We start from the raw sequence: 72,089 nt of genomic DNA on the forward strand, positions 1-72,089 counted from the left end.
GTATTTCACCATGCAGTTCGGGCAAAAAAGTCTTCTTCGAGAAGGTTCAGGTATTATTCAGCTGTGACAGTGACGTAGAGAAAAAAACGGCCCTATCACCCCCTCTCGCGAGGTTCCGCACCAGACGATGACGCTGGAGGAATTTATTTTTGACCAAAAAAGGCGTGCATTGGCGGTTCACACGCCCGTCCAAATAAAAGGCGGCCTTATCGCTGAACACGAGAAATTAGAGGTACCCGGGGTCTGCCACGACTCGCCTGAGCTCGAAGCGGCTAAATCTCAAAAGACGCCCCTTGTCGTCGTCCGTACGTCTCTGGTGGACCTGAAATTAGGCCTCAAGCCTTTTGCCTTCAAGGCACGACTGACGGTTGCCCCCGACGTCCCGCCGGCCTTCATGATAAGCGCGGGTTGGCTTCAAAAGCTCCTACTACGGCCACGGCAAGAACCGAACGCCGGCCCCTTTTTCTTTCCGCCCTTTTCCTTGTAAGCATTCGTTCGCTCCAAATGCGCCCATCCACCGAAGCACAGAACGGTAGCTTGGGGGTCGCTTGTTGAATATTCTTGAAGTGGGTGCGTACTCGATGGTACGACTTCGTCGTTAACAGGCAACACACCACAGCTGCCTTTCCTAACGCACAAAAAGCTCTCATCTCAACGCTTTGCGATCAGTGACAGTCAGACAGGCAGACACAAACACGCACACAAAACGTCACAAATAAAACGGGAACAAACAATAAGACAGCAATAATATGGAGGCTCATTTCGCGAAGCCGGATAACTTGTTAAAGATAGCAGACGACACAAAATGTAAAAGCAGGTAAGAAAAGATATCCAACGTTTATTGGCATCGATGAACCATGGCAATATTTTATTATGATTGCTATCATCTGTTATGCAAGTATTTGTGATCATTGTTAGGGAAGAAAGATTTTCTGATCGTCTGCTACCTCCTTTGCCTCCTTTTTAACAGTATATCCCCGTCGTCCGTTTAGTTCCGCATACCCCAGGGGGCGCCGCCGTCCCAAGATCAGCTTGCGCTGTCTCGCACGTCCAAATCGGCTGCCATTGTCCTATAGGCGAAAATTCTTCTAATATATTTTCAGAACAAACAGCTAAGTAACATCGTAGCTCCTTGTGTCAAACAGAATAGACCACAAAACGCGACCATCCTGTGAAGATTGAGCGCGAACCGAGTACAGAAAAAATTTCGAAGTGTTCCAATTGTCGCTGTAACACACTGCTGCCTGCCTGCCTGCCACCATTTGGGGGCACGTGCCAAAAAAACATTGGGGACATTATCACCATCATCATCATCATCACTAACTCAAACGGTTTAATTAATGTGCTGGCAACTTCAAGACCATTGGCCAAGACGTTTGTGCAGGTGAGTGCTACAACCCTTCGGCTTAACGTTGGTGGTTCTAACAGCCTCAGAAAAGACAAAGCGACATTACACTTTTAGATGCGAAGCATCTCATGGCCGGGGCTATGTCCCTCCCTTGTCGTTGTCGTTGTTGTTGCGCCACGCACACCCCCACTGCGCATGCTCGGCTTACTGAACGCCCGGTGGTGTCTACCGTTCTACGGCTCCTGGAGCGACAGTGTTGCTGGTGTCTTCCTGGGCCGGCACGAGACGAGCACGCTCCACGCGCATTTGACGTTTCATCGTCGTCGGCAGCGGCGTGCGTCGGCGAGTCTCGGCGGGCCGTGATTACAAGCAGCCCACAACCATCCGGGGAACGTGCATCGACCTCATCTTCAGCAACTTTAGGGTTCATCCACTACAACAGCCCTTGACTTTACATTTCACAGACAATAAGGCGGTCAAAATCAATGCAGAACGCCAACCACAGCTCGACGTCACCTACGTTGAACATGACGATGGTAATGCTTAACTAAAGACAAAGTCATACCACGTACAACGTCTCACTCTCTCTCTTTGTTGCCTCTCCACTCTAACGCCCCCCCACCCCCCTTCAATTAAATTGCACCATCTTCCCGTAGGGTAACCCTGAGTAGTATGCGAAACAGCCATGGGGTCAAAGCAATTTCCCATTTCGTAGTTCCGGTAAGTGAAACGTCTGGTAGTTACCATGGAAACCAAAGGGTAAATATAACGGTAGCTGCGTACCTCAACCTCACGGAAACGACGAACTGAAAACTAATTGGCACTTGAATCTACCCCATGCCTGCTTCACATACTACTCAGGGTTCCCCTATGGGTAGATAGTGTAATTTTTGTCTACGTTAAGTGATACTACGTTATATCGTTCTGCCTTCTATCGCCGCTAGAACAAAAACCGTAACGTTACAAAAAATGCAGGAATTTCCTACGATAATATTAGTCACTACACGTGTCCGTGGGTGTGTGCGTGCGTGCGTGTGTGTGGGCGCATGAGCGCGTGCGTGCGTGCACGTCTGTGTGTCTGTCTGCGCGAGTGCATGCATGCATGCGTGCGTGCGTGCGTGCGTGTGTGTGTGTGTGTATGTGTGTGTGCGTGTGCGTGTGCGTGTGCGTGTGCGTGTGTGTGTGTGTGTGTGTGTATTTGCGCGCGTGTGTGTGTGTGTGTGTGTGTGTGTGTGTGTGTGTGTGTGTGTGTGTGTGTGTGTGTGTGTGTGTGTGTGTTATGCGCCATTCCATATGTATCACACAAGCGATCTGCAGCCCAGTTACGAGACCTTTCTCTGTCGTAATTACCTCTGCTAAGCGTCGGTGCCACTGGAAGTAATTCTCTCTTCTCGTCTCATGCCAAGCAACCCTGACTCACCAAATCAGCAACAGAAGTGCGGTATCGTAAAACAGCCGGACCTCCTACCGTTTAAACATCCCGGCTGCTTGGGCTAACGATGAAAGAAAACGAACACAACTTATGCGTTGAGTTGTAAATAGGAAGAAGCAGGCCTCCATAGAGCTTCATGGTGCCATCCACAGCATTCACAAAAAAACTACTTAGGCACATATCTCTGCTCAACTTCCTCCAGGGGATACCCATTAACGAGTTCTTTGCTGCAACGTCGTATTTGCATCGCTTTCTTCGCTTTCGTTTGGCTTTTGGCGTGAATTCTTTGAGACATTTTCGTTTCAATTACATTGTGTAGGCTTGTTTTGCTTCGCTTTCGTTTTTTTCGTAATACGGAGCGAACGACGTCAGCGAGCACAGTGACACACGCCGCAGCTTCCCTAAAATAGGGGTTCTACACTGATTCAGTGTTTCCGTGCGAAAAAATTTGTATTGTGTGCCTGGAGTCATCAGGCACCTGTGCAAACCAAGAATTCGTCCGTGAGGGCACCTTTTCTGTTTCCGTGGCCGGTTTTCAAGCGGTGGCGCCGCGCTGGGCCTAACGTCGGGTCTATTACGAGTGCGCGCCGAGCGACGATGGCAAGCTCGGTCATGCCATCGGCTCAATCCCAAGGTGATCAGCCTGAACAACCAAGCGATGAAGACACCATGCAGTTCGGTCCCAGTGATGAAGGAGACCCAACCGAAAGCAACGACGAAGGCTGCATCTTGCTCGTCGGACGGGCTCAGAGACGTAAAGCTAAGGCGAGTGGCACTAACACCCTAAGCCTCACTCCTGCTCATGCGGCACTTAAGCCAAGCGTTAATAACAAGAAGCCTAAGCCACCCCCACTATCGAAAGACGACTATAAACTTGTTATCAGACCCAAGGAAGGCCTAGGCTTCGCCAAGCTTGGCCCCGCACAACTATCCGAAGTGATTTTGCGAGAAGCAGGACTCACCTGGCGAGAAGCCGACATGCGGATTCGAGTAGAAGAAACCCAGGACATTCTAACCGTGAGCACGCCTCATCAGCAATCTGCCAGAGCCCTTAACAGAATCCGAGAACTGACCATTGGGGACCGAACATACCCGATCAATCTCTACGGGCTCGCCCCATACGACTCTGCCGAAGGGTTGATCGACGGCATACCCAACCACTACAAGACAGAGCAAGTCTTAGACGACCTATACTTCCCGGGGTTCGAGTTTCTCTCATGCCGGCGCCTCGGCACCACCGGGACGGTTGTGATCACTTTCCTGGGGCACAAAGTGCCGTTCTACGTCTACTACAAGGGAGTAGAAGTCAGGTGCTACCTCTATAAAAAGACAGTGCCATTCTGAAGCGGTTGCCAAACCATGGGTCATCGATCCGACGTGTGCCCGAATCTGAACATTCGCAGCTGCCCGTCTTGCGGCGGGCAGAATCCCCAACCAGGACACCCGTGTAGCCCGTGTTTTGCCCTGTGCAAAGGGAATCACTTGACAGCCAGCAAGGGCTGTCCCAAGCGGTTCTGTGAGCCCTACATTTTGCGACGCAAGGTGCTAGAGCGGGACCGCGAAACCCAGCAGCAGTGCTCTACTACGCAGTCAAGACCTTCCCGAAGCACGTCTCGGAGACATTCTAGCAACTCTGAACGTGTGAACGACAGCGCGCGGTACCGTTCCCGATCAAAAACACGGAGGGGTGGTCGAGAAACGAAGAGGCCTGCGTTGTGGTCTACCTCCCGGAATCCTCGTAAGGCAGAGACTGTTCGCGCTACCGGGTCACCATCACCATCCTCTGCCAAGCTCCACCAGAGGAACCAATGCGGCAGCGACAACGTCAGTGGAAACAGCGGTGAAATAGGGTAAGCTGGGCAGAAACAGTCTCCCAACCCAAGAGAAATGAGAAAACAAATACACCCCAAAAGGGCGAACACGGTAGCGTCAGCGTTTCTGAAATCACACTTTTAAGGTAGGAGCTTTTTAGAATCAAACAGGTGTTAGAGCAAGTCACTAGAGAGAATGCTAAACTCGAGCAAGAGATCCGTAGTCCCAAAAGAGAAAACGCCACTAGCGCACCAGGAAGCACACGACAAACATGAGGAGCGCCAGCCTATACTCGCAGGCAAATGACAACGGTGCTGTCGGCCAGTCAAACCCTAAAAAAGAATTCACAGAAATGGAATTTGCCATTGAATCCACAAACCCAAACCCGCCTCCACCGAACAAAATCAGAAACAAGAGCAAGGAACCGCACAGCGGACACAGCTTGGAAGCGTAAGAGAAGAAAATCTCAACTATGCCCTTGAAACTTTTGGTACGAGCGTTGACGAGGAATTAAGCAATGAACTAAGCAGTAAATTCGAAGCTACGGCATAGAACTTAACATAGACACTAAACACTCAAATTGACTGTCTATCGAGTCGGGTTATAGCGCTAGAAGGAGTAGTAGCCAACATATCGCTACCTGCACAGTCGAGCGAAAGTATTGGCCCCATAAAGACGCACAAATCCTACGCTCTCCCGTAATCAGTCGAAAGCCGATAAACCGTCAAAGCGTCAGTAGGAACCACAACTCTCGACATGGATTGGAATAAAGAAAATAGGGATACACCGTATGGCAATGGAACTGCAGGGGATATCGTCGCAAAAGAGGCAATATTCAGCAGCACATTGCAAACGTTTTCGTCGCTGAAACGCCTGATGTAATAGCACTGCAGGAAGTTGGATGCTTAGCCAAATTACTCAATTACAAAGCTTTGTATTCAAATACGGGTTATGAGAGCAAGGACAAACCCGCAGTCTGCACTCTGACCAGGAGAAATCTTCCTGTAATACAACACGACATCGGAATCACACTGATTGAGCACGTGTTCATAGAAATTTTTCCCTCGAGAAGAAAACAAAAGGAAAATGGCCTTTTTGTACTAAACGTCTATAGTAAGCTCCGAAAAAAAAATTCAAATTTTTCGACTCTTCTCCGGAAGGCAATAGACACCGCATAAAGGCAACCCCTACTCATAGTGGGTGATTTTAACGCCCCGTGTACGACTTGGGAATACGCCAGAGACACACCCAAGAGTACACAACCCCGGGAAATCACTGAGCAAGAAAGAATGTCTCTCATAATTGATCCCGCTCACCCCACGCGGTACGGCAACAGTGTCAGCACGGACACCGCTCCGGATCTCGCTTTTACCAAGTACACATCTCAGGTCGCCTGGAATAACACCCAGGAAAATCTGGGTAGCGACCACCTCATTATATCCATCCAAATAAGTGCTGGCCCAGCTAAATGCAAAGGCCACAAAATCAAGGTTGTCGAATGGGGCGACTTCAGAACCCTGAGACTTGCCGAGTGTGACCACGACGGTGGTATGCCGGACATAACCGACATCGACACATGGTCAGCACAGCTGAAGGCGCACGTCGAGAAATCTACGAGAACCATACCAGAGGCGGCGGGTTTTGCGACAGCTGATTCCCACCTATTACACATGTTGGAAGCCAAACAATGATTAGAAAAACGGCTTAAAAAGCAAAAAATTACACTATCTTCCCACGTGGGAACCCTGAGGGGATACAAAGCCGTGCAATCTGGATCAGCTACTCGCCGATGACGTTTCAAAGCCGCTTCTGGTTCTCGAAGCGAGGAATCCGCTGCTCGACGCTGCCGTTTACGTTAGGCGTCGCGAGCTCTCCTCTGTGCAGCCTTGTCTTCAGAGGTGCTCGCGATTCTGACAGTGTGCTGGCTAACGCTAGTTGAAGGTGTGCCAGCCAGTTCGCTTACGGAATCGTTAGCGCCCATGTCCAGTCATCGGACGGCGCAGTACCGAAGAAGCAACTGAGCGGAGCACGGACCGGGTTTATTTGCAGAGCAGAGGGAGTGGAAAGGGGGAGCAGCGCCCATGCTCGTGATTGGACAGCTGGTGGGGAAAGGGGAGAGGAGGAGCAGCGCGCGTAGCGCACAGGTGGTGTGGAGAGGAGGAGCAGCACGCGCTAGCGCATAGGTGGTGTAGAGAGGAGGAGGGGAGAGAGTGGTGTTATCACAGGTGGTGTGGAGAGGAGGAAAGCTGCGGTCGCCGGACCCTGGACGACGAAGGGTCGACTAAGAGATGCATTGCATCTAAAACACAACCGCACCCTGAGAAGACGAATAGCTAGATTGAACTGCGAAATTCAAGATCACGCGAATCTACTCTCGGGCCAGCAATGCCACGAAACGTGTGAATGCATGGACATGCATTCCAAAACACTCCCCAAAACAATGAATATTCTGCGATGCCTTATGAATCCTGAGTGGGGTAAAATCGTGCAGAAATTAAATTTAAACAGAATTATTCACGTGCACAACGGGACAAATGCCGAGCTCATACAAATAATCAAAGACATGTACATCGGCTCCAATCCCCCCGTAAAGCTCCCGGACTAGTCCGGACCAGAGAACACCTTACTTGACCGACCAATCACCGTCGAGGAACTCCGTGCGGTTGATCAAAAGCTGCGGACATAGTCGACACCGGGACCCGATGGCATATCCAACAAGACGCTTAGAAACCTCGACGAGCCTTCCCTCACTGCGCTAGCTAAATTCATGAAAGAGTGCTGGTTGAGAGGCAGCCTTCCCAAAATCTGGAAGACTGCAAAAATAGTCATGATACCTAAACCTGGGAAAAAGCTTCGCATTGACAACTGAAGACCAGTATCTTTAACATCTTGTATTGGCAAGCTCCTCGAACACGTCGTTCTTAACTGTATCACCAACTACATGGACGACAATGACCTTTATCCGCACACTATGATAGGGTTCAGAGCGAAGCTTTCGACCCAGGATATTATGCTACAAATCAAGCATCAAATAATCGACGGCGACAAACTTTCTCTTTTGGACACAAGGGCAATCTTAGTTCTTCACCTCACCAAGGCTTTCGATAACGTGAGACACGAAGCGATACTAGTGGGCCTAGCCAAGATATCCCCGGGGAAGCGCGCATACAATTACATCCGAGACTTCCTTACGAACAGGATTGCTTCCCTTTCTGTCGGCAGCCTTGAGTCGGGTGACTTTGCCCTGGGTGGTAGGGGTTCACCTCAAGGGTCTGTGCTCTCCCCATTTCTTTTCAGCGTCTGACTCTTATGCTTGCCAGAGAGATTAAGCAACGTCAAAGACCTTCACCACAGTCTGTACGCCGACGACATCACTCTGTGGATCGGCTGCGGCTGCAATGGCCATATTCAGGACACCCTACAAGAGGGAGTAGACACGGTGGAAAATTATGTTAGAGAACGAGGATTAGACTGTTCTCCTCAGAAATCCGAGTTGCTCATCTAGCGGCCTGCCAGTAGGGGACGGAAGAGAGACCCATCGAATCCCGACATCTGCGTCTACGCCAACAACCAGAAGATCCCAGTTGTAAACAGCATTAGAATCCTCGGCCTACGACTGCAATGTAATGGTCACAACAAAGAGACAATCCTTCATCTAGAGAAGAGCACTGAGCTCACCATGCGACCCATCTCCAGAGTGGCAAACAAGAATAGAGGTATGAAGGAATACACGCTCATATGGCTCGTAAAAACTTTCGTAATTAGTAAAATCACCTTCAGCATTCCTTTTCTACAACTCAAAAATGACGCGAAAGTAAACATTATTGGCATAATTTGAAAGTTTATAAACAAGCAATGTGATTACCAGTTACCACGCCCAACGAACGCTTCGAAGCACTAGGCATCAATAACTCGATGGAAGAACTAATTGAAGCGCAACAAACAGCCGAGTTAGAAAGTCTATCTAAAAGAAAAAACGGCAACACACATACCTGCAGTCACTAGGAATCCGAAGCGGAAGTTCCCTCTCAAATGTAGTTGACCTCCCACACGAATGGCGAAAATACATTCGCATCCCGCCACTACCAAGGAATATGCATCCAGAGCTAGATGTGGTAAGAAGACAAGCTAGAGCACGAGCCCTTGACAAACTTTTCCAAACGTTTCCGAACACATTGTGAGCCACGGGAGATTGTCTACGTTGACGCAGCCGACTACTACAACGGCCGCTCTTCTCTCAACGCCATAGCGATTGCAGTCGTCAGCAATGACGGCATCACGGTGACGTCAGCCTCCACTCCGGCCAAATATCCCACTCAGGGCGAGGAAATGGCCATAGGCCTTGCTATAAATTCTATCCGAGCAACCACAATCATAAGCTACTCGAAGTCCGCCATTCTTAACTTCTCGAAAGTCAGGATCTCCCCTGCAGCAGCCTCGCTGTTAGAGAAGAGCACTAACCAAAGAAAAATTCTTTTGATATGGACTCCGGCCCACTGCGGTCTACAGGGGAATGAACTGGTCTGCGCAACCGCTCGAGCTCTGGTCAACCGAGCTGTGTTGCCTACAACGCCACCACAACCACCATCATCCCCACACAAGACCTCGCAGGAAAGCCAAGAACAAGCATACGTTATTAGATTTCACAAAGACAGGCTAGTCACATACAGCGATGTAATAAATCACTACAGGTTATCCAGATGCAAATATCCACCGGCCCACCGCACCCTTTTCAGAGGCATTCACGTGACGACGGTTGCAGACAAACACATTTCCAAGCCCTGTTTCCCTCAACCGCTTCTACCCAGACATTTACTCGAACCTCTGCAATTTGTTCAACAGCACAGCCGACCTACAGCACATGACATGGTCCTGCCATGAGCTTCAAAAAAATACGACCGCCTGTAATTTCAAGTCTGATATGAATACGCTTAAAAGATGCAAAATTATAACAGTAGAACAATGGGCAACTGACAGCAGTCCGGATGGCCGAAGCCGCCGCGAGGATCGAAGGAATCCTGGCTGATGGTTGAGGGAGGGAGACCGTCCAACTCGCCTACCCTTCAGAACCCATCTCGGGCATCAAATAAAGTCATCTCTCTCTCTCTCTCTCTCTCTCTCTCTCTCTCTCTCTCTCTCTCTCTCTCTCTCTCTCTCTCTCTTTCTCTCTCTCTACGCTGGTGGTGCACGTCTGTTTTACTCACGTGCCATCACGTCGAGGTGTAACGTGGTGGCAGGCATTGTTATGCAACTATTACATTTCAAAATCACAGTTGAAGGAATTTTTCTAATCGGGCACACTGTTCCTTATAGCTCCCGATTATTGGCCAATCCCCGTAGTTGGTCTGTGCGACTTAGGAAGAACAAGGGCAATAGAGAGAGAGAGAACAGTCTTTAATGAAACTAATTTTGGTCTACGCTAGCGATGGGCAGAGATTTCGTATGCATGAAAGAATGGGAAAAAACACAGCCCAGTTGGCAAAGCACTGGGCTGCTACTGTTCATACCCGGCTTCGGATCCCATTGGACCACGTCTTTTTATTTACGTTTTACTGCAGCCGCCATTTTGTTGACTTGGTACGTACAACTACATCGCTTTTTTGCGGGATGAAGCCCTTAAGACGTTCATTTTAATAAAGCTTCTTAGCTGGTATACAACCTACGCGCTGTAAACTAGGCACATTACCGTTTCGACGTTCTTACTAGGATATACGAAAGACTCATTAAGGGTAACAGAGTGGATCCTTAGAGGAGGCAAGCGTGGCAGGGGGCGGCAGATAGTTAATGGGCAGATGATATAAAGAAGTTTACGGGGATAAATTGGTCGCAGTTAGCACTTGAGCGGGAAAATTGGAGATTAATAGGACAGGCCTTTCCCTTGCAGTGGGCGTAGACAGGTTGGTGATGATGATGATGATGATAATAAAGGGAAATTTGCCTCTGCGTGTACTAGTGGGCACTACATTAGCAGCTAACACCTTTCCTCTCCTTGGTTTGGCCAGGTACATGGCTTCCGATCGCTTTTGAAGTCAAAATCAACAAAAAGGGGACAGTTTGTCCTGTTATTTCCTCAGGCCTCTAAATAATTCCGGACAAATCTTTGTAGCTCCCCTTTTCAATTAAGAAAAGAGATTTGAATATTGTCTTACATTTTTTGCGGCCACCTGCAACTGCTGAGCGTGTTGGCGAGTCTTGCTAAGGAAGTTCTAACTCGTACATGACGGCCCGTTCACTGAATCCTGGCACCCTTACACCCTAGCGCAAGATTTCTCTCTAGTGAATATTACAATAAAACTCCATGCATTAACGGGTTGCAAGTGTCCAATCTTCCGGTGAACACCTCATCAAATGTGCGACAGTTACAACCAATTTTCTCTACCCGGGCTCCAACTGCAGCAGTCAGTATAATTATTGAAGCCTAGCTTATCAAGAATCTCATGTCGAATGTCATTGAAGCTCCGTGAAGATAAGCAATGGCTAACAAAAACAAACCAACGCCACGTTTTAACGTCAAAACCACGTTTGAGGGGACATGCGGGGTGCACGCCCTTTCGGGGAAAAACAGCAATGATTTAAACCCAAAATGCCTTGCTTGTAGCCTAACACGTTGTACACCTTTCGTGGACTTAGTAGTTCGTTACTAGCAACGAGAGACACAGAACGTAAATGTGCGTTTGGAACATAAGCTGACGTTAAGCTGTACGAACACAAAAATATTGAATAATATTTCTATTCGCATGACATCCCATTCAGTAATTGGTATTCCTTTGTTTAAGCGTTACGGCCAATATTTGCTGATGAGCCGTGAGCTCGCAGCTGTAAAAATACCAGTCGAACCAGAAGCTGATGCTTTCAGTCCCATTTGGTAAAAACATCGACCGCCCTTCCCGTTTGTAACAAAGGAAACAATATACGCCTGTATAAACGTGAAAAGGTAGACAGTGCTTGTTTTAAAACGAGCCGACATAGGGTGCTCACAGCGCTGAACACCTTGTCACCATCGCCTGCTGCCCGCTGCAACACAGACAAAGCCAGTCACTGCGAAGTAGTCCTTGACTGGAACTCGGTGGTACCTGTAGCCCCCGCCGCAGGCTCACGCACGGGAACATCCACGGGGGCCCTGCACCACCAGTAGAAAGCCGTGAAAATCGCAACGCCGGCCACAAGCCCTGCCGCCCCGCTGGCCGCAAAGGCCAGCCACGCGGAGTGGTCGGACTCGGAGGAGTCACCGGGCTTCGGGGATGTGCTTGGTTCAGGTGTAGGGTCCGGGAATGGATCAGGCGGGGGTGGTTTGGGTCGCGGTTGTGGTACGGGTTGAGGTCGGGGTCGGCGTGTTGGCTGAGGTGGCGTAGGTTGTGGTCGGGTTTGGCGTGGTGGCTGAGGTGGCGTAGGCTGTGGTCGGGGTGGTCGAGGTAGTGTTCGGGGGGTGGCTGAGGTGGCGACGGTTGAGGTTGGCGTCCGGGCGGCTGCAAAGAACCCCTTCCGCCGCACAGCCCAGTATTCTGGTCGCACACCGTAGGGGCAGGGCAGGCGCTGCACGTAGGGCCCTCCTGGAAGACAGGTCGCCTTAAATAGTTCCGTATGCGCTCCGTATGCGCCTGTAGTGATACACGCAATGCTTAGTAACGTGATGTGTCAAAATACGAGGCTCGAGCAAGCGCAAATAACGCCGAAGAACATTTCTGGTGCCTGCCATTACGGAAGCGTTGCTAAACGCGGGAGCATTTCGCGTTTCATGTTTGTTTGGCTCAAATCCTGGCATGACGGATCGTCATCAACACCACGATAACCGTCCTGTCCCTACTAACTAGGACACGACTGTGTCCTTGTGTTAAGCCCGGCAATATGAGCGCGATCCTGATAGTCACAAAAACAGTCGTGGAGCGAGCATGCCGCTGATTGCGTATAGAGTTGGGAGCAACAGCATTGATACTCCCTTCGCTTTCAGTATTGCATGGCTATGCAGCACAGTAAGTTTATCCGTTTGTTTGTCCTTTAGGTACAGTAGTTAGTCATCATCTCACTCAATTCATGATCCATCCCTTCATAAATAACTGCGATGTTACTTTAAAAGGAATGATGGGCCTATTTTAGCTGGAACGTGCGTTTTCGCAGTGTTTGCGGGGATACCGAATGCCCGCATCAAATTGCCACACGAGTTTAATAGCAGTAGCAGTGATTTTCATCAAAGTTGCAAACTGAGAATATTACCCTTCCATGGCCCATACTGGCGGTTAAAACACGTCTTGGTTTGGGGCCGCCTAAGCTAGGACAAGTAGCATGAGTACGTTTGATTGGCTACGACGACTGATAAACACACAAAGTCTATATTGTCTGCAGGGGCTAAATATGCCGTAAAGGTGATATTTACCAAGTCCACCACACTAGAACAAATCAAAACTTCATTTTCTCGGTGGAAACACCCTGGCCTTAATTTTCAATAAAATGTATAGTAAATAAAATAGCCCGTGCACCGCTATGTACAATGTATCGAAATTTCTCCTCGATAACAAGTGCACGATAAATCAGCAAATAGTCTTTTTTTTCAAATAAAGATACACGGTACACAAATTTCGATGCGTTCAGTTATGTCCTACGGAAATTTGGTCTACTACCTCTTTCAGGGCATCACAATGTATTGTCGCCCATAACTAAATGCATTTGTTGTGTGCTTTATGGTCCCCTGGTATCCCACTGCTTTCAAATGGGAAAATCCGCAAATAACAGAGTGCCAACAACGAAAAGTTGCACCCAGGTTAACTACAATCAAGGATGAAGACCTTACGTGTTTGGGTGAATGTCAATATTAAACACATTGAAACCCGAAATTGCCTCAATATTACTATAATAATTTATGGCTTCAACATGCTCCCGTAGATAAAAGAGCAACACTTTTCTCCGTGTCTGCGAATATGCTATCGGAACAGAAGCGCATGAACTTACGGCTCGATAGACAGCAGCCAAAACCAAGTGCCACACTGGATCATAACTTATCATGATAACAAATTACCAAAACAAACTATCGCTAGGGGTCCGATCACGGGGAACAAACGCTTCAAGCAACTCCTCTAATTGTAAGAGTCCCAAAATGCTATGTTTTTGATGCTTGGTGCCCGATTTGGCGAACAAGGCCTAACTGTATTTCATTTTCCCGTAAGGCGCTATTTCTTGCCTATATTGTTTTCTGGTTGATCCAAATGACAGCAAAGGTGTCTTAATATTCGTAAGTAGAAATCCCTTTCTTCTCCAGTTCGCAACGCTGAAATGAGCAAAATTTTTCACCTACGAATTTTTAAAAATCAGAAAACAAAGGGCACAAAACGTACAAAGCGCCCCATCGAATCCCAGGTTACTTGCCACCGGTTATTTACCTGCGCACTGTATCATGAGTCTTCGCCCATATGGCTTAGAGGTATTTGCGTTCCGGCCATTCAACATGCCCCGAAGAGTATGAAAAAATTATTGGCCGAAGCGACGGATTTTGTTTTGAAAAAGTCGTCCTTCCGACGAAGAATGAAAGCAAAAAACGTCCGAGGACACGTAAGCACAGAAGACAAATTTGTAAGTACGTTGTTTTGTAGTCAAGACTTCATGCCGCCCGCCCAATCTGCCCTATCGATTTCGAATGGCTTCGAGATGAAGTTTACACTTTGCGACCCTGCTCTTTCCTCCCGCGTGCAAGGGAATAGCTGAAGACGATAGCAAATTTCTCTGCTTGTCTGTTCGCTCTATTGGGTGCGCTCTTGCCCTTTCTTCGTCTGCGTTATGATGGCGTGAACTTCCACCTCTCGCTACTGCCAGCTGACGCCATGTAACGCTTCTCTGAAAGCCGTGTCGAGGTCTTTTTCGATCAATGAGCAGTTATATGCTATCGCACAGAAAGTCTCCACTGTCGTCGCTGGGTTACACCAGCTCCAGCAGCGGAGCTTAGTATGTTCCTCAACGCTGGCACGTCCCGGCTTGCAAGTACGTGAAAACTTTACTACGGAAGTATCATAGCCACCATCAAGACAGTAGCATTGTTGCCGGCTTTGTTCACCGGTTTCCTAAAACGTGGAGCGCGGTAACACGTGAAATAACCAAACGGCTATCAAAGACGCTTTTGAGAACATTACCGTTATTAAATCTACTGACAAAGCGCATGGCTTATGATCTGCGTACATTTGTTACCACCAAGGTGCATTTTCGACCAGTTCTCACATTTCACTTGCTTCGGAATATAAGCTGAGACTGATTGCAAACAAACGTGAGATATGGCGTGGCCAAGTGAACAATGTGACAAGACGTGCTTGGTCCCTTAATCTCTACCCGGAATTAGAAGCAATGAATTTGCTTCTTTAGTGGAAAACTGCGATGACTCTTGCGCTTTAGGCGCAAGCGCCCGGAACGCGAGATGTTCCCTGTCCCTCAGTTCCTGTACATGACAAAAAATAGGGGGTATGAAAAAAAACGAAAATGAGTAGCCGCTTCTACATTATCCCGTAATGATGAGGAAGAGGAATAAACTTTTATAAGCACAAGTCCGAGGGGCGGGCAGAGCTCGTGTCACATGGACTTGCTGTCGCTCTGCTGTTGAGCTGGTCAGCTCGGCCTCCCACTGCTCAGAATTGGGGGATAGGATGGGGTTAGGGTGGTGGGGACAAGAGAAAACAAAGTGGGTTTTAGCTACCATCGCCACCAGCTCTTCTTTTACGCCTACACACGGCGTCCTCGGAATGTCCCACCAGATCCTTCTCACGTACAGCGACGTAACTAAACATTACCGCCTCCCCTACAGTAATCAACCTACCACGAACCCTACACTTGCCCCTCCGGCAGCGCACATGTGGCGGTTTTTACAAACCTACACTTTTTCCCACCGCACTCTCTTTGTGCACACCCACCCACACCTATTCGCCTCCCCTCACTGCCCATCATGTGGCGCGCTAGACACTCTTCCACTCCCTACGCGAGTGCTCACGCGATACCTTGCCCGTTTTCTCTCATCTTCACACTTGAAGCAGCCTCTCGGGAGCAGTGACCTTGCAATCCAAGAAACGATCACGGACAGAGCCCTGGATTTCGCAAGGGCCCTTTGGGACTCCACCTTGAACCCAATGTTAAATAAAATAGCACTACTGCCACTAGTACTTCCTGATATTTTCTTCGCCTTTTTTGGGCTGCAGTGAACATTTTCTGGGGCTTTTATTACACTAATGATTTGTTAAGCTTCTTTTTGCCAGCTGATACGTCCAGTTAGTACCTTTCAATCCACTTGTGGCGTTCGACTGTAACCTCATTCGCATGTTATACGCTGAACTTGGTCTCGTTAAGCAGACGAAAAGGTAGGTCTTGTTATGCACAGCTACCCAGCTTGTAGGAAGAGTCGTTCTTGTCTGATATCGTCCAGTTTTTATGGGGACAGCTTGAGATATATTTCACAGTAGTTCAAAAATTTCCCAGAAACATTCTCAGGGATGAATAAACAAGGCCAAACATGTGGCGAAGGTGAGGTCTTCATAGTTGCAGATAAAGAGTAAAAAATAACTGATGTTAAGCGATCGAAATTGTCTCCATCAACACAGCTGCGTCTCACGCGTAACTTCGTCGTCGCGAATGCGCCGAAGGCCCATACTGCCCCTTTCGTCCCCTCACCTCCAGCAGATGGTGTGCGACCCGTAGGTACAGTGAGCAGTTCACTGTACCGCGGGAGTCACTCCAATTTCTGACCACCTCCCGGGACCCAGGGGACCGGTCGCGGAAGCTCTCGGGGTCTCATCCTATCCCAATACCTGATCCCGAATGGCCAAGTAATGTCTCTCTCTTCGCTTCACCCTCCCTCTCGTCGGCCTCATGGTGTCCCTCGCCCTTCTATGCGTGTGGACGGGTTGTAAACGGAGCCGTTGGCGGAACGTTTGCTTTCGCGTTCGTGTCGTTGGGCCTTGAGCGGTAGATGCACCAATGGATTAAGGAAAATAGGTGTAATATTTTCTGATTACTCCAGGGTTTAGACACCAATAGAGCTTCGACGTTATTTGCAGCATAACAACCACCTTAGACATGGGTACTGCAACATCCAGGTTTCGTGGAACATTCTATACAGGTAAGCATTGTCAACATGAAGGCGAAAAACACTCTGCGTTCACTCGTGTACTACCTCTCTAAAACCCGTCCCCATGGGTGCGGAATAGGTTTGTGCCTCCCACTCCGCGCTTTGCAGTCAGTGCGGCTGCACCAGCGTTATTAGGTGAGTGGTGGGACAGAATGGGCATACGCTGTTTGGGAATAAACGAGTTCCGCTGCACGTATTTGCAGCCAAGGGTATGTATGTATCGAAGTCCGAAAAACTCGCCCGGCCGACATGACTGGGGATGCTCGATCGGTATACGCACCTGCGCCAACTCAGCCAGCTCGTCGTCCCAGAGCAGCTCCTGCATGTCGGTGGCGCTCCGGAATCCAGGGAGCCGCCCCTGGGCCACCTGGCTGCGGTAGTCGTTGTGCAGCTTCAGAATGACGGCCGGGGACGCCTTGTCCACGCCCCGCTTCTTGTGGATGCAAGCCGGGTTGGGCTTCCTACAGAGCGTGTGACTCCGGTTCAGCTGGCAGTTTGGCCTCTGCGCGGCCGCGGCCCAGGTCGGTGCCAAGAACAGGAGACAGACGGTGAGGGCACCCATGTCTTCTGCGATGCTGTGTCCGCGTCGGGAACCGGTCTTGCTTCTCCTCGGCGGTTGGCGCGCGAGCAGCAGAGACAGGCGGGCTGCCGGTGAAGAAGTGACGGCCATGGTGGTGATGATGATGATGATGGCCCGCACTCAAACGCCACATTAGCACTGAAGGGGACTGGCCAAGAAAAATGTGGTTGAGCAATGCCTGTTCTACACGGCAAATTTCGATTGACAGTCGACACTCACAATTTCGCGCTGTGTATTTACAATGAAGCAGTCGATAGACAGTTGGTTTGAAGCCTTCAGAAGGCCTCTGAAACAGCCGTGTAGCACAATCATAACTTAGAAAACGCAATTGAGCAAATCTGAAACGGAAGCACACAAGGCAAAGTACAGTTTCAAGGGTATAGTGTAGATTTTGACCTCGGTGGTGAAGACAGGGGACGACGGCGGTGCCGATAGGTGTCAGGGTATCACACATAGCCTGCGAAGGAACCATGTAAGGAGGGAATGACTCCAGTGGTGGAACAAAACGCATCAAAGTTCAAACGAGTGCACACAAGTTCTATCGGGATTAGGGAATTGCGCGAACCAAACACATGCCATCTTTTAACAGCGAGGCTATTTAGAAAATCAGAATTTTTCGTGACCGCAGCTAAAAATACCAAGTAATTGCTGAGCGCGCGTCCTTGAGCATGCGCAGGTGGGCGCGGGCCTTGCGGAGCCCGCCCGGCTATTAACAAAACCAATAAACGCTTAGGGCTCGTGTGTGCGTGCCTCGCGACGAACGCCCAGTTTCCCCTGGAGGCACGTGCGAGCGCCATTTTGTCATGTTCGCACGTTCGCGCTCGGCTCTTTTCTCACCCATTGTGGTGGTTAATTGAGTCGCACGCTTATGAGAGTGTATCGACGTGATACATGAAGTAGCGAGGATCATCGGGAACCCAAATGTAGAGGTAGGGGCCCATTTTTGGCGATTTTGAGAGACTTTTTCGCACCCACGAGAAGAGCACGCCGCTAAGCCTAACCACGACTACGGCCTCGGCCGGGGCGGCGCTAGGCCTAGCCCGAGATCGAGAAGTTCGCCGGAGGGATATCGAGTGCTTTTCGGTGTTCACGTGTGCGGACATTGACCTAAAATGACTACCGCCATGCGAGTGGAAGTGGACGGCATCGAAATTCTGCCAGCCCAGTGCACGCGATCGCAAGGCTGGAAGACTGCCGGTGAAAGAATCCGGCGGGCGGGCGAAGGCAAGCTCAGCCTTACGCCCGCACTTCGCAACAGTCGAGAAGGCGCTAAGGACACGGATGACGTTGCCGGCCTCAGCAACAGCGGCAGCCGTGGCTCGGGAGCGGGCGCCCGCGACGATGGGACACGTCACCTCAAGGAGAAACGTATAAATAAGGGCAAGCTGTTGAAAGGCGCGCGCATGCCAGACCTGCCTCGCGAAGATATGAAGATCATCGTGCGCCCGCGCGGAGGCCTCCGCGTCAGCGACGTTACCCGAGTGGAGCTCAGCCGAGCTCTAACGGCGGCGGCCCAGATCCCCGCAATCGACTCGACAAAAGACGTCGTTTGTCTGAACGCGCAGCAGAACATCGTGGTGGTGAGCACTTCCAAGAGGGAGAACGCCGACCGGTATGCTGCCGTGGAGCGGATCGACGTACGTGGCACGACCCACGAGGTCAGTACCTACGAAGCAGCCCCTCACGGCACTGTGAAGGGGGTGATAAGAGATATCCCGCTAGAGGACACACCTCAAGAAATCCAAGAGAACGTTGTCCACGAATTCAACCCGACGGCACTGCAGGCCAACCGCATAGGCAAGACCCGGTCGGTGGTAATTGCCTTCGCAGGAAAGAAGGTCCCTCGTTACATCAGGTACGGCAACCTACTGATGGAGTGTACGTTGCACAGAAAACAGATAGACGTGTGCTACGCATGCGGGCGACTGGGCCACCGCATGGACGTGTGCCCAGACCCTTCGAACACGATCTGCCGGGTTGTGGAAACCCCGGGCCGACGGCCGACCACACGTGCGACCCCAAGTGTAGCCTGTGTGGAGGCAATCACCTCACGGCAGACAAAGCCTGCAAGGCAAGATTTAAGACCCCCTACGTCGTCCGTCGACGCCGGTGGGAGAAGAAGCATTCCTATCAAGGAGACTACGAAAGAGGAAGAAGCCGAGACAAGAGAGTTCCTGCAGGCGGACCCCACCGTAGCAGCTCGTCGCGGCGCCCAGGAAGATCGCAGACGCCGGCCCGGAGCAGCGACGGCCGCCGTCACAGCCGCTCCCGGTCGCAATCGCGGCTGCGGGGCTGCACAGGTGACTGTCAAGGCCGCTCCCAGTCTAAGCCCGCAAGGAGCGGCGGCGGCGGTGGTGCTGGCGGCAACCGGCGCTGGGAGACGGCGGGCAGAGCGACGTCGAAGGAGACGAGTGGTTCGAGACGGCGAGCCGGCCGGAATGGACCTGAGTCCCAGACCAGTTCGAGTCCAGGTGGCCGCTCGAGATCGAGGGACGGACCCGGAGACCAGCGAGGGAACACCGGCAACAAGGTGGGCTGGGCTAGCGGGTCTCCCGGGGCTCGAGTCCCCGACTCCGAATTTCCCCCTCTTCCCCCTCCCAGATCGACCCCCAGCACGCAAAAGGACGGTGGCGAGGTAACAGAACTAAAGAAAATTATCGAGTGCCAGAACACACACATTCAGGAGCAGAATGGCCAAATCAGGGCAGTTATGTCCAAGTTAGAGAAGTTGGCGGGCAGCTCAGGCTCGACCGAAGCGAGACCACAAGAGGGCCCCACGTTCATGGCTAACGTCGCTGAAGGTCCGCGCAAGGTGCCGCGGAGGGGATCTCCCCCGGCCATTAACCCGAAGACAGCGATACCGGTAGCGAGCAGCGCGAAACAGAAAAGCGCCCAAGAGGCGATGTACGACGCCGAAGAGGCCCCGGTTAGCAAGGCGGCCGTTGCAACACCGAAAGCGGAGGAGCAAACGCAATTACCTCAAGGGGATGCACTGACGGCCATTCTGGCAGCGTTAGGAAGGATAGAAGATCGTCTCAACACGCTGGAAGTGAAGCACGAACGTCTCGCAACGAGGGTTGCTGCCATTAAGGTTCGCACCCGCTTTGCGTCCCTGAAGAAGGAACGCGCCGAGAGAATCAAAGACGCGATCGCGAAGAGGCGCGGTCGACTGGACATTACCAACAAAGATGGTACAGAACCCAAGTAAGCAGCGTCGCAAGCGAGTGGACGGCAGCGAGTCCACCGGCATCTATCAATGGAACTGTAGGGGCATTCGTCACAAGGAGATGGAGCTCAATTTGTACATCAGCGGACAGGATGATCCGCCTGCCATCATTGCACTGCAAGAAACGAACGGGAAGCCGCGACTACTGGGATACGTCACTTACACTGACCCCTCGGGAACGGGGACAGCCGTTCTCGTCCGCAACAACGTGGCGGCAACCCAGCACGTCACGGCGCAGAGCGGGCGCGAGCACACGCTGGTAGAAGTCCCCGCACGGGAAATTGGCAGCACAAGAAATATATTCGTGATGAGTGCGTACTGCAGGCCGTCACAGAGGCAGTACGACTTCGACCGCACCGTGCAGGAGGCGAAGAGTTTGGCGGGGACCAGGCCGCTCCTGATCCTTGGTGATTTCAACGCCCCACACACGCTATGGGGTTACAAATTTTTGTCCAAGAGAGGAAAAGCCCTGGTACGAACCATGGAAGACCAAGACCTCGTCCTACCTAACGAACCGGGAGTCACCACGAGAAGAGGCAACAGCGTTGCCAGGGACACCACGTCGGACCTGTCGTGGCTGGCCGGGTCGCTCGACGCGTCGTGGAGATGCGAAGAGGTCGACCTGGGGTCGGACCACAGCATCATCAGTATCACCGTTCGTGGTCCCTGTTTCCGAGCAGAGCTGGGCAAGGCGCGGATCACCGACTGGGACAAGATCAGAAAGTTCACCCAGGAAGACGAAGACGCCACGGGCGAAGACGCCGGGCGAGATTACAAGATACAGTCTTACGAGGAATGAGCACGTAACCAGAAGCAGGCCCTTCAGAAGTTCACGCAGGAAATAGCGACGACGACGCAGACGCCGTTCGTCGACGCCAGGCTGTCCAATATGTGGGCGGCCCGTCACTCTCTAACTCGAAGGTGGAAGCGTCAACGACGCAACAGAAAGATCGCCAGACGCATCGCCTTGCTTAACAAGCAAGTCGCCGAATACGCGGCTAAGTTATGCAAGGAAAATTGGCTCAAGATGTGCGACGGTCTGCAAGGTCAGCTGTCCGTGGGAAAGACGTGGAAGCTCTTGCGCCACCTCATCGACCTGACGAGCAGCAAAACGGCGACCAACCGCACCCTCACCAAGGTCCTCAACTCGTACAATGGCGACGGCCGCAGGCTTGTCAAGGCCCTCGTGGACAAATACCTGCATGCCGAGAAGGGCGTCCACCCGATCCCGGAGGAGTACAAAGGACCTGAGAACGAAGATCTCGTCAGACCGTTTACCATGGCGGAACTGTGGGCTGCTATAGACGAGAGCAACAAGAGAAGCGCACCCGGCAAGGAAGCCGTAACTTACAAGCTGCTCGCCAACATGAGCGGTACGGCGGCGCGCGAGCTGCTTGGGCACGTCAACGAAGCCTGGGAGAGCTCTCGGTTGCCGCGCGAGTGGAAGGAAGCAGATGTACGATTCATCCCGAAGCCCGGAAAGGCCCCCTCGATCGACAACATGCGCCCCAGAACCCTCACGTCCTGCGTCGGAAAAGTCATGGAGCGCATGGTGCTACGTCGGTTGCAGGGGCATCTCGAAGACACGGGGCAAATGCCCTCGACGATGTTCGGTTTCCGGAAACATCTGAGTACCCAAGACGTCATGGTGCAGCTTCACGAGCTGGTGGTGAAAAAAGCCACGAGGCACGGTCCACGGGCGATCCTCGCTCTCGACCTGAAAGGTGCCTTTGACAACGTGACGCACGCGAGTGTGCTGTCGAATTTGAAAAAGACAAAGTGCGGCCGGAGAACCTTCGGTTACGTGAAGGACTTTTTGACCAATAGAACAGCCACCATCACAGTAGGAGAGGAGAAGTCGGATCCCATCGAGCTCGGCGAGCGGGGCACCCCTCAGGGGTCTGTCCTATCTCCCATGCTCTTCAACCTGGCTCTCCTCCCCTTACCTCACTTACTCGAACAAATAGACGGCATTGACCACGCCCTTTACGCCGACGACATCACGGTGTGGACGGCGAAGGCCGGTTCCCACGGCTGGATCGAGGATTCCTTGCAGCGTGCGGCCACGACCGTGCACGAGTACGCGAAGCCGTGCGGGTTGAGCTGCGCACCGCAGAAGTCATAACTTTTACTTATACAGCCGGGAAGACCCAAGAAGGCGCCCCAGCCGGCCATCACGGTCAGAATCGATGGCATAGAAATTAAGCCGACGCAGCAGTGTAGGATACTGGCCCTGCTGCTGCAGAACAACGGGAAACAGGACGCCGCCGTCGTTAAAATCAAAACCACCACGGAACAGGTAGTCGGCATGTTACGCCGGGTGTCTAACAGAAACAGAGGCCGCAAAGAGGACGACGCCATCCGTCTGGTGCGGGCATTTGTCGTTTCGAGGGTCACTTACTCAGTCCCGTATCTCCAGCTGACAAGGACGCAGAGAAACACCCTCGACACGCTCATTCGCAAGGCAACGAAACGAGCTCTGGGCGTTCCCATATACTCGTCGACCCGACGACTGCAGGACATGGGCGTCCACAACACAGTGGACGAGCTAGTGGAAGCTCACCTCTCTAATCAACGCGTCAGACTCAGTAGAACAGAACACGGACGCGCCGTCCTTCGCAAGCTGGGATGGCGGATAGAACCGATACCCACGACGGCGCCCCTACCCGAGAGGTGGAAGGAGGCAATCGAAACCAAGCCCCTACCCAAAACATGACCCCGGGTAAGGATGACGGGAGGCGCGATGCGCGGGCCAAGGCCCTGGTCCGACAGCTGGAGGAGAATCCCCGGGTTCTATACGCGGACGCCTCGCTTAGGAAAAGCAGCGACCGGGCGGCGGCAGTCGTTACGACACACGACCGACTGATCGTCACAGCGTCGACGAAGACGAGAGATCCCGTGACGGCAGAAGAAGTGGCTGTGGCTCTGGCGCTCGTTCAACCGGACGTCGAGGCCGTGGTCACGGACTCCAAGACTGCGTACGGCAACTACCGAAGGGGATGCGTTTCCTCCGCGGCATTTGCGATTTTGAACAAGAAAGTCACACCGGGACGAGCCGTTGAACTCGTGTGGGTCCCAGCTCACTCGGGGGTAGCAGGCAACACCATCGCCGACTACCACGCCCGCGAAATGACGCTCCGGGCAGCCACCGAGTCGCGCGATGATGCGGACACCCCGAGTCCAATGACAAGCTACAGACAGATTACTCGAGCGTACAGGGAAGAACGGCGCACCTTACCCGAACCGCACCGCTCTCTAACCAGGCAACAGCAAACGATCCTGCGCAGAGTGCAGGCGGGGTCACTCGCGCACCCAACTTTGCTCCATCCCGAGTTACACGACGCCACCTGTCCTTTCTGCAAGCAGACCGAAGGCACCCTGTCGCACGTCATGGCGGAATGCACGTTCCTCAAGAGTCCAGTTCCCCCCACTCCCTCCCCTACACCCCGCTATCCTACCTCCACTTCCCCACCCCCACTCCTTGATTGATGGGAGACTTTGCTGTCCAGCCCCGCCCTGCCGACCCAGCCAGCCCTGGTGGAGGGGCCAGGAGTTGTTGGCGACATATGGGTGCCGTGAATAGGTAACCACCCCCGTCTGGTGCCTGTGGGCACCACCAAATCTTTTGGCCTTAATAAATGTTGTTTCATCATCATCATCAGTTTCCCCTGCACACGTTTCAAGCCAAGCATACACACTTAAGGAGATTGGCCAAGACGGCGACGACCGCGCGGTAGTTAAAAAAAATTTGCAATGGCGCACCTCGGCTATGCCAGGATATACGTAGCGTGACCTAAGGGTCAGCAATCCAATCCAATCCAATTCAATCCAGTCCAGTCCAGTCTACTCCATTCAGATCCAGTCAACTCCAGTCACTGCTCCTCGCGCATGCGTAGAACAGTTCTCCAGGAGCCACGCGAAACGGCTATCAAGCGGCTCCGGCGCAGCGTCAGAGTTGTCTACTGCGCAACGGGGGCGCACAGCTGGGCACGCGCAGGGGCCAGTGCGTCTTCCGCGCAGTCTGGGCGAAGGCGGTCACCTCCGCGCGACCTCGCAGGATCAAACAGCACTCCGCTCACTCCAAACGAACACCTTCCCTCACCTCTCCCGTCTACACAAACTGTACCCAACCCAATACCTGAAGCTGTGCCCCAAGTGCAACCAAGTAGCCACCCTCTACCATACGGCAGCAGGGTGCCACAAAATTCACAAACACCCTCTAACAGAGGAGCAGTGGAGTGAGGCACTGTCTAGCGCCGACTACGACGAGCAGTGCCGAACGATCGCCAGAGCAGCCACCGGCGCCCTGGAGACTGGAGCCCTGGACTAGGGGCACCCACCACGTCCAACTACCCAACAAACATAATAAAGTTATTTCTCTCTCTCTCTCTCTCGCAGGTCTTTACATTTTTGGGCCGGATGCTTGATGGCCTGCTGGAACAAGTCGCGCATGACGAACAGCCAGATGACCCCCGCCTTAGTTTCGTTGGATAACGAGTGGTGCCAGTTGAGGCCGAAGTGGGGAACTCTTGTTGGGCCAGGTCCTTCGGCTGCTGCTTCATCGGTGTCTTTGACTCTGCCTTGACGCGCAGGAGGTCGCCAGGCTTTCGGCCGTTTCGGCCAGCCGGTCGGTCCACCTCATTAAGAGCGTGTTGTCTCCTGGGGAAAATCTGGCACGTGTCCCTGCACAACCATCGCCAGGCAGCGGTAGTGCATCCACACGATGCGCTTCTTGTCCCGCCAGGCCGTGTTTTCGTAGAACACCTTGCGGCCCTCTGGAATCTCCTCACAAAACACGTGTGACCTCGACTGTACCACGGTCGAAAAGGGTGATCCCCGAAAGAGAGAGAGAAGGCTCTTTATTAGAAAAGAAAGCCGAGATGTTTGCCGGAATTGCGACACCGACATGCTACTCGGCGGGGGAAGGGGGAGGGGGAAAGAAAAGGTCCCATAGATTACAGGGCAGAAGAAAGAGAAGAAATAAAAGAAGACCGAAAAATAACAAGAAAAGGACACTCAGTTTGTGAGTAGTGGGATTACGAAGTCTGTCTTCTAAACTCTAAATCACTGCAGTGACGCCAATCTCGTCCAGATAGTCGAACAACGCCTCCAGTACTTTGCGTTGAGCTGGTGGAGATGGCCATGGACCAAGAAGTACTTTCAAGGTCATTGGTCCTGGGCTGAGGCGCTCTTTGTTTCTGCGCAAGACTGCATCTTGCGTGTATGTATGCAGAGCATTCCAGCAGCAAATGCTTCACGGTTTCCGGCGACCCGCAGTTGTCGCAGTAAGGGTTTGTGGTGACACCAAGTCGAAAAAGGTATGCCTTCGTAAGCGCTGCGTTGAGTCGAAGTCGGTGATATGTCTCTAATCGGCGCGGAAGTGCCTCTGGCAGCCTCATCCTGAGCTCAGGGTCTATGTAGCGTAGGAAGGCATGGTGGTGATCTGGAAGGGACCAGAGGTGGTTCCGTTCCATAAAAACGAGCGCCTTCGCCATAGTTGTGGCATCACGCTTAGTGAAAAAAATCTTCCTCACATTGCGCATTTCCAGGCCCCTGCGAGCAGCTTCGTCCGCCTTCTCATTTCTTAAAACACCACAGTGACCGGGAAGCCACTGAAACGTTATACGGTGTGCAGCGTCGTTGGCAAGGTGGTGCAGGTATGTGATGTTGCGAGAGGCATGTTCATGTAGGCTGAAGCAGTCGCTGCGTCGCAGGTTTTGGAGAGCCGCCTTCGAGTCTGTGAAAACAGTCCATTTCTTTGGCTGCTGGCGTAAAATGTAGCGTATAGCTTCCTTGATGGCGTGAAGCTCGACGGTCATTGATGATGTCGCACGCTCGAGGCGATAGGAGAACGTCTGGCCAGTAGAGGGAATAAATATTCCGGAGGAACTGCGCTCAGGTGTGCAGGAGCCATCTGTGAAGATGTGGCTTGCGTCAGAGTACAGCCAGCTGATATGGTGAAGTGTTAAATGTAGGAGTACGCTTTGAGGCATGCTATTTTTGGAGTCGATTCCGGGGATGCTGCATCTGATATGTAGGGGCGAAAGGGACAATCACCAGGACGTCCAAGCGAAAACCAGATTAGTGTGGTTGGCTGGCTGGATAAGAGCATGTCACATACCCACGCGGTGGATTGTCCAAGATGTTCTGTAGCTAATGAGGGTATGCCCTATGTTACACTAGATGCCATAATTCGATAAGGAAATAAAGAACCACATATACTCGTTTTTAGAATGATAAAGTACAGTCAGGAAGAAAAACCACATGAACGCGGAGCGATGGACGGAGACAGAGAGCTGAGGCGTGGTCGCGTACCGCGTAACGCTCCCTTCTGCGAGCCGACTATGCAACACCAATGTACGATGTGTTTACAAATGTTTCACTTAACACGCCGTCGCCTTCAACGCTTTCTTGCCCAGCTAGGAACAACGACGTTATTTCACAACACTGCGCACAGATAGCAGGAATGCGAGAGAGGTGAGGAGACTAACCACCTATATTCATAAAAAATTGCCTGCCATCCCATTCCCCAACCCTGAGCAGTGGGAGTCCGAGCTGACCAGCTCAGCACCAAAGCGAAAGCAAGCCCTGGTGCAACGAGCTCTGGACGCAGCTCGGACTCGCGGCCTCCTGGACTTGGGAGGCTGAGCACATCGTGGTGTGCACAATAAAATTTATTCATCCTCCCTGCCATTTTAACAATGGGAAGCGCTCTAAATAAGCATCTCGGGACACGCGACTTATATGATCTGATGTGCTGCTCGTTTGAAGGCTTCGCTTTGCGAATGTCGAGGAGAGAAGCTAGAGGGGTATGAATTGCAAACTTTTGTTCATATCCTTCAAATACCCTCAGTGTTGATTTTAAAAGGTAACCACATGTAGCGACGACCGGCTAGAAAAATGTAACTCAATGGGTACAGCAAACAGGTAGTGTGGACGAAAGCGGCGATCGAAAAAAATATATATACTGCCGCCATTCTCCGTCGCTGTGGCTCACGGGTAGGCTGCGTCTGGCCGACCAAACGCGAGCGACGGCGAAGGCCTGTCGCTGTCATTTTCGTCGCTCCCTGTGACCTGTGTACATTTTTTTTCGCCCCACGCTGCCCACGCAATACCTGTTTGCTGTACCCATTGAGTTACATTTTTTTGCGCCACTCGTCTCTGTTGCTGCATGTGGTTACCTCATTATAGGTGGAGCAATTTTTAATGAGCGAGCATAACGCACGAGTTTCTTGGCTAAGTTGACTAAAAAAGTTAGAGCCGTTCCACTCAACGCGAAAGCAAGTCACCCTTATGGACGACACCAAATCACCCACTTGGCTCGGCTCCGATGAAGAGGCGGACAGAAATGCCGATCTTACCTGGAGTTAGGGGTCATTAAGCGCCACCAGGACAATACTGAAGAAACTCTCGGAAGCTACCACAACATTATCCAAATAAGGGTCCCTCTTACTCCATCATCAAAAAGTAACAGATCAAACAGGCCCACAGCAAGTATAACCAACTGGCCGAATGTCCGTAAACACCTGCAAGAAGTCGACATGAGTGGCATCCCCATTGTTGAATGAAGCGACGTCATATTGTCAGTGGTACGTGAATGTACAAGAACAATAACCCGCACCGAATCTAGTCCGCACATTTACCAGCGACTCCTTACCGTTTGGAGAAAGTGCCGTGCTGTTGTCAAACGCTGGAAACGTAACAAACAGAACAGTGTGCTCAAAGAACGCCTTCAACGCCTCAATCACGAAGCCCAAGAGTATGCGAAAAAGTTAGCCACACAGATATGGCTTCAAGTAGGCGAAGGGCTCAACGGCCAGCTTCATGTGGCAAGGGTCTGGCAGCTGTTTCGCACACTACTCCGACAACAAATACCAAAATACACAGTCGAAGGGGTTGACTTGGTTGTGGGAGGAACACCACATGATATCAGAGAAAAGATCCGTAACATACTCTACCCCCCTTACAGTACCGCAAGCATTGACATCGTGTTCACAGAATCCGACCAAGAAGATAAGGATGAAGGAATCAACACGGACGAAGCAATCAGCTTGCAGAACTAAGCATGACACTGCATAAACTCACTCGCAACACGGCAGCGGGACCAGAAAAATTACATACGGCATGATCCGCAACCTGGTTACGAAAAACTTGCAGATCTCCTCGACCATATAAATCATCTTGGAGATCAAGAAACCTACCCCCAGAATGGAAAGAAGCTCATGCCACCCTCATCTCCAAATCAGAAAACCACCCAACACACCTGCCAACCTCCGCCCTATCTCCATGACATCTTATGTTGGAAAACTCATAGAGAAGATGGTGCTCGCTAGGCTGGAATGGCACCTGGAAAACAACGGCCACCTGCCCGCCAAAATGGTGTGTTTCGAAAGCACGTGAGAACAGAGAACTTTGCCAAACGCATTCATAAGGATGCATACGCAGAGCCCAGTGCAGCTCAATACCGCACCATCGTAGGAGTAGATATCAAAAAAGGCCTTTCACAACTCGCGCACAGCTGCAGGGACTCAAGCCATTGCAGAAGCCATTATACTTCATCAGCGTTGGCACGACCACATTACAATCCACAAGGACAGCCAGTGAGCACTACGAAGCTTCACCATGAATGACATTCCATTCCCTGTCCACACCAGCCTGACAACATACATGCAAGCTCATCCCCACATACACGTTTTCCTCGAATTGCTTTGACCACCAAAGCATAGAGCGAGCTCACGTTCTGGCCCGAGACGCTAATTTCCCGATCCGCCCTCAGCCGTGGCTTGAAGAATACAAGCCAAAAGAAGATGCAGCAATGTATCATAAAAGGCGCCGCGAACATCTTGGCAACCTCGAGATCGCACGAATGCTACTTTTATTACCCGTCTAATTTGATGTCACGAAGACACGCTACATACATTAGACAGGCGCAGACATTGTCCCTCCCCTGTGATCCCATTTTCGACTACGTACAGAAGTCACTAGGCCGCCCGTACTGTCAGGTATGCGGTGGTAACCCGGACAATGAACACACGTATTCGCGATATGTACGGGCGACCTAGTCTTCCACATTTTTTTCGACCGATCTTTTTCCTTTTGATATTCCCCTACTCGTGGTCTAGTTGGGCCGCTCCCCCCGAACACATAAGGCACGCCCTCTGGTCCCTGTTGGCTGCTCACATTGAAACTCTTTGTGCACCTCCGCCTGGCCCTCCACCGTCGGAGGACCGTGGAAAATCTCCTTCCTCCGAAGACTAATAACTCCACGACTCGTTCTTGAGCGGCCGAATAACGTTTGCTCTCTCTCTCTCTCTCTGCCTTTCTTTCTCTCCCTGTCGGGACTGCAGAGAAGTTATTCGTCAGAGCAGTGAGTCGCAATTATGGGCTGTGGTGCCGTCATCCGCTCACTGCTACCAGCCATCACGCTCTTCGCCTCCGTGGCTTACTCCCCTTTTCATGAAACGAACGGAGGTTTGCCCCGTGCAGTTCCCAATTCCCGCCTTTCAGGTGCTGGCGCGCCGACTGCCAGGAACCGCTTGAGCAGGAGTTCTGTTTGTGCTTGCTTTCATCTCGGACGTCTTACATCCATGCTCCGCAATTTGGAACGGGTCGTTTTAGTGGCCACTTTTTTCGCTTACTGTTGTAAAACGAACCCAACGGGCGTTCCCAATTAAATAGATGGTGGGGATTTAGGGTTATATACACACGTTTTGCCCGAAATGTAGCTGCAGTTTTATTTGCACTGAACCGCGGGGATCTGTATGACAAGCGCCAGCGGTTCAGGACTTTCCAACGGTTATTACTATATAAACCGCTTGTTTTTCGACGCCTCTGTTTGGGTCCGTTACTCCGTAACGCTGGTAACGCCGTGGGGCTTTACTTGGGTCCGTTATCTCGCTGGACCGCCTGAATCCGGCAGTCGCTACACATTAGAGAGTATTAGCTGATCGTTTGTGACGGTCCAATACCCTCCGATAGAAGGCGGGATATTTTCTTTCGCAAAATCTTTCGCAAAAAAAAAAAAAGATAGCAAGTGGTAGCGCCATCCCGCATGCGTGGCGCGCCAGGTCGCTAGCGGCGATACGGGAATGAAGCCCCGCTCCGCTGGCTGTGGCCTCTTAGCGGAGCGTCGCGGCAGATGACGCTACCGCGCGGAATTCCAAGACGGTTGCCCACCGCGAGGTGAGCGCGTTACGGCAAACTCCGCTTCTTCAGTTGAAAGACAAGCGACGATACCGCAAAAGCGCTTCCGAAGAAGAAAAGCTGCCACCCACCTCAACAAGCTTTAGAAGAGAAGCGAAAAACGTCGACCGAAGCGCGGGCCTTCGCCTATGCAGCGCCGTGAAAGCGAGCCTTGCCTTGGCTGTTCGAATGTTGAACGGCATCTTTTAAATTGGTTAGGACAATTCTAATGTGTCAGCGACTACATCATATATAAAAGGTGAAATAAGGCACTCAAAGAGGTATTTTACTCTATCTGAGCGACCAAAATACCAAGTCTTATCGTTAATTTGGGATGAAGTTTTGATTTACACACTCGTAGGGCGCGACCAGTAACGCAAATGATTCCGCGTGAAGGGAGATACGGTTATCGCCTTTCTGCTGCCCACGCTCCAGTTGCGATGAGCGAGCCGTGGAGAGCATAGCGGACCGTAAAAACGGTCAGCTAAAACTACCTATTGTGACAGCGAACGAGCTACGCCGGCAAGGCGAGCCCCTAAAGTTTTGCACTTAGAACCCGGCGTTTCCAGAGCGTCGCAACCGAACAGCTGGGCCGAAATGTGTCTGCAGCGCTGTTCCTTCGTCATGTAGTTAATGCTCCTAAAGGCAACGTGTTACTCGCAGGATAACGCGTGCTCGCCTAAGTGGCACGCTTAGTGCCCGATGTAGGGAAACGTGCCAGCAGCAATGAAGACCGCCTTTTCGGCGTCGAATGCGCCAACTCCGCCTTGTGGGCAGCCGACAAGCACTGCCACCGTCTAGGGCAATGGCGTTGTTATTGTAAAACGAAGTGTCATGAACACTTGCGGCAACAATACTTTGAGAAAAAGTGGTGCCGCTAAAACTCATTTTGAATGCCGAAGTAAGGCCACTTTGTCGTCTTGGGTGTTTTGTGCACGCAAAGCCTGTGCAATTTCTCGGCTACATAACGCAGTGATCAGTGATCGCCACCCACTAGAACATTGAGAGAAAGCTAGGGTGAACCGGGAATTGCTCTTGAGGCACCTTAATTCGTGCATAAATTCAGGCATCTTACAAATAGCTGTATAGACCTGTGACCGTATATTATACTAGAAAATTATGTTTACTTGAAAATACGCTAGAAGAAATTAACGCAGCTTTAAAGTCCTTCGTATCACTGTAGCTGCACGGGGGCATTCAATGTGCCCGTGCGCGAACACATATGCCTGTTTGTTGATAATTTTGTGACAATATTTAAATTACATTTCAACGCCCTTCTTGACCTTCCAAGAAACAGGGCTATCTGCAAAAAAAATTTTATTCCTTAAGGATGCCGGGAGAGGGTTTGGCACGTCATTGAGTTTGGAAGGCCGACGACAGGGGCGAAAAGCACCAGCTTTCGGGATAAATGTTATTGTAAATATTATTTGTTGCTGGTTAATCTTAAGTTTGTATTTTACTTGATAAAAAAAAGCGTAGTTTTGGAACCGCCAAAAATGCCGACGAGCTCCAAAAATGTTAATATACTGGGCTTCCGAAACCTTTTACTTCACATCCTAACTGCAAACGCTGTCAAGGAGCCACCAAACAAGTTCTCGTCCCTACGTACGAGTTCCGGCAGCAGTTTATAGCAAGGGCTTTATTTCTGCGTAGTCAACTGGGCTTCACTAGTCGCCGCCGTCTGATCTGTGGGCTGCGGAGCTGCGAAGTCCTCGGTGGCGTAGTACCGCCTGCAAATCCACACCATACACGTAATGCCAACCGCTAACCCCACGAGAACACCAACCACGAAGGGTAGCCACCACCATAAAGACGATGTAGATGCATCGTCGTACCCTCGCCATCACTGCGCTTTTCTCCCCACCCGGTGGGCCTGTCACGACGCGAGGACTGGGGATCGAAGCGCAACCCCGTGCTCTAGTTACACGTGGTCGACTGTGGGCAGGCGCTGCACGTTTGTCCCTGCTGGTAGATAGGCTGCCTCCAGTAGTTGCCGCTTGGGCGATAGTTGCACGTGCAGAGCTTCACGTCTTTCCAATGACTATTGGGTACGTAGTACAGCAGGTAGCCGCAGCCCACATAGCGGCACTTTACCCAAATCACCTGTGTGAAGTGACCACTAGGTCCGGAGATCCCCGACTTGCCAAACGCCGTAACTCGGTTCGGTGGATTGGGGTGTATTGCACGCCCTCTTGACGGTGTCATCCCAGTATACCGGAGACATGCCGCTGGCCGCACTGCCGGCGTGGTTTTGACCCACCACGGGCACCGTCGTCATTTCGGTCACTGCTATTGTGCTGCAACCCCCCCCCCCCCCCCCCGATTCCCTCGGTCTCCGTGCAGAGTTATGCGTGGGCCTGCAGTAATCGTGCACAGCCGTTCCTACACGTTATATAATCTGGCCACGGGAGTACGGGAAGAGGGAGTGAGGAGGCAGTCCGCCTAACATATAAACCGGGCTTAGACGTTTACATTTGGCTGTGAGTATATAAGACCAATTTTGCTTTTGCCGGGTGGGTGAATCGAGTCACATCCAGACAAACCAAAATTTCTGGGTTTAAGTAGCCCAAGAAAGACGATCGTAATTAAAATGAGCCAAATGCTTTTTCACGATGGGAGTTTGCTTTTGGTTTGACGTCATATATCCAACATGACAGCCTTCTTCTTAGTCCCAGCCTGGCAGCTGGAATGGTCATTCCGGATAATTTATTATTAGGACATTAGTTCATGATTACTTGAAAAATAATCACTATTTATTTACCTATTTATTATTTGTAAATATTGGTGGCTGTAAAGTTCCCGTAACTGACATGTAAAACTATATCACGTATAGCATTCACAACGTTGAATTTATTAGGTCCGGCGCCAAAGTATCGCTATTTCGTTAAAGAAAACGCCTCATCGTTTCGTCCGTACACTTTACGAACGTGACAGCATTCCTATGTTGCCGCACGGCTTAATGTCATGGTTGCAGCATTCCTCTTGTTTGGCTCCGTATGGCTCGACGATCTGAAAATTTCGATTTCCAAGGTTCAAGGGCGCGATCAGCAAAACCGCTCTGTCTTAAGGTGTTCCAAGTGATGCCATTACATTTGGGATAGGGAAAATATACTCGAAAAAAAAAGCAGTTGTCTCTCCCTTTAAGCTCTCAGGGTTCAGTATTCAGGGTTGAAGTTCAACTTAGTTCTAGATTGCCGAGCTGGTGAAGTGAAGGTCTATTCAGAATGAAATTTCAGATACATGTATGCCCACAAACTGTGGTGCAGAATCAATCAATCAATCAATCAATCAATCAATCAATCAATCAATCAATCAATCAATCAATCAATCAATCAATCAATCAATCAATGCGCAATCTGTAGCTCAGCCAGGATTACGCACTGAAACAGCAGCGCACACCCACACAGGTGTACTGCAAGGTTACGTACCTGGTGACGCATTTACATTTATAGGTGCGTTTTGCATGTCTGACTGCTTTCTATCTCACTGACGACGTATGTGCGTCAAAAACCCACTGCAGGAAAGCCATCTTTCTCTGACGAAGATGATGATTATGAGGGAAGGAAAAAAAACTTTTCCTGTAGAAGTAATCGAACCCGGGTCACTCGTGTTATGAAGCCAACGAATATCCGATTGCGTCATTCTTACATTGTGGAAGCCGTTTGAATTCAGAAAGGGGTGCACGTATGTGCAAAATTAGAGAAAACTATCAAGCACCCCTCCGTTTACCGACGATGACGGTTCAACTCCATTCATGCAAAGTCAAATGTCGAACGATCAAAGTCAAAGCCGCGGCGATCAAAATTTCCAGCTGCGTGCGAATCAAAGTCAAAGCTCGAGTCAAAGTCCAACTGATAAGATATACAAGGAATTCCTTACGAGAAAGCTTCACATCCAATAACGTTTGTCGCTAGACGGAGGGGTAAATAATTTTAGACACTATTTTTCCCGCTGTTCGCGTGATTCGTTATGCGGAAACGAGGCACGTAAATCTGCGTGGAATAAATTCGTAAACCAAACGGGTTAAAACAAATCAGTCGGTTTTATTCCCGCATATGATGAGCCACGCCTGCATTGCTCCAAACCGGAAAATCGTTTGTATGTTATGGCATCCTCGCGGACAAAGGCGTTGCCACATTATCATTCCACTCACACGGCCCGGACAATTCCTGTCCTCGAAGGTTACCTTCTGATGAGATGGTTCTTCCAACCTCCCACGACAGCTGTAGTCCGCTTCACAGTTTTAAATGCAGAGCATTTCAGTAACTCACGATGTCACCCGCGTTGGCGTCCGTGGTCCGCGTCCGCATCGCTCCCCCTACACTATATAAATACTTGCCGGCGCCAGGCTTCGATCCTACGACTCTGGGGGCGGAACGCAAGGTGCACGGTGCTCTACCAACTGAGCCACAAAGCCGACACAGAACGGAAGGTTACGAACGTGCCTTATATCCTTGACTCATTCAACCGTCGGCCAGAGGTGCGCCCTCTCCCCCGCGTCCTCCTCGCCTTCTCTCCGCTCGCAACACCCTCTCTCGCCGCGTTAGGTTCGCGCGCAAGAACAGGTGGGGCGCTCGCATCGCGCTCTCTCGCCGCGGTCGGTTCGCGCTTAAAACATATGTCGTTCGCGCGCGCTGCGGTCGCTAACATCTGTGGCGTGATCGTGACGTCAGCATCACGCGTTCGCGTGGTGGCGATTTCGGCGCTATAACACTCTCTCGCGAGGGGCATTGGATTGGATTCGATTGGATTGGCTTGGATTGGCTTGGATTTGGATTGGATTGGATTAAAGTGGATTGTGTTGGATTGTGTTGCGTCATACCGCGCCACGTTGCGTCATAGCCGCTCCACGTTGCGTCATAGCCGCGGCAGGGGGTTCACGGCACGTTTCACCATCGACTTCATCGACAATGTCTACGCTGGAAGACAACAATTACAACAACAACAACCAATACGTAATCCATACGACTTGCAGGCGCGCCCCCCCGCAGAAATGCTCTGCATTTGATCGTGCCCCTCGCGAGGGGGATGTTTCTTCTTTTTAAGTTCTAAGCCCATGAACGATGTCGGCGTGTCTGTGGCGTGAACAGATTCCTTCCAGGCGTAGCGCAGGCGCGGGAGGTTGGTCACGTGGATGACTGCTCGTAGCCATAACTTGTGTCATTCCACAGCCATCGCAGTCTCTACATGCGAAAGAGGAATTAATTTGGATTCTTTTACTGCCGTGAAGGTATGTGCTTTAGTTTACTGTCTGGTTAATATGAGGGTTCAACAATCATTGATGTCGCATTTGAAGAATTAATAATAATTGCGATGCAATGTCATTACACTTAGTACCCTGGGAAAGGTATTGAAATTAAAGGGGCCCTGAAAGGCGTTTTGAGCCCACTAAATGAAGTAGCGCAATCGTTAGATTTGGTCGTCAAGGTCATCTGGGTCAAGTATTACTCTTTTACGCGCAGCGGAAAGCTCACACTTTTGTTGCAAAGTTTGTCGCTTTTTTCTCACCCTTTCCTTCGTGTTTTTGGACGCCGCCATCTTCACATGTCTACATCATCGATTCCCAGATGTTCGTCATGAGCTAGACATCCTGCTATTGGGCGGCTTTTTCACGCACTTCCGGCAAAGAGATGAGTCGTCTGCTCAGCGTCGGCTCGCCGGCTGATCTGCCAGCGGAGTGTCGGAGTGCTTGGACATTTCACGACAAACGAAACAAGTGTAAACAAACGCTTAACCGTTCGTATAGAATGGAACACGGCCATAACACGACATGGATATTCTCTTACCTGAGTACGTTTCATAAAGAAAGCGTTGAAGCCCCGTGACAATTCTTTCGTGCAATCGCAGAGAACGCCCTGAGCCGAATGCCCGGGTTTGACGGATACATTTTATTCCACTTCAAAACAATCCAGAGATGCGTTTCGAACGAACACAACGTCACAACATGCGTTGCAAGTGTGAACCGCGATTGACAGGCGATGGGTTGCCTCCTCCTGCCCGTCGTAAATTCGGCACTCACCTCGCGCGCGGTTGCGGGGACGAACAGCAAGTCACTTAACTCTGGCGCGCAAGCCGAGATGGCTTTTAGCCACGCACATTGCACATACCCCATGCGAGGTTGAGTCGTACGTCGCTCGAGAAAAATAATCCAGACCATGGGAAGCACTATCCACCCGCAGAAGCACAACGTCGCATTTCATCGCGAAACAAAGGCGTCCACAACACACACACCATCGCCTCCTGTAATGCCAAACGCATCTCGCACTTCCAAGTGAGAGTGAGTGGTATGTCTGCAGTGCCCATATGCCGCGAGGTGGGGCCCCAAGCTGAACCGGGATCACGCAACCGTAACTGACTTCTGGGGCGGTTTGTGCCTTGTTACCAAGGCAACTGATGTTTGAGATTGTCAAAGAAATGGCGCTCGCTCCAGCGCTAGAAAGCTCAGAGCCGCGCCGGAGCATGTTTTGCCAACGTTGCCGCTCTCCACCACGCGTCGCCCCAAGCTGAACAGGTCACATGATTGAAGCGTTTCGTGCACGGGTTCTGTATCAGTTTAAAATGTCTTTTTCACATGCCGCCGGCAGGAATTACCACCACCGCAAAATAAGACCCGGCACCGGCGGGGCCACATCTGATACGGTGCTTTTTGGATAAACAGTGCGCGGAGCATGAGGGGCATGAGGGACCGAGCGCACGGTCCTCCCCGAGAGGCTGCGAGTTCGCTGCCGATTAAAAATGACGTGTTGCCCTGCAGCAACGCACACCGCGAAAGGGCAAGGCCAGGCCGCCGCACAAACGCGGCCAGATTTTTCGTTCGCTTTTCCAGCCTTGAGCGGAGTGAGGGATTGAAGGGGTCAACAAAGCTTCCCGTAGCAGACGGCAGTATGAGCAGCGCGATAGCGGAAGTACGTCACCGCCGAGGAGCGCAGCATCACGGGAGGGAACGCTTTCGCGCCGTCAACAGCGGAGAGTAGGTTGAAAGGAGGAGGAAACGCGGCGCGACGATAATGCGCGGTTTTTGATTTACGATTTCTCAGCTAATACTCATCGCTTCAACAAAATTCTTGCGGGAGGAGATTGCTAATACATTCTCTTATTTAGTTATATGTACATCCATGCATCGACGGAAGGTATTTCAGGACCCCTTTAAGTGGTTATTGTTCGGGTACCAGTAATATTCATGGTTTCGTGCGCAAAACGAGTGAAAGAGTTGGACAGGCTCCGTTCTTTTTCTTTCGTTCCACCGGCTTGTTTTTATAATTTGATGCCAGGACGCGGGTTCGATTCCCGGCCGCGGCGGCCGCTTTTCTTATGGAGGCGAAAAGCAAAAGCGCCCGCGTGTACGAGATTTCGGCGCACGTTAAAGATCCCCAGCTGGTCAAAATTAATTCGGAGCCCTCCACTACGGCGCGCCTCATCGCCTGCCTTCCGTCGGCGCGTTAAGCCCTACAATCAATCAATAATTTGATACCCTCGAAGAACCACGCATGGACGAAGGTGCAGAATCAGGAACAGATGGGGATGGACGGTGTTTGTTTTCCGTACCACCAATCTCTGTCCTTTATTCTTCCGTCGCTTCCGCGGGCTGCTTCGAAACTCTGAATACATACTAACTCATCCGGTTTCACATTCTTGGCCAGCTATTTCATGCGTAAATTGTGCAGTGTCCGCAACTCTTTTTAAAAATTAAACCTATTTCGCGGTAAAATAACTAAATATGATTTAATTCTTCTCTGAGCGGCTGATCAAATGCCCCGCAGATTGAGTGCGTGAACACAGATTTCACTCTCAACACTCATGACAATATTCATTAATTCTTGGCCGAGTTAGAAGGGTGGGCAGGGTGTACGGGTGACTAAACGCGAAGGGCTACACCGAAGCCCCCAGCTAAGTCATAGAAACATAGAGGTGGGCGAGGACGGGTTTCGTGACGCTTGGGTCGACCCATTTTTCTCATGTAAAAATGCCTAGGGCTTACTGGCTTCGAAAAACTTGAGCCCTTCTTAATCGCGTTGCGGATGCTTGGCGACCGTCGAAAAAAATTCTGCAGAAATTCAGACAATTATCTAGTAATCCGTAGCATTTTAATGTCACCTGTCTTGAGTTTGAGTTTTTTACAGCCAAATTTTCTAGTTTTTCTAAATCTTGTCAGAACAAGTATCTCCATTAAGGCTCATATAACAATTACAGGTAGAACTACCGCAAAATCTGCATTTTTGTGGAAATGCAGGGCGTTGCACGCTTTGCCATTTTCTGTATTTTTTATATTTTTGTTATCTATCGTTTCTAAAAATTTAGTTCGACCAATTATCTCCACTTACCCTATTCTAACGATTACAGTTACAACTTTCGCGAAATCTGCATTATTGCAGAGATGCAGGGCGTTACACGCTTCGACATTTCCTGTAAGTTTTTTTTTGTAATTTTCATAATTTTTAGCGTTAAAATATTCCTTGTGTTAATTACCTCATTTACGCTTGTATCACGATTACAAAAAGACTTCCGCCAAAATATGCATTATTGTGGAAATGTCGTGCTTTGCACGGTTTGCCAATTTCCCTGTTCTTTTCATATTGCTGTTATTTATGATTTTTCAAAATTTTGTTCGACCAATCAACTTAATTTACGCTATTATAAATATTAGAGCTGGAACTTTCACGAAATTTGCATTATTGCAGAAAGGCAGGGCGTTGCACGGTTCGCCGTTTTCCATAATTGTTTTATATTATTCTTTTTGTTCTCAGCTTTTTATAATTTCGTTCGACCAATGATCTGCATTTCTGCTATTGCAACGATAACGGGAGAAACTTTTGCGAAATCTGCATTATTGTGGAATTGCCATGGGTTATATGTATTGCCCTTTTCCGTATTTTTATACTTTTCTTATTTTTTAGTTTTCAAAATTTGGTTTGACCAATTATCTCCTTTTACGCTATTACAGCGATTACAGGTGGAAATTCCGCGATATCTGCATTGTTGTGGAAATGCCGGGCGTTGCGCGGTCCTGGCTGGGGGGTACTCAGAAAAGAATTGTACCTATTAAAAAAATTAAAGTATACATCCTCTGGACCCCGGGACATGAGTCTCTGGAGGAGAATGAGGCGGCTCATGCTGCCGCCCGCGCGCATATCTACCGGGCGTTCCCTTCCAACACTCCAGCATCACCGTCAGAAGTCCACCAATCCGTACCTCAAAAATTCAAAGACATCCTGGAACATTACCGCCTCGAACGGCGCATCTTTCCCCCACCCCACGACCAGTTGACTAAGGAAGAAGCCACCCCGTACCACCGCCTTCAAACCAACACCTACCCGCACGGCACCCTCCTCCACGCCATTCATCCCACCTTCTACTCCGCCACCTGCAAGTACTGTCCCCAACCCTGCACACTCTACCATATGATTTGGGCGTGCTCCCACACACCATCCCTCCCCCCCATATTCCCTCCCCCAACCATGGGCAGTGGGAAGGCATGCTAGCCAGCCCGGACCCCGTCGATCCGCTTCGGCTGGTTGAAAGGGCCCGCCAGGCAGCGACCGCCCAGGGACTTCTGGACTGAGAAGACCCCCCATTGCCACTACTATAAAAACTAATATAGAAATAAAGTTTATTCCTCCTCCTCCTCATTCGGCTGAATGTGAAAGCTCTCGGAAGTGCAGAGCAGTGATTCACCATAAGATGCTGTAGCGTCGTTACCAGCTCACTGCTACCACCCAACGCAATTCAAATTTCCCGCCTTCACAGTGCTTGCGCGCCTCCTGCCTGAAACTGCCCCAGCGGGAGTTCTGTTCTTTTTGTGCTTGCTTTTCCTCCCGCACGTGCCGCCGTCGCACTGCCTTTTTTTTTCGCTTACTATCGTAAAAACCAGCCCAACCAGTGTTCCTAACTAAATGAACGCGGGCGCTGCCGGGTAATTGCGTATATTTTGCTTCAAAGGCATTTACAGTTATCTTTAGGCTATTCAACGGGGAATGTATGACAAGGGCCAGCGGTGCACGTGTTTCGAACGCTTATCTATACCTATAAAAAGAAGTGCCCGACTGACTGACTGACTCACTCATCAACGCCCAGCCAAAACTGTTAGACCTAGACACTTGAAATTTCACCAGTTTATTTGCGTCATTGAGTAGGTGCTCACTAAGGCGGATTTTTCAGAAATTGCCCTCCTAACCGAGGAAAAAGGGCGAAATTGTGGTTTCGATAATTCGTGATTTTCTCGGTCACCCATTCACATATCGAAGCGCTTTTTGCTGATATAGCTAGCCCTTAACAATACCTAAAAAGTAGTTTTTGCATTTCGCCTTAACCTACACCAGCGAGGTGATTCCGCATTCCGGATCTAAAACGGTGTTCCTAAAGATTATCAAATAAATCTCTCACCGATTCAGTCATCCAAGTGATTTTTGCTAGAATGTGTTACTCATACAAATGCACAGAACCGTTTTTAAGGATTTCGCTCTCCGACGCCGCTAAAAGGGTCAAATTGTTTTTTACAAGTGACACGGCTGATGAGCCAAAAAGGTCTGACAGGTTATCTACACGCCTAGCCAAATTGCTCTTTCAGACGGCTACAGATTGCAAGGGCACCATCTGATTACGGTGTTGGAGGTCAATATTTCTTAAAATTGTAAAAATTCCACCATGGAGAGAGTGAAAAGCGGTAAAATAGTTTTTCACATAATGTTTTTACCGCCCGCCATCTGAGATATCGAACTGGTTTTTGTTGAGGTATGCAACTTACCCACGCATCTTAACACTGTTATACAACATTTTTCAATGACACCCTCCCAACAGAGGCAAGCGGGTTTTCGGGAAAACACTGTGTTTTTACACTTTCGTAAATAACCACCCATCCATTTGATATCTCCCATTCGTTTTTTCTTGAAAATGCTGCCCATTTAATTGCCCAAAAACAACTTTCACGACTTTGTCCTAACATGCGGATAAGAAGGCCAGCGAGATTTTTTAATCTGCATCCTTTTGGTCGTAAAATTCAGTTGAGTTTTCCCGCGTTCGCTTAGCGGTCGCCATCTGTTGACACCTTCGGCAACTACGCGTCTCCCGTATGAGCAGGTGTCATATATCATAAATGTAAAAGAGAAGATGTACCAGTAAAAAGCGCAAAGGTTAGCCAGGCCTCGGCATCTGCTGGGACTTCCTGCAACCTCGCGCCTCCCTTATGGAGGCCATGTTACTTATGATAAAACTGTACCGATGAGCATCGTTCATATCTTCTGAAATAGTACTTCCTACGAGGAGGAATACCCCTCACCCTGCCGGCCTCCATCATGTGTTCCAAGCGAAATCTCCTACCGAATTCAAGTTGTGGTTGCAACCTGGCACTCTTCCTCATATCATATTAAGAGGGCAAGCAAACCAAGCTCCTCCTTCTTCCATCCACTTTTCCAAACCTTGAGCTGTGGGAGAACGTGGTGACTAACAGGGATCGGGATGTCCAGACTATACTTCCTCCAGAGCGAAGGCAGCCCACTCATCACATGGCTTTCTGAAATGGGGAACCAATCCCACTTCGCCGGCGCAGTAAAACCTTTTTCACTCACTGACTCATTCGCTCAAACGCGCCATCTTGGTGCAATTTGTTTAGCGAGACTTGGAGTAAAACACGAGTACCAGTCGTTTCACATTACCACGACGCGCCTGCAGTAGAAGCCTGTGTACTGACAGCAGGGAGACGCCCCCGAGTGTGTACCACTTCCCAATGAAGTAGCCTAATATGGCGACTAACAAATACAAATTGCTCTCCTTAATATAATGGCCCACCCGGGCACCGCCGGGTAGTACCGCTAGTGACCATATAAACCTCTTGGCTTTCGAAGCCTCTGGGTTACTTCGCGACGACAGCCGCTACAAGGGAATGTCGTGTGGCTGGCTCTACTTGGTTCCAGCGAGCGTGCTACGACGAGAAGGCGAGCCCCTGAAGATCTCTTCAATTAAAAGTGCGTCTGGATTCGGCCATTTGTGGCATATATTCGTTGACATTACTCTGAGGGATGTCGGCCACTTCATCGCAGGAATAAGACGAAACAGAAGATGTTGACACAACGTGTCTAACCATCATCATCAACAACGACAGTATCATCATCAATGTGTATCACGCGCCCACCGGCCCGGAGAAGGCGAGCTGAAGAAGTGGATCCAAGCGACGCAGACATGGTAGCCGTCACCTTCGGCATACTCCTCGCGGTGTCGACCTGGCTCACGGCTGCGCTCAAGCCCGACTGCCGGCTGAAGCCGCAACACACGCTGTGCCTCCGCCCCAGCCGGGCGTGCCAGCACATCAGCCGCGGAGTGGACGCCGCTGCGCGAGCCCACATTCTGAAGCTTCACAACCACTACCGCAGCCTGGTGGCGAAGGGTCAGCTCCCGGGATTCGCGCCAGCCGCCGACATGCAAGAGCTGCTCTGGGACGATGACCTGACGGAGGTGGCGCAGGTGCGTACATGCAGGTCATTGCACGTCATTTGCATTGGCACGGGTGCCCTTTCACAACGTTGCACCGACACCCTTATCAATAGTGCTGTTTGGTGATTGACGATTAATATCAATGACGATAATTATAGGAGGAAGAGGAGATGCTAATATTTTTATGCCTCGAATATGCGAACAAACCTCTTTACCTGGTGTTTACAACTGTTTGCAAAAAAAGTGAGCTACGAGTGTATCTTAATTTGGAGCAGCTGGGGATGTTTGACGACTGTCGAGTTTTTGTCGCATGTTGAAGATCCCTATATTGTCCAAATAATCCAGAGCCCTCCCCTTCGGTGTCCCTTGTAATAGCGCGGGCGTCGCGTCGGTGCGTTAAGTCCTCCTGCCCCCCCTCCCCCCCCCCCCCTTCCCCCGAAAAAATTATTGTGACTAACTTTTCCCTTGTATTCACTTTTAAACCCTCTGCCAATAGAAGTTGCTCGTTTGTCTTTGATATCTTCACATTACTCCGTTTGTAAATAAGGTTCTTCTTTTTCTGTTATAGTTAACGAGTTTCTTTTCTAAGATCTCTTCCTCTGTCCACTACTTGTAGTGCATGCCATTCATGTAGTTGTCACTCAGCATACCAGCAATTTGTACCCCTCTTTGGTTAAGACCGCGAGCATGCGGTAATTTTGAATTGGAACTCGTGCGCCGTGTCTTGTATCATACTCCCGTTACCTCTCTCCACAGATTGTAGCTAATCACCTGATATATACCAATCACCTCGACCAGACTTCCTAATCACCTGGTATATACTCACTAATCACCTGGTATATACCAACCACCTCGTCCAGATTTTCTGACCCCGTTCGTACACGCTTCTCTCTAACCTTTGCATCTCTCATCGCTATATTGTACCTTATTACCTTGTCGTTTAACCTTCACCTTATTGATTTCCGATCCTACATGGTCGTAGTAGTAACTGTCAACGGCAGCAGTATCAAAACGTGGCTGTATCAGCTTGTACTGTCTTTACCTTATCCTTCAAAACTATCCCCCAACCCCCGAACTCCCTTTCGGTAATCCTTTGGTATTCCTTTCACATTACGGCGTTCCTTTACGGATCAGTAATCGTGCCCGTGGTCTTCCTTGATGCACAGAGTACCGCTTAACATGCCACTATTCAACACCAAAAACCTCAACCGGGCTTCCTAGATGCGCGTAATCCTTTGATATCACGCTAATGCGGGTAGGCTGCTTCGATAGCACATCTAAGCAGCTCTCACTCGACAGAGTCTAGTGCTAAACCTACCTAGCTTCAAACTTATGTGGGTCCCTATCCATAGTCATTGATTTGCATCGTATACTGTACCGTGAAATCAGCCTTTGATTTATGGGAAGACTGCAGCTAACATTGCACCAATGTACCCAAACAACGTCCTCTTGGCGGAGTGCTGTTTGGCCCAGGAAAGCTTGCCTAATGATGTTGCAACTGTGTAGTTTATCGTGAGTGGTATACTGCGTGTAATTTTACGATCGCAGGGAACGCTCCGAACAGGGGTGTATACAATCGATTACAAATTTTCTTCATTGGGTCTTTGCCATAAGTGTTACTGGGGAGGTAAAAACAAGTGAGAACGCAAAGCTACGATGAATCGGGCCCTACGTTTAAAGAAAGAAATTCTGAAGTAATTCGGAGAATTATCTACTAATACATAGCATTCCTATTCCGCCTGTCTCAAGTGTGAGTTTTCTCCATCAAATTTTTGTTTTTTTTCTAAAACCGGTCCTACCAATTATCTCCAATTACGCTATAATAAAGACTCCAGGTGAAACGTTTGCAATATCTTCATTTGTCTGGAAAGGCAGGGTGTTACACAGTTCGCCATTTTCCGTAATTATTTTGTAATTGTATTATTTTTATTTTTCAAAATTTCGTCCGACCAAATATCTCGATTTACGTTATTACCACGACAAAATTTGGAACTTTCCTGAGATTTGCATTGTTGCAGAAATGCAGGGAGTTACACCGTTCACCATTTCCCGTAATTATTTTATATTTTTCTTATTTTTCTAGTTTCTCAAAATTTCGGTCGGCCAATTACGTTCATTTACGATGTTATGAGCACTACAGGTGGAACTTCGCGAAATCTCCATTGTTGCGGAAATCGTATGCGGTATACGTTTTGGCATTCTCCGTGATTTTTAAAATGTTCTTCTGTTTTATTTTTCAAAATTTCGAACGACCAATCATCTGCATTTGCGTCGTGACAACGATTACATTTGGAACTTTCGCGATATCTGCATTATTCTGGAAGTGCAGGCGTCACACTATTAGCCATTTTCCGCAATTATTTTATATTCTTCTTATTTTCTCGGTTTTGCAAAAATTCCTTCTAGCAATTATGTCCATTTATGTGATTTTAAAGGGACCCTGCAACACTCTTCGAGCAGTACAAGTAAACCTGCGCGACGTTTAGATTACACTGCCAGGAATACCTGAGCCAAATATTACACGTGCACGTGAAGCGGTGAGCGCGCAAATCGATGTGAAAGACGCGGAAAAACAAACCGCTCTCTCTTCAGTTGTCCTCATTATGCATGGCCTAAGGGACGTCACATAGGCCATGACTGCCCGATCGGCTGTCACTGGTCAACTTCGCGGCTAGATTCTCCCATTTCCGTCGTCGTCATCGCTGTGTACGAACCTCTTCTATGCCTGAACCTGTAGGCACAGTTTTGCCGTTTATTTTGTGTTTTGAGTGCGCGCGGAGTTTGAGTGATGAGCTCAATACTTCCCTTTCAACGGGACCACTCGACTACAAACGTTTATTGCTTCAAAAACGCCCTACCAGCCCGAGCGCGCACTTGCGAGCAAGCACCCATGCCTGCTTTTTTGTGGCACCAGACCGGAAATTGGCCCCTCCGCGTTGCGGAGAAAAGGAGAAAACTACCCGGCATGTGATATATCGAAGGCCGCCGAAGAGAACGCCGCGAGCCGCCCCCCTCTCCGGGAGAGAGCGCGCAGCTTTCGTCGCCTTGTCCGCGTTCGAGTTGAGAGGGAACGATTATGCGCGATTTCTCATCGCGCGTAGTTTCGTTAATTGTGAACGGATTTTCATAATTCTTGCGGGAGGAGATTTCTGGGACAATAGACTTTATCCCAAAATACAGTACTAGTAGTCGATGGCAAGTGTTGCAGGGTCCCTTTAACAACTGCAGTTCGAATTTTCGCGAAGTCTATGTTATCTTGGACCGTGCATGCGGTATACATTTTTACATTCTGCGTATTTTTACATATTTTTCTTATTTTTAAGTTTGTCAAGATTTCGTTGAAGCAACTATCTCCATTTACGTTTTTACAATGATTACATTGGCAACTTTCCAGAAATCTCCATTATTGTGGAAATGCAGGGCATTACACGGTTCGCTATTTTCCGTAATTATTTTATATTTTACCATTATTTTATATTTTCAAAATTTCGTTCAACCAATTATCTCCATTTACGTTATTATAACGATTACAGGTGCAACTTTCGCTAAATCTGCAATATAGTGGAAACGCAGCGCGTTACAAGTTTTGCCATTTTTCATATTTTATCTACACCAGTTATCTAAACCAGTTATCTACATATGCCCCATTATAGCGATTACTGGTTGAACTTCCGCGATATCTGTATTTTTGTGGAAATGCAGGGCGTTACAGGGTCAACTCATTAAAAATTGTGGTTGATCCCTCTTTCACAGCAATCTCTAAAACAGGAAAGTGAAATGTGCCTTCACCGGGGCAGCTGAATGTTCATTGTGCATCGACATGAACTTATACATTACTATTTATATTTCCTCCATATGACACCGTTAGCCGCATCAACATCATACTATCATACATTGGATGACACGCGGCGGAGCATTCCGTACATACGATTGAATCCCCAGGCGCTCGCAAACCACGCGAACGAAACCGAACGGGTTGTCAGCGAATCGTTTGGTGAATTCATTGTCCGCTACTGCGAAAAGAGCATGATTTGCGGGTCGGCAGCAGTCTTTTGGGTGTGCTTGGCGAGCGACATCCTGCTGGAGGGTCGTTTCGGCAAAGGCGCGACAACTTCGGTCCTGCTCCGTGGCGTGTACGGCGGACGCTTGCGTTGCGACGAGCTCAGCATGTGGAACGCGAGAGGCAGAGTTCTTGTAGCTTGGACCGTAAATGCGTCAACGCGGTGCGATTCCCGTGGGCGTGTCTCTCTTGGCACGAAAGTAGTCAGGAGAGCAACATTCGCCAGTCAGCGTTGCCCTTTCCGCCTTAATGCAACAGATTGAATTCATGGTGCCACGGTATTCCTCTGCCGTGCACAGGGACATCCCACCCGCAGCTTAGGCGCCGGACAAAGACCACACACCGAGGCTCCAACTATCAGCGCTCCTTAGCGTCATGACGCTCTACTTCCATTCACCTCTCCTACACCGCAGCACCATCTGAATGGAAAAGTTGGCTCCTTGGAGGGTGGTATAGGGGAGGATATAAGGCGCGTTCATAAGGCATGAGTTCATTGCCTGGTTGGCAGAGTATCCCACACCTCGCGTTACGGCCAAAGGGATCGTGGGCTCGAAGCCCAGCTCCGCCGCGTCAGTGGACCCTTTTCTGGCGATGTCATCTCTGTGACAGATATAACGTCGGTGAGGCCTTGCTGTATCCCGTATTAAAACACCTCTTTGTGTTAAAAGACGCGAACGAGGAATCTATTACTAATAGCTCAGCAAGTACGCATTTGATTCACCTAAGCCACCCTCTCGCATCTGGCTTGAGTATACGGAGGAAAAAGGCCAAATAGAAATGTTCATCGCAGCGTTAAAGTATTTCAGAACGCAAAACAAATACGTGCAGATCAATGTGCCATATTTTGAGAGATGAAGAGAGAGAGTGAGGGTAAGCATTTATTTTGCAATGCATGTCCGGTTCCACGCTCGGTGACGTTGAAATCAAAACTCTCTTCGGATGGTGAGGAGGTAGCCAAGAAGGGTTGTCCACGACGAGGCCCAAGTGAACGACCGATGAAGATGGAGCAGGGTCTTTGCTCACGTACATACAAAGGATCATACAAAGTTAGCTCAACTACAACCTCTCACACCGCGACTAACAGACAAAGAAATGAAGCAGAAGGGATAATAAATCTTGAGCAGCTTTATTCAGCCTGCACTGTGAAATTTGTTAATTCCAGTGCTGCTGTGGTCTTTCCGAGGCTTCTGGCCTGTTTGAGCTTGGTCGTAGATGGTCCGCATAACTTGCTGCAGCTTCGGTGTGTGTTGCGTGGTGGTATTGTATCTGTCACTCGTACGTTAGGGCATAATGCACCGGTGGAGAGACATTCACCGAAAGTTCAAGATAACGAGAACATTCAATGGTACGGTATAGGACAAGACGTAAAGTTAGTACGAAAGCCCTTTCTCAACCATTTGGAAAAAATTACGGCTTGAGATGACGGAAGTTGCACCTGTGCAAACACTCACCCCTTAGTGTACTCCACTTTTACCGTAATATATAATGCATTCTTATGATTTCCCTTGCTCCAAACTGAATTTAGGGCGATACATTTTCCCACGTGTTCAACAACCGAATGTTGCTACTACTGTCATCAGTTAAATCTATTGGAGAGATATCGTGTAGTAGTAGAGGATAGTGCATCAGTCGTTCCCTCAAGCGTCACCAGATGCAGGGGCTATCAAGGGTTTCATCTCATGGGAGGGAGGGCAGACCCATTGTATACTGAAAGTGGGAACATAAAAGTAGCAAAAAGAACAACGAAACAAGGGGAACTAAGAAAGCCAAAAAGGGAATGTATATATAAAAAGAACTTCGGCATGATGCCGTACTCTGCAGAACTTCCATTGTTTTAGAGGTTTTTCACCGTGAAACTGTAAAGTTCCCAATCGTCATGGTCAGAGTAGACATGGGAGCCTCATATGGCTGGTGCGTAAATGGGATAGCAAAATAATTATCAGTAATTACTTATCTGACGATCAGCAGAATTAGTCCCTCGGGATAGCCAATTTCTGGAGAGTGACGCTCACTTCGCCCCTCCCCCTCCCGTACGCAAGGGACCAGATGTATACAACGTGTAATACTAACGGCATTGCACGCTTACTGCAGGCCCATGCAGAACTCTGCACGGACACCCAGGGGACAGGGAGATTGAAGCACGACAATGACAGAAGCACGACTACGTTTCCCGATGTGGGACAAAACCTGGCTAGCAGTTCGAGCAGCGTCATATCTCCGCTAGACTGGGATGACTCCGTGAAGAGGTGGTTCAACGAATACAAGTATTATCCGCCGAACCGAGTTGCTGCGTTTGACCAGTCGGGGATCAGTAACGCAATCGGTCACTTCACCCAGGTGATTTGGGCAAAGTCCCGCTACGTCGGCTGCGGCTACCTGCAATACTACGTACCCAACAGCATTTATAAAGACGTGAAGCTCTACACGTGCAACTACGGGCCAGCCGGCAACTACCAGAGACGGCCTCTCTACCAGGAGGGACGAACGTGCAGCGCCTGCCCACAGCCGACCACGTGCAACCAGAGCTCGGGGCTGTGCTTTGATCCCCAGTCCTCGTCTCGTGATAGGCCCTCTGGCAGCGGCGGGGGCGAAAAGCGCGGTGATGGAGAGGCTGTGGGCGACGATGCATCGACGTCGTCTTGGCTACCACTCGTCGTTGGTCTTCTCGTAGGGCTAGTGGTCGGCGCTGCTGGTATGGTGTGGATTTGCAGGCGATACGCCGCTACCGAGCCCGTCGCAGCGCCGCAGCCCGGAGATCAGACGGCGGCCACTGGTGAAAGCCAAATGTCGACCCAGCAATAAATGCCCAGCACTAAACTGATGCCGTAACTCGGCAGTACAAATATAGATGTACACGCCGGTTTGTAGCTGTCCGACAAATTTTGCAGCAGGCGTCTTGGGATTTGAAGTACACGGCTTCAAAAGCCTTCATGGATCTCCACGTCGTCTGGGGATCGCCATTTGGGTATCTTCAATTTTGGCTGCTGCATAACTCCCTTTTTTACCAAGAGAACCAAAAGTATTAAAGCAACCATTGAAAATCTCTGCCATTTACAATAAAAGCTAGGACAAAAGCTGGTGCTTTTCGCTACTCTCGTCTGCTTTCAAAACTTAATGACGTGCCGAGTGGTCTTCCCGCTTCCTTGAGGAATGAAATCAATGTAGCAGATAGTGGTATCGCTTGGAATGTCAAAAAGGTAGTAAAATGTAATTTAAATGTAATTACCAAATTACGCCACAAATAAGAGTGTGTTCTCGCGCAAGCGACCTAGGAATTCCCCCGTGCGGCTTCAGTGATACGGAGAACTTTCAAGCTGCGTAGATATGTTACAGCGTATTGACAAATAAGCATGTTTACCAGGGGCGTAGCGAGGAGTAGTGCTTACGCGCCTTTAGCCCCCAACCGAAATTTTGCCCCGCTGTCATGCGCCGCGACCAAGGCAACCACCGGCACCGGACATCATCCTGGGATTTTGTGTACAACCCCAGGAATCAGGCCCGGAAAGCGCACCCACTCTCCCTTGGTAGCTCGATGCCCTCTTGGCATTTCTCTCCTATGCAAGGCTTTCATCCCCGGGGATGTTTGTGAGCGCGCACTTCGCGACGCGACAAAGCGTCACTGCTATTAACAAACGGGACGGTTCGTGGGCTCCATTGCAAGCCTGGGTCACCGCCTGAAGCCAGTGCTCTAACGACTTCGGACTTCATCCACGCTCCCCCCACCTCCCTGGGTTTCGGTCTGTGTGAATGTTGTTCCGTCCGGGTTATTTTAACACGGAAGTGTTTTATTCATACATGAAGGTTTCGCTGACGTCATATCCGTCCCGAAAGTGACGCCAGTACAACGAAGCAAACGGCCTATGAAGAGTGCACCCATGCACACAGGGTCTTATTGCGGGGAAGCAACCTTTAGTACTAAAGAGTACCCTACACTTATGGTTGTTCATTTTCGGGTTTTATATTTTAACGAGAAATTGTTTTAGGCCGGGATACGCTAAGATTTCGCTGACGTCATATCCGTCACAGAAATGACGCCAGTACACCTTTGCAGAAGCGACCCGCCAGCAGGACGTCGCTCGCCAAGCACACTCACAAGACAGCCACCGACCCGGAAACGATGCTCAGCTGCAGATTTCGCTACAGATTTCACTTTTTTCCATTACTAATTCCTATGACAGAGGAATCAACCATATTTTTTTAGTTTCTTTCACGGGTTCTTCTTCTTTTGGTGACGTCGAGCTAACGAGGGGACACTCCTTTTGTCAAGCCCGCCGATGTCCGCCCCGGTGCCTTAGCGCCTGATTAACCGTTCCCTCTGGGGGTGTAATCGGTCGCCTCTTAGCGTTACGTAGAAAAACTAGGGGTGCGTTCCTTTTAGGTGCAGAGCATTTTAGGCCGAGTCACCTGACCTTTCTTCGAGAAGACAAAGTAGTCATGTATTCTTTGCAGTACTGAGACCTTTTCGGTATATGTCCTGTTTGTTTCTTCTGCAGATTCTTCACTTACATCGGGTACACGATTATTGTATTACCACCACGGCACCTTTCAATTAAACATTCGATTTAATATATCAAGCATTTTTGCTTGTAATTCTACCAATATGGTCCTATTGCATCACGAAGCCAGTGGCCTAAACACACCTCCCTATTTCAGTGGTTATCGATAGTTTCCTTTTTTCCTGAATTCACTATCTTTCTATGTGTGGAGTGAACTGGAAGTGCTCGCAGAACTCTTCTCTTTTTTTCCCTTGTTTTGTGCACTCTCTACGTGGACAGTTGCTGAGATATGTGTGTTAACTGCAGCTTTCGAATTTCAGTATCTCGTTGCTAGGTATTCTGTAAATATATACAGTTTTTGCAGTGACAGGTTTGGTGACCTGATCAAAATATAATCTCGCTTTTCTCACTACAACTGTACATTTTGAAGCATTTCTGTGTGAATAATTTTACTGCAGTTATCCGCAGTACGCGGCGATTGACAAATCGCTCCTAAGCAAAATATTGGCTTTAAAGACATCGGCTTTAAGATTTGTCCCTAACTGTCACATTTGTGTAAAATTAAAAAAATATATATGTATTCTCGGATGAGAAAGCGACAATAAAATAAAACGCCCATTCACAAGTTGTTTGTGTATGGTTATTTGCAAGTTTACGATATCCGCTCCATGCAATTCTCTGTTAGTTTAGATGAATGTTACACTTTACTTCTATGTTCTTGCTTCCGTATTTGTTAAGCGTATATGTTTTTACTTGTTGTTCATTTTAATATTTCTTTAGGTGCTATTTATTTTTATATCGACAAAACGGAAAGTTGCGCGCGCTGATAGCAGTTGTGCCGAAATTCTGGAAACGTACGGGTAAATATGTTGTTTCTTGTTCTTGACAGTGCGCAGAGTTGAATAAGTCATCCGCAATGTGTAACGTCCATCGGTGTCAGTTTATTATACTTATTTCTAATCCCGTGACAAATCATATAGAAGATGTCGAGGTGCAACCTCGGACCCCCCTCCACCACAGAAACATTTGTCACTACGCCCGTGATGATTACCTCGAATATGATACTGTCAAGTTCCCGCATACGGCCACGGTTAAGATTCTTGAATTTATGTACCAGCTGGTGCGCCTCACATAAGAGCAAAATAAGAAACAGCCATCAGAAATCTTTTCAAGGGATGCATTATAAGAAAATACCCGTATAGGAAAATAGGAAACCGGTATAGGAAATTATAGGAAAATACTTAAGCTTCACGTGCCGATCACTTCTCACTGCGTTATAGTTCCGAGTTACTTCACAGAGCTTTGTGCTGCTAAGTTTTGTAGCTTCGAGCGCACGAAGCGCTTGAAACGACAGAGCGGCCGTACTTCGGCTTTCGAGGTGAGTTTTATTGGCGGCATTCCTTAGCGAAGTAGTATCAGAGCAAGTGCTGATAGCTCGTCGTTTTACAGTGCTACGCCACTTTCCCAAACGGATAAAGTGGCTTTCCGCTGACGACGAGGCGAAGAGGACGGCGTAGAGGCTTTCGTCATTTCTGCTGGCGTGTTTCCATACCTGAAGTACTGAGCCCCCGAATTCAGCGAGAAGAACAACAACAAAGAAGAACATCATGGAGAAAAAATAAATTGTGAGGTGGCTTCTTAGTCCAGCCGTTCATTGACAATCCTGGCGCTGGCTGCTCGGTCAACCAAGATAATCTTGTCGTCGATTCACCGGCTGGATAGCATGCTCTCCAAAGCTCACGGCAAGGGTTGCGTCATCCTGTTAGTCGCGCGTTGCCTCTGGGGTGATTACCTATATGACGAGGGCAGCACGTTGCAGACACATTTCGGCCCAGCTGTGCGGTTACGCAGCTCTGGGGACGCGGAGTTTTCAGCCAACTCAGCAAAGGAACTCGTGCGTGATGGCCACGCATTAAGAACTGCTTCAACTGTAATGGGATAACCAAATGGTGCGACAGCGACCAGAGGCACGAAAAACGTAACGTAGTTGGCTCAGAAAACAGGTAGCGTGAGCTGCAGCGAGAAGCGAAAACTATACTCAGCGCCGAGGGTGCCGACCGCCACGGTGAGGGCCCCTTCGCTGTCGTTCGCGTTTTCCTGACCACAAGCAGCCCACAAGCGTGAGACAGCGACCGCCTCTAGCTTCGCGATCGCTGCGCCGCCTGCCGCCGCTTCTCCGCGGCGTTGACGGGATTTGCGCTGCGTGGCTGATAGGGGATCGTGCAGTGTTCTGGTTCTGTTTTGCTTCTGTTCGCCTTCCCGCGCCCTAAAAAAAACATGTTATAGTGACGTCTATAGCAAAGAGTACGTTTAGGTCACTTAAAAAGCAGCTGCGTCTTCGTAGAGTACGCGAGCGCCTGCAAAAGCTACCTGGGGACGCGGTTCTGCGCGCTTCGTCGCCGCTCTTCCGGGCGTCGGCGACGGTAGCAACATATCACCCCTGTCTCCTCCGAATACGTCAAGCACAAATGAATTTTACTGTCGCCTCGTTTAGACCTGATACTGGCACAGTGAGAGGTTGGCTTCATTTTGCAGCGTGGACAATGAATGTGGCTTCGTTTCGAATATATACGTGGCAGAAAAATATGTTTCGGGGATGTGACTACCCCATCCCGGACAATAACGTGTGCCTTTTATAAGAATATAAACCATGCGAAAATGTAAAGTGTATTCCACGCCTGTGCGCCGTTAAATATGTGTCCACACACGCCTTATAGCAAGAACCAAGGCAAGTGAATGAAACCACGGGAAAATAAATGCTGTGAAAGTGCGGAAGAAACATAATAGCTCTAAAGGAAATGAAAAAAAAAAACCGTGCAGCTACTGACATGCTAAAGGCGTTCGTCGAAACTTAAGCCCGGTAGGGTTCACGAGACCAATTACACGCGAAATGCACTGACTGCTATTTCGCGAGACATCGGTGGGGAGGAAGCGGAGGGGGACGCTGTGTACAAATGCGGAGCGTAATCAAGCAATGAATGTTTTAGTAATCAGACACATGAATCTCGCGTTCACTTTTCTTCTATTTTTTTACTTCACCGAACAGCTGATCGTACGGCGGACGCATTTTTTGAAAGTATACAGGGTAGGGAGTTCAACAAGTGATGAAAGGTTTCTGCTTTATTCTGCAGGCTCTCTGTGCCATATGACGATATTTCGAAGAAACATTTATCGCGGACGCGGATTATATCCTAAGCCCGTCTCCGCGCTGCTGGCAGAGGATATATGTAGCAGATGAATGTTGGCGGGCGCTCACCTCACGACAAGACGACTCTGTCTTGTGCTGATCCCCGAGTATAATTATGCATTGTCCATCGTACTTTGGTTGAATATTTCCGAAATTAACACAGACTGGCTTGTAAATCGTGGTGGTCAATATCTGAGGTATAATATTGGCAAACGTAACTGGCGTGCTGTCAGGTATGAGTGCTCCTCTGATTACGTAAGCGCACAAAACTGATTTACACCGTAGCATGAACATCTGAGGCAGCGGTGGTTACGGAGACACTGCTAGTAAAAATTCAGGGCAGTGTAACTACAATCGGCTCCAGATACGCCGGTTCCGCGACGCTGGCCCCTGACACACACCTGGCGCTTATACAGACCGAATATACCACACTAAGATCGCGTCAGAAAGATTTACACTCACGTAAACACACCCCATTTGCGAACAGAGTGTCTGCTCCACATAAACATGGATTTCAAACACCCGCAAACGGTAAATCTCTGTCGTGAACGGGCCGCAAAAGCAGCGGTGACAGTGGGGAGCGGGACGCGGACTCCCGCAGCTGCTTTCGAAACGGGCCGCTAGGGGGATTTTAGTGGCGCCCCTACAGGCCGCGCTCGAGGCGTATCGATTCTTTAAGGAGGAGAGTCTTTCTTGAGCTACTTGAACGCAAAAATTTTTTCCTGTCTGTCTGTCTGTCTGTCTGTCGGAGCTCAGATGGTCGGAACCTATAGTGGGGTCCGCTGAATTTCAATTGGAACCGTCTGACGCCCATCCTGAGTTATCAGGCCTATTTTAGGAGTCAGACATCTAAGGATTAGAACAAAACCTCGCTGTCCCCATTCCCACCCATCTTCCCATAACCCATTCCTTATTACCACCATCCGCATCCCTCATCCCAACCTTTCCTGCTACCGTCCCAGGGGAGATCAGGGGAGTCTCCCCGGGCCCGCTCTCCTGGCTGTGGTGTCGCTGTGTAGCATTTTTCCCTTTTATTTTCCACCTTCGGTGAGTATTTCCTTCTCTTCAAAACTCTAGTTGACTTCGGTCCAGTTTGTTTATTTTTAATTGGCGTCACCCGTGATACGTATGTGGTACGGGTTGGGCTTTTATTTTATATTATAGCCCTTTAGCTTTATGTCTGTCTGTCTGTCCGTCGGGCTTTTATTTTATTCTGTAGCCCTTTACCTTTGTCTGTCTGTCTGTCTGTCTGTCTGTCTGTGACTCGATTCAGCCACCGGCCAAAGTGAAACAGATTCTGGACAATAGGTTAAATACCCACAGCCAAATCTAAACAGGTAAGCCCGGTTGCAATGTTCATAATTGTCAGCATTGCTGAACCAAAGAAATATATTACGCTTAACTAGGTCAGGATACCAAACATCAGTGACTCCAATACATAAGGTTTTAAAACTCCGGGAGGTCTGGCCATTTCACGATAGCACAATGTTATTCCTGATTTGATGAGTAGTAGGTGCTTTGCATGCTGTGATAAGAGAGAATATAAAAAATTGGGCCCATCTCCCCGCGAGGGGGACTTGAGTAAATGCGTCGCATAGGGGGTGGGTGTATTGCGTTAACGTTTAGTGTTTGGGGAGTTGGTGGTAGTGAATGCGTTGTATCAGCAGCTTCTTGACGTAGTTTGAATGAGTCAAGGATATAAGGCGCGTTCGTAACCTTTCATTCTGTGTCGGTTTTGTGGCGCAGTGGGAAGAGCACCATGTACCTCGCGTTCTGCCCACAGGTAGTGAATGCGTTGTATCAGCAGCTTCTTGACGTAGTTTGAATGAGTCAAGGATATAAGGCGCGTTCGTAGCCTCCCATTCTGTGTCGGCTTTGTGGCGCAGTGGGTAGAGCACCATGTACATTGCGTTCCGCCCGCAGGGTCGAGGGATCGAAACCGGGCGCCGGATAGTATTTTTTTATATATAGTGTAGGGGGAGCGATGCGGACTACGACTACGGACGTCAACGCGGGTGACATCGTGAGTTACCGAAATGCTCTGCATTTAAAAAAATCATGGGTAACTTCAAGAAACTAGGGCATTTCATTGCCATGGTGTCGACGCTTCGTTCAAGTAACTATACATATAGTAGAGAAAGCTCTCGTAGGTGGGCTGCTGCTCGCTTTTCTGATCACACACACGCACACACAGGCGCAAAATCTCGGTGGTTTGTAATTAGGTTATTTCTACTTCGAAATCTACCTCCAAAAGAAACAGAAAATTACCAACCTAAATTGGGCGTTTGACATGTCTATCAGTGGTGTCCCAATGTCACAGACCCCTCCCCTTGATTATTATGTCCGCTGGCACAAACCAATGAAGAAGGGCGCGAGACAATAGTTATTTATTTTTTAGCAGGCTGGCCGGCCCGTGAGTTTTCACGTGTGCCGAGATTGCTGGAGTGACTGAAATCACAACGGAGATGCACGACTACTTTCTTAACTATACATGTTTACTGCAGGAACAAGAGATTACAAGGCACGCCTGGCACAAGAAAAAGAAGGGGAAACCTTCACGCTGACACCACCCTTGTGCGCGCAGGCACTAACCTGCCGTACAATAGGCGCGCGCGCGCGCTGGGCGGCTAACGCACGGCGCTAACTAGATGAGTAACAACAGTAACAACAAAACAAATACACAATGTGGCCAATACGGAGACACTCTATCCGCCGTAGCCTACGCCTTAACCTTCGACCACAAAAACACAGCAACCACGAAAGCCGGACGCGACACGCGAAACACTCTAGGAGGCAAACACTTTTTAAACCTCGGCAACGCAACTACAAAAAAAAATAATAATACAAGTATGCAACACGCAAAACCCTAGGGGACAAACATCGTTACCCCCGACAACAGCAACTACTATAAAAATCTAAAAGCTTTTCAAGCTGTACACGACACGCGAAATGCCCTCAAACATCGTTACCCTCGACAACAACTACTACAAACAAAACAAAAAGAACTCTCAACACGTTAACTACAAGTGACGCCAGAAAAACCAGGAGGAGGCAGATATCTTAACCCGAGGCAACAAACAAATTACGAAGGCGGGGCGCGGCACCAGAAACACTATACGAGGCAAAGGTCTTAGCCAAAGGCGTGGCAATGTGTAACCGCGAGCGGAAAGTCACGGCGGACGGAATGTCACGGCGAAGTCGAGTCGGCTTCGCCGGGCAGCCGCTTACGTTTTTCAGGGATCCGAGGTGCGGAGTCAGGCCGGTCTTGATACCCGCAACGACGAGGCGAACTCGATCCCGTAGATGAGGCGCTCGTCGTTCCGCCGCGGGCCCACCGACGGACATCCGCTAAGGCCGCGTCACCCCCGGACCCTTACCGTTGTCAGATGGAGTGGGGGGTTGCACATAAGTGCTTGCCCCAGAGCTTACAAACTTCCCCTTCCCAGCGTATTGCACGTTCGAAAATATCCAGCCGACTGCCTCCAGAGACCGCTTGCTCCCGCTTAAATAAACTTCCGCCGGCCGCCTGACTGTCCCGCAAACCTGCTCTGTCGTCGTCCCCATTGTTCCTCTTTTCCTCCCTCCTGGGGCCCCCGGCCACTCGCCGCCATCGCAGGCGCGCGTCCGAGTGCGCGGTCGTGACATCAACCCTTCGCACCTGCACGCGCGCTGGAATGTCGCAGCCCGCTTTCGTCCTCGTAGCAGGTACGGCGAAAGAAAGGAAGCGAGCACAACGCCGAAGGGAGTGCCCTGAATCCCGCAGCGCGCCGCAAAATGGCCGACCCTCGTCGGGGAGGCCGGCATGTCGGCCCCCCGAATGTAAAAAAATGGAGGGCCTGGCCTGCAGTTTGTGACACCCAATTCCCCTAATGCTTAGTTTCCGGCTAGTTGGTGTAACATCTTTTAAAGGGATATTGCGCTGGGTATTGCTCACGAACAGGGACACAGAAAAAAAACGTACTCTCTCCCTTCAAGACGACACACAACTTCAAATTACCCACACGTTTTTTAAGTGCGAGAGCATTGTATGCTTTGCCTATGCTTGCATAACGCGGCAGGCATATGGCCATTGAGCAAACAAGCCGGCGTTCGGCGTCGAAATTTGTAATCTGTAGCTTGATTAACGCACGCCTAATCTTGACACACTGCCGCTTTCACTTTTCGCCGCCCTCAAAACAACTACCGCCAGTGCCGGGAATCGAACCCCTGTCCTTGGGTTCAGCAGCACATCGCCTCAGCCGATGAGCCACCGCGGGGATTACCAAAGAGCAGCCCCGTACCGCTTAAGTGAATTGGCCAATGCTTACGCCCTTGTCTGTCGTTTCGTGTCAGCACCAAGACTCACGGTAAGTTGCCTAAACCAGATGGCACCACAAACTCACCGAAGTGTATTGGACTGTTGTTTTCTAAGTTTTCTACGACCCGCAGAGTAGCACAAATATTAGTACGAAGCTTTATTGAGCCAAGAAGTCAAAGTGGTTCTCTAGTACGGGAATCAAAGAGATGACCGTGCGACCGATGCCCTAGATTGCAGAAGTTGCTCTTCGTCCAGGTGGTCGCTGCTACTCAGGTTCTCCCACAACCAGAACTCACACAATCTCGCCAAAGCAGAAGGGCGACGGCCATCGCATTTAGTAATTTCTATTTTTTTATGTAAGCTTTACAATCAAATTTCGGTGATTAGCGATTTTTTCGCACGCGCAAAAATACCAGTCGAACTAGAAGCTCATGCGCTCAGCCCAATTGGTTAATAAGATCGCCCTCGCTTACGGTTTGAACAAAAGAAAACAACATACGATTGTGTATAGGTGGTATTCGTTGAAAAGTTTAGCGGTCAATTTCTTCGGTTGGCAACACTGGAAACGGCCACAGATACGGCCGATGCGCCATGGACATGGCGCGGCTTGGGCACCATGGGCTTGGGTCACTGCACCCGCACGCAAAAGAAAAAAACAGCTCCGTGTGTCGTCTGGTCTGTTTGAATCCGATGCTAAACGGTGGCGTCAACAGAGCTGTTATTAATCGCACTCACATTGTACTCGAGGCAATACTTTGCGTTCGGTGAGGTAGAGTTTGTAACGTGAAACACATCATGTCTTCCACAGTCGTGCAAAGCCCGGACAAGTACTGCCATCCCGCGGAGTTCGACATAACGAGTAGCGGCCCACTCACACGGTTGCCTGTATGCGCGCCTCGCAAGTGAATACTACAAGCCACTTGTTCCAAAACGAGCCGACATGGGGTGCTCACAGCGCTGAACAACTCCACAACACCGGCTCCCTCTCGCTACAACAAAGACAAAGCCATTCACTTCGTAGTAGTGGTGGACTGGATTCCGCTGGAGCCTGTCGTGCTCGGCGCATCCACGAGGCCGCTTTACCACGTATAGAGACCCACGACAGCGGAAAAGCCCGCCACAAACCCCGCCGAAAGACGAGTCCGACGCGTGGTCTGGGATCCCACCGCCACCGCTGGGCTGCGCTGGCTTGGGGGGTGTGAATGGGTCAGGTGGGTCCGGCAATGGATCAGCTGGGGTTGGCTGGGGTCGGCTTGGGGGTGGTGGCTTAGGTTGCGGTGGTTGAGGTAGGGGTAGTTGAAGTAGTGGTCCCGGTAGCTGCACAGGAACCCCTCCAGCACTCGGCCCAGTATTCTGGTTGCACACCGTGAGGGCAGGGTAAGCGCTGCACGGGGCACCCTCCTTGTAGACAGGCCACGTTAAAACGTCGCCCGAGGGACCGTAGTTTCACGTGTGCAGCAATAGGTCGATCCATGGGCGGCCATGTACGCAGTAGTGTAGGAAGCCGCATCCCAGGTAGCGGGACTCCGCCCAAATCACCTGCCTTAAGTGGCCCGTGGGATCGGGGCGCTGCGTAAGGACGTACGCGGCTATGAGGTACGCGGGCGGTAGACCTTGGACTGGAACCGCCCTTCCAACGCGGCAACCAGGTTTTCCCGAAGTGCGCGGGCCTTCCAGTACTCCTAAATGCTCTGACCTACTAAGCGAAAATTCGTCGGTTTCCGGTCCTCCGGTAGATCTTGTTCCCTCGCTCCAATTCCTCGACTGTCAGTGCGCAGCTCCGTACACGCCTCTAGTCACACACGACCACGCTTAGTAACATAATGTGCCAAGCAACGTGGCTCGAACTAGCGCAAATAACGCTTAATATCATTTCTGCTTCATGCCGTTAAGGAAGCGATGCTAAGCGCTGGAGCATTTCAGCGTGTTATGTTTGCTTAGCTCATGCCGTCTGCTGCTTACGAATTAGCGGTGACGCTCTCCCCGCGTTAATATCAGAAATTTGAGTTCGATCATGATAGTAGTGGTGGAGCGAGCATAAAGCTGTGCACGTAGCAATGCAGTGAACAGGATTTGAACTCCTTTCACTTTATTTAGGGGATTAATATGCAGCACTCTAAAATTGGCCTCTTCCTTTTTAGATACCGGGATGAGCCATCATCGGTCTCGATTCATGATCCGTGCCTTCATAAAGAACTGCGGTGTTACATTGAAAATAACGAGCGTATTTTCGCATGAGCGTGCGTTTTCCCAGGGCTGGGAGGGATACCGCATACACGTATGAAGTAGACTCACCAGTGCTATAGCGGTCCGCGCGGATTTCATTAAGCGCGCAAACTGTGACAATATTACCCGTGCTGACGGTTATGGACACCGCTGGGTTTGGGGAAAGATGTGCCCCCCGTAGACTGATTAGGCTTGATTAACTGCGATGTCTGATGAACTCATGAATTTTTGGTGTTTATTTACCACCTGTGCAATAAAGCCGATATCTACACAGTGCACCTCTATAGATTAAAACAAATATCCAATTTCTTCGTGTACTTGCGGTAGCCTTCGTTTTCAATAAAATCTGCAAGAAATGTGCAAGCAGAATATTGCAACCTCTATACGATGAATAGGAATTTCTCCTTGAGAACAAATGCCAGGTTGCCCGGCAGAAATGTCTGTATTTTTTTCACATTCATGTGCAAGATACAGAACCTTTGACACGTAAGGGGAAATTTTTCCGTGAGAGACTGTAGCACCGAATTATGGAAAGCACAAGGTCTTGTCTCCCACTACTAAATGCATTTCTCGTGTGCTTTAAGCTCGCCTGATATCCCACTGCTTTAAATGGCAAGATCTTCGAAATACAGGGCTCCTACAATGAAACGTTCCACCCTGGTTGAACTACAATCAAAGATGATAACCTTTCGTAATTGGGTAAATAAGAATAATGAACCCATTTAAACCGGAAATCACCCCCCCCCCTCTTCGTATATTATTTATGGTTGCAAAACACTCCGGTACATAAAAGAATAGCCGTTTTCACGTGTCTGCTATTGAATTATCGCAACAAAAGCGCATAAACCTCTGGCTAAAATACAGGACCTTAAACTCCATCAAAAAAAGGTACAATAAAGACCTTATTGTTGAAAACATATTTCAAAAACTACCAGCGGGTATGCGATTACGAATAATAACGCGTATAGCAACTCCGCTAATTGCAAGGGTTCCGCATACATTATTACTATTAAGGTGGAGGCATACACATGTCCTAACACTTCATTTTCAGCCCCAATATAAGTCGAGAATGGGTGCAAAGAAACGTGAGGAAATGGCCAGGTAAAGTGGACAATTTGACGGAACGGGCTTGGAACCCTAATTTTTCTTCAGAATTACAAGACCATGCCGTTTGCATGTTCGTTGGGAACCTACGATGACACGTATGCGCTCTAAGCGCAAGCACCGGCAACGCTAGACGTTGTCTGTCCCTCAACTCATAAGAAAAGGTGAAGAAACAAAAATGGGAGGAAAACGTTCTCGTTGAACAAATATTTCAATTAACACGATATGTTAATTAACAATATGTTAATTTTAGGCGAGCCTCATATTTTCCTCCTCTTACTTTTTCTTCGAAGCGGTGAACTTTCTTTAGATTTGTTTCTTTGTGACAAAACATTTGATAAGCTTTTTCTACAAGCCCATGCGCCGTTTATTGCCTTTCAATCCACATGCGACGTTCGACTGAAACATCATTCGCAAGTCAGCGCTGAACTTCGCCTCATTAACCAGTCGGTAAGGTTGTTCTTGTTATGAACAGCGACTCAGGTAAACGCGAAAAAGTCAAGTAGCAGGTATGTTGTACGAATTTCCTTATTGTTTATTGTGCTGTCTGATTTCGCTCAGATCTGATGGTCACGAATTCAAATACAATTCACAGTACAAAATTTTCCCACAATGAATCTAAGCCGTGAATAAACAAGGCCAAACATGTTTTTGTGGCAATCGAAAGGTCGTAATAATGGCAGATGAAGAATTAACGATCGAAGACAACTTGGAAGACGATAGCAGAGTACTGAGACAAATGTGTCTAGCAGCACAGGGCAACAAAGAACCTTTACGTAGGTCCTGAGGTACCACGTGGGACACACCCCGAGAGGCGGCCCTTTGAAGTTATGGGCCTCTCCAACGTAGGAACTGGGAGGCCGTGCTTGAAATGGGGCTAGTTGGTTTTTTACTCGCAACATTGCTGGCGCTAGGTGGGACAAGGACGACGAATTACACACAAATGAAGCGCATGAAGGCCGTGGTTCTCCGCCATTTCGTAGGCCCTCTGGACAGCCAGGAGCAGGACTGAGAGGTCGTAGCGTTTAAGCGCTTCCTCGCAGTACTCCTCTTTGTTAAACGCAGCGTCGCGTTACGCAATAAATTACCCGAGCATATGAGCTAAAGAGAAATACTCCTCTCCGCAGTACAGAAAAAGCGCTTCAATATTTGGCGCAAAGGGATTGAACCTGCCTCCTTTAATTAAGGGAAACATGGACTCAGCGGCGGCTCGGGCGTTACTGCGCCGGCCTTATGTGGTCCTTCGCCCATTAGTGAGGTGCGGTTCTGCCTTTTAACGCATTCGCGCGCAGAACGCGTGACTTCGCGCCCATGTTTTTGGGCCCTAAAACGAACTCGCACTGATCAACCTACAGAAGGAAGCCTCTGCTTTAATTATTACTCCAGTGGTTAAAGATATATTGAGCTTCGGCGCTATCGGTTGCATAACAAGCACCTTAAATGCAGACACAGTAACCCGCGGTGTTCCTGGACCATTCCGCAGATAACCACGGCTAAAAGTGAACGTGAGAAACACACTACATTTGCTGTAGAACTGCCTCCCTACTAAACAATCCTCAAGCCGCTGGGTGTGGAATAGTTCTGAGCCTCTCTCTGCGCCCTTCGCAGTCATAGCGGCTGCAGTCGCGTTATACGTTAATGGTTCAACGGGAACAACATACAGGGCTCGGGAGAAGGCGCGTTCCGCCCCGGGTATAGAAGTTGCCCACTAAGACCGAAAAACGCACGCGGCCAAAGTGTTTTGGGCTCCGTCGTATACGCACCCACGCCAGCTTGGCTAGCTCGTCGTCCCAGAGCAGCTCGTCTATGTCAGCGGCTGGCAGGAATTCAGGGAGCCGCCCTCGGGCAAGCTGGCTGCAAAAGTCGTTGTGGAGCTTCAGAGAGAAGGCCGGCGCCGCCGCGTCCACGTCCCTTTTCTTTTGGATGCAGGCCGCGTTGGGCCGCCTGCAAAGCATGTGCGTCGGCTTCAGCCGGCAGTTGGCCCTCTCCGCAGCCGCAGCCCAGGTCGGTGCCACAAGCAGGAGCCACAACGTAAGGGCCACCGTGTCTTCGGCGATGCTTCATCTGCTTCTTTTGTTGTTGTTGTTGTTGTTGTTCCTTTTCGAGTGGCACATACCCACGTGGGGGATTGGCCAAGAAACGGGGTGGCTTTTTGGGGCTAAATCGCCCACCTCATGGCCCTATATAATGAGCCTGTAGGAATTGGGGAAACGGCTACCGAATTATATAATAAGTCAAAGAATGAATCAGTGAATGATGTCATTTTTGGGAGAAAAGGCTAAAAAATTTTGACCGAGTTAGCAGGACATGCGTCTGGTCTCAGATATGTACGCGTGAATAGCCGCAATAATCCATCTATGACAAAACCCCAGAGATGTGGCTCCGAACGAAAGAAGCACCGGCATCGACAGAGGAAGGCCAATACGTTGAATTGGTGCGGCTAGATATCGTTTCCGAATGAAAGAAAAACCGCGGCAGTACAGGAAAAAGTGTTCGATTGTTTCAACTTCACCGCAAGCAGCACAAAGACCGGAGGAGGTGAGACCAGCGCGATGCAAATAAAAATTAAGCTGCGGTATTCTGCATCTGATACTGGTTAAAGTGACCTCACACTGGCGGTACGCGCAAACTCTCGCATTCCAAGTGTGAGCAAGATGGGCATAGTCATCCAAGCCTGTGATAGAACCTTCCTGTGTCATCCGTCGTTGAAATCTGCGGAACCTTGCGCGCGTCAGGAGAAATGGGGTAGGGCTGAGGTCCACCGTAGGGCCATCTAAAGCTGAACCGGCCAAAGAATCAGCCGTTTCATTGAGCCATAGGCCCCTGTGCCCTGGGACCCAGATGAGCCGGATGTCGCGTAAATGGGGAGGCACAAGGCGGCTGAAGGTACGGATAAGTAATGAATTTTTTGGAGATGTTAGCGCGGTACAAACCGACATGGAATCCGAAATAATAGCAACATTTAAATATTGTGGAGGTAATTCTTTTAAGGCCATAACTATTGCAAAAAACTCAGCTTCGAATATAGGAGTAAAATCAGGTAAGCGATAAGAAAGTGACCAATTAAGTTGTGGGCTGAAAATTCCCACGCCCGCCCTCTCCGCACGTTGCGATGCATCCGTTGCCACTACCACATGTGAGCGCAAGTTCCCCAGATGCTCATCCAGCAAACCGATTAGTATCCGTGTGGATAGCAGTTTGGCGTTATGGTGGAATACGTTATCGAGGGACAGAGGAGCAGGTACGACTTCAGGTAACATCGGAAGAATTTCCGGTAGACTGATGTTGAGCGGTGAAAGCAAGCTTTGGGAATACACTCATTGAGGACGATTGTATCGAGGCCATGGATAGTTAAAAAACAATGCTGGCTGAGCCACCATCAATGACAAAGGTTTGCTCAAAGGAGACTCGAAGATTCCCATCATAGTCTGCACTGTTAAAAGTTTAAATCGAGACTCTAGACACGGCGAGCGGGCTTCTAAATACAGAATGTTGTTTGCGACATATCGCGGCAGGCCGAGGCATAATCTCAGTGCTCGTCTCTCCAAAAGAATAAGCGGACGGAGTTTCTAGGTTGCTGCACCCGAAAAGAGGACACACCCAAATTCTAAAATGGGTCTTACATAACCACCGTATATAAAGAGTAGGGTGTCCCTCCGCATGCCAATTTTTCTGTTGCTAACTCTACGCAACAATGCTAGAGCTCTTTCCCCTTTTGTCGAAATGTGGTTTATGTGCGGGCGCCAATCAAGCGTACTGTGCAGCCAACCTTCTTTCTTCGGTGATGGTGCTGGTGCCCAAAAAATGGGCATTCCCCCTTAGGGGATTTGGCCAAGAAGACTTCTTTTTTATGGTAATCAATCAAATTTTTATGGTAATCAATGAAATAGTGGAGCATAACAAAGAATTTAGTCTACGTTCAAGAGAGAGAGAGAAAAAACGAGAAAAAAAACAGGAACAAGAGCAGGAAAACTGGGTAAAAGTCAGCGGATTCAGAATCTCTTTAGCACGGAAGACGAGCCGTCTCCGAAATTAAAAAGTGAACGGCGTTGCACATGTGCCTATTGCATTGGCCCCGCTTAGTGCCTGCAAACTAAAAAAGCACTGGCACAGTAAACGGCACTCCAAGACGTCGCAGGGGAGTCTCCAGCAGCCTTTCCCGATTGTTAGAAAATCGGCGGCAAACAACGAACAAATGCTCTTTGGGTTCGATTTCGCGGCAAAAGTGGCGCAAGAGGGAGTTTGTCAAATCTGCACAATATAGGTGTCGATTACGCGGAGGCCCACTACAGCGAAAAGAAGTCAGCAATACTTCGCACAAGCGAGTTTTGCAGAAACTTCTCTTCCAGCGCTATCTGAGATGTTCAGATTCAGGAGACGGGTTCAGACCATGATCGGGGCATTCTTGATTCAACAGATATCGACGATAACGTGCCAATAACACGCAAGAAAATGGGGAAAGTACCTCTACGATCGGTAAAGCCAAAGCTGTTTTAGCTAATATGTCAGCGGTTTTATTTAGCTAATATATCAGCGGTTAACCCACAGTGGCCGGGCAGCTAAACGAGCCGAATATCCTGCACGTGAATGGGGACGCAGGAATAAAAGGTTAAAGAATAGGATGTAAAGTTTCTGAGGAGAGAGCCATGCACACGGACAGGTAGTCGGTGAGTAACATCACGGATGTTTTCGCCGAATCATATTTCAGGATTGCCAGAACTAGGACACGAAATTATGCATACAAAATGGGGATGAAATCTGGTAAACGCAATGAAAAAGACCAGTTCAATGCTGGAGAGAAAATACCCACCCCAACCTTGTCGTCTTCTTCCGAAGCGTCAGTGGAAATAATCACCTAGGATGGATATTCGGACATGGTGAGCCAGGAGAATGTTATTGATTATGTTAGGCGGGAGAAAGTTGGCGTTTTTCGGAAAAATATTATCGAACGAAATTCTTACTACTGTGGATGGTAACTGCATGGCGGGAACTGAAAGGAGGCTGGTGTTTAATGGAGTAAGCAACGAATTGGCAAACATGACCTGTGCACGCCGGAGACGAGACCAATCGGAAATAAAAAACGACATTGCATGCGGGAGAAAATAGGCCTGTGGTCTGGCCAGCGGGGACTCAAGGAACTTAGCGAATGCATTGACTGTTAGGTATTTGGACCTGGAGTTCAGCTTTGGGACTCTCGCTTGTAAATACAACACCCGAATCGGGACGTAGCCGGGCGGGCCTAAGCAGCAGCGCAATGCTCGTCGTTCAAGCTTCACCAAAGGTTGCAGAACCAGAGAACAAAAGACACCAAAATTCTAATATTGAATAAACAAACAGGCTGTAAATCATCCAGAGCGTGTCTGCTCTCAGACCTGTTCGCTTGTGACTAAGACCCCTCAAAGGAGCGACAGCGCGGGAGCCTTTCGCTGCAATGTGCTCAATCTGTAGGAGCCAATTCCATATACTATCATATATGACTGCAAGGTATTTTAGCGAATCCAAGCGAATCAACCCGCCTAATGGATTGGTGACTATAGGATAACGAAATCGATATTGAGTTTGTAAGGGGGGACACGAAAATGCACACTTAATCACGAAAATTTCAAAGTGTCCACCCATAATTTCGGTGCTGAAGAGAATGAAACAGAAAATGAATATCCTACGAAGAGAAAAAGGCAAAATCACCTGCGTCAGCATATGTTTGTACTGCGAGGACCTACATATGCCGTAATCATTGGCTAATCACTAGCGCCACTAGTACGAGGCGCGTTTCCATGCCCGTGGCTACCGAAAACCCGCAGTACATGGCCCCCGTTCGAGCAGCGCCACCTACGAACGCATACGTCCGCGCCGAATCAAGTTTCGCCGCGCTCGCCCGCCGCGTTGAGTCACCTCTCCTTCCTACACCGTGGTTCCGATCAAGTCAGTCATGCAGTCCCGGACTCCCGCATCTTTTGCTGCTCCCGACAACAAGGCAAATTGTTTCATGACGAGACCCTGATTAGTATTGACGTTTTGTTAAAGATAAGGTGTGTTTTTCGTCGGCCTGGCAAATTTTCGCGTCGAATCAAGAGCTCGTGCGTAGCTCGCACGCTTCCTTCGAAAGTGGTACCGCCATAGAGTTGGTACCGCCGCGCCAGCCACGCCAAGTATGGATGAGTAGCGCCATCTAGCGACTGCCAGGAAAGACATTGCGCACGCCAGAAATTTTAACGGTGCATGTTGGGCGATTCCACGAGAGAACGAACATGCGTGTACACGACCATTTTTTGTTCATTCTTGTTTTTTTATTATATATGCGCGCAATATGGAAACCCCCGAAAATCAAGTTTGTTTTCTCCTGAGGTGCGTAGTTCGGGAGAAAAAAATGTTTGAATGTGCCCGGAGCGCAGCGGTGGTTTCGGCGACTGCAGATTTTTCCAAGTTTGCGTCTCTGTGTACGTCAAGGAGTACAAGGGGTGTGTATAAAATGTTTTGGGCCATAAACTAGACCAGAATGCTAATCCGGGTAACGCAATATCAGCGTCCTGCAGCGAACAAAAAATTTAAAAAAAAATCGTGAAATCGGCCCAGACGATAATTTGTTAGTGTTTTTGACGCCCCCTATCTACATTTCTTCTTTTCTGAAAAACTTGTAAGTCGGCCATTTTATTAGCCATACGTATCTGAACGCATAAACAAAAGATGGTCTTTGTAGAAAATTTAGAAGTACTAAAAAAAATTGAATAACTTCGGCTCTTTTTCAGAAATTGCGCAAATTCAAAACTCAATATAAAAAAAACCCCATACTCGATTTTCTTCAAAATTGCGAAAATAAGACTCCTTTACTTGGACAACAAAACTGTGAAAAAACATGTTGCATCATTTTGTTGAGAACAAAGTTATAAGGGGCCAAACTTGGGGCTCGCGTGACGCGTCTTGGCGCGCCGCGGTAAGTTCTGGCCGCTGTTGCCGGACGTTGCGCGGGTGTACACGGGCGGTAATTCATATTCCACTGCCACATGCCGGCACGGTCAATCTCTTTCAAGTATTCCCAAACGAAAAAAACTATTCTGGAGATTCTTCTGTTTTTTGTTTTTTTTTCCCGCCTCTGTTTCCCTAATTTGTTCTTCAACGAGCTAACTTTCTGGCCGATACCAGCTCGAAAGCGCTCCTTTGCGAACGCCACTCTTCTTATAGGGAAAGGAAAGAAGGATTCGAAACAACAGGAAAAGTTTTTCCGGTGGTTATATCGGGTAGAAGTGGTAGGAGTGGTAGAAATTTTCTATTATTATGGCGCTTCGGTCACAGCACGAGTAAATTACTGAAGGGATTTCAGTTTTTTCACAAGAATATTTATTCAAGCAAAAAGACACAAGTTTGGAAATTGGCTGTCAGACTATCGTGATTAATTATTTACAGTCAGGAACACAGAAAAAGGCATACTTGTGGGAATACAACTCAAGTAAAATATTTATAATATCTGCACCACAGCTTCCTCGGGCGCTCATACAGTCAAGCACAGCCACTTCGCAGACGTGTAGTTTGCTCTGGAACGTTCGTACAGCTTATATTTCTTCTTGAAATGGCTGGCTGCACCGTCACTAACGTAAACAACGTAGCTGTACACAGGGGCACTTTCGTCCAGGCATTCGTGCACATTGTGGAGCGAGCGCATAGCATGCATGTGCGGTATCGTGTTGCATGTGATCGCTAACTACTGCGAAGCTCTGAACTGATTTTCTTGTAGTTAGAACGCACGTAAACAGTAAAACCTGTGTTTTGTGTCAGTGGTACGACTGGACTTCATTTGGCAGAATAACTGTCCAATTTTCAGAGGAGTCGAAGTGCAGTACAATGCTTGATCGCCGTTCGCATCTTTTCGCTTCGTTTATGGCAATGGCCTGGGTCCGCCTAATAGAGTCATGGGAAATCCACTTGGTGACCCATTTGCCTAGCTCCTTCACGAATGCAGCTGGCGGTAGACTCTTTTTTTATCAGAGAACCAATTTCCCATACAGCGTATGTGACGTCTTCTTCGTCCGAAACGCCCAAAGCGGACATGGTAAGGTTGTCGGCCATTGGGAATTGCCGGCGCGCGCCCAAGAAACACTGCGTCGATGGTGAGGTGCAAAGACAAAGCTCCTTTAAGTTGCTCATTCTTCGGTCAACCCCTGTAACATTTTGCAGGGCCAAAGCAGACAGGTCGGCATTCGTACAATAAACGCAGACGCACACTTCATGCTGGGGTGAGTGCAAGACTTGGGCGGGAATGAACTGTGGGTGGGTGAACGGGTCACACTTTTTTTTTTTCAGAACAACATCCGCTAGGCTTCCCCTGCCACATCTATCAGGATAAGAGTGTGCGGGTAGTCGAGCAATCAAACACGCGCACAAATGCACGTGCAAACACTTAGGCACAAACGAAAGCATCCACCCATGAAAAAAAAAAAAAAAAAAAAACTTTTAAGGGGAGGAGTCAAAAGCAAACAAAAATATGGCAAGAGTAAAGCAAAGGGAAGCATCCGTTGAGAGCCCATCAACCAGTGAGTTGAAGGACAGAAAAGGACGGGGCAGTAGCCTCCCCTTACTGCAATTTTCGTACGCAAGCATATCAAAATCGCTAGTAATACTGTAATGTACGCTTCGCCTTTGTGATATGTGACTAAACAATAAATATACGGCAATAATATGACAAAACCGGAATTTAATAATACGTCAAGAAGCCAGGTACCCGACCGCACCTGATTCTCATTCCAGTAAAATAGGTTCGCGTGCACGTGGCGTCTCCGAAAAGCCTCCTACGGCCTCGTAAGCCGTGGTGCAGGTGTTTGTTTCCTGGTTAGTTATTTTTAAGGTCGTTCTCTCATGCTTGCCTCAAAGAAGGCGGTGGGATACCCTGTACTGACGCCAGCGCACCATGCACCACCAGCGGAAATGCGCCCGTCGTGGTGGGGAACTGATTAGGGTCTGAAGGTCAATCCATTCCCTCCCTTGTAACTGCCCGAGCGCCATCTGTTTCGATTGCCTGCGCATCGGAGGAACCTTTGTTTTTTTTTGTTTTGCATCCCGCGAAACACTGGCGCCGCAAAGCAGCGCTTTCGAGCTGATATCGGCCAGAAAGTTAGCTCGTTAAAGAACACATTAAGGAAACAGGCGGGAAAAAAAAAAACAAAAAAAAAAAACAGAAGAATCTCCAGAATAGTTTTTTTCGTTTGGGAATACTGGAAAGAAATTGACCGTGCCGGCATGTGGCAGTGGAATGTGAATTACCGCCCGTGTACACCCGCGCAACGTCCGGCAACAGCGGCCAGAACTTACCGCGGCGCGCCAAGACGCGTCGCGCGAGCCCCAAGTTTGGCCCCTTATAACTTTGTTCTCAACAAAATGATGCAACATGTTTTTCCACAGTTTTGTTTTCCAAGTAAAGGAGTCTTATTTTCGCAATTTTGAAGAAAATCGAGTATGGGGTTTTTTTTATATTGAGTTTTGAATTTGCGCAATTTCTGAAAAAGAGCCGAAGTTATTCAATTTTTTTTAGTACTTCTAAATTTTCTACAAAGACCATCTTTTGTTTATGCGTTCAGATACGTATGGCTAATAAAATGGCCGACTTACAAGTTTTTCAGAAAAGAAGAAATGTAGA

General features: G+C 49.4%; 2 protein-coding genes across 2 annotated transcripts; both read left to right on the top strand.

The window, feature by feature from the left end:
• Nucleotides 1–20,550: 20,550 nt before the first annotated feature.
• On the top strand, nt 20,551–21,288 carry LOC144146420 (uncharacterized). The gene has a single exon (XM_077678374.1). It carries the CDS (start codon nt 20,551–20,553, stop codon nt 21,286–21,288), a length of 738 nt encoding a protein of 245 aa, XP_077534500.1.
• Nucleotides 21,289–38,468: 17,180 nt separating this feature from the next.
• LOC144146421 (scoloptoxin SSD976-like) lies at nt 38,469–49,931 on the top strand. The gene is made up of 5 exons (XM_077678375.1): nt 38,469–38,491; nt 40,278–40,299; nt 42,906–43,124; nt 49,246–49,767; nt 49,866–49,931. Exons 1-5 carry the CDS (start codon nt 38,469–38,471, stop codon nt 49,929–49,931), a joined length of 852 nt encoding a protein of 283 aa, XP_077534501.1.
• The last annotated feature ends 22,158 nt before the right edge of the window (nt 49,932–72,089 follow it).

Source organism: Haemaphysalis longicornis, unplaced genomic scaffold (genome assembly GCF_048455015.1).
Source record: "Haemaphysalis longicornis isolate Haplotype H1 unplaced genomic scaffold, Haemaphysalis longicornis Haplotype H1 scaffold_7, whole genome shotgun sequence".
NCBI classification, from domain to species: Eukaryota; Metazoa; Arthropoda; class Arachnida; order Ixodida; family Ixodidae; genus Haemaphysalis; species Haemaphysalis longicornis.

Excerpts from the sequence above, each read along its gene's own strand:
- LOC144146420 (XM_077678374.1), top strand. The coding sequence starts at position 20,551 with ATGGAGCTCAATTTGTACATCAGCGGACAGGATGATCCGCCTGCCATC.
- LOC144146421 (XM_077678375.1), top strand. The coding sequence starts at position 38,469 with ATGACAATATTCATTAATTCTTG. Across the intron at positions 38,492-40,277 it reads ACAATATTCATTAATTCTTG|TTTATTCCTCCTCCTCCTCA; the intron begins GCCGAGTTAGAA and ends ATAGAAATAAAG. Across the intron at positions 49,768-49,865 it reads AGCGCGGTGATGGAGAGGCT|GCGATACGCCGCTACCGAGC; the intron begins GTGGGCGACGAT and ends GTGGATTTGCAG.